We start from the raw sequence: 60,948 nt of genomic DNA, 5'->3' as shown, positions 1-60,948 counted from the left end.
AAGGGGGAAGGGGAGGAGTGGGAGGGACTGGGAGCTTGGGGTAAATAGATGCAGACTGTAGCCTTTGGGATGGATTAGCAATGAGATCCTGCTGTGTAGCACTGGGAACTCTGTCTAGTCACTTATGATGGAACACGTAATGTGAGAAAAAAGAATGTATACATGTAAATGTAACTGGGTCACCATGCTGTACAGTAGAAAAAAATATATATATAAATAAAAGATAAAAAAAAAAAGAAGAAAGAAGTTCCCATCGTGGCGCAGTAGAAATGAATCTGATTAGGAACCATGAGGTTGCAGGTTCAATCCTTGGCCTCACTCAGTGGGTTAAGGATCCAGTGTTGCAGTGAGCTGTGGTGTAGGTTGAAGACACGGCTCGGATATGGCATTGCTGTGGCTGTGGTGTAGATCAGCAGCTATTGCTCCAATTCAGACCCTAGCCTGGGAACCTCTATATGCTTCGGGAGCGGCCCTACAAAAGGCAAAAAAAGATAGGAAAAAAAAAAAAGAAAGAAAACGAAACTTATCAGTAGAGGGCGTGCTGTGTTGTGATATGTTTGTCACTTTGAGTTTCACTTTCCTTTCTTTGAAACAGGCAGCCCTGATCTCAGCAGAACCATCACCAAACCGTGGCTGCTCCATAAATCAGAGCAGAGAATACTCCATTTACGCCCCATCCAACTCTGAAAACAGGTAAGTGACTTCCCCACCAGGCAATGTCTCCTAGTTGTGCAGTGAAGAAAGTTGCTTGTTCTTTCTTGGAAAACAGAGTGAAATCACTAGTGATAATCACACTTTCCTCTTTGTTTTGTTTTTTAGTGAATGTTTCCAACACAGGAAACTGTAGAGAAAAAATGAACTCTACTGTAATCTTATACAGTTCTATCAGAGTTTTTAAAATGATTTGCTTTATTTAATTAGAATAGTTATTTCCCCCTTAAAAACAAAAGTGTTGTGAACTGGTGTGACATTATCTATGAGTCTCTCCTGATGTTCTCTTGTTTTTGCCTCCTTCCTAGAGGGAAAAACGCTATCCAGGCTTTTGTATAAATTATTGTCTTGCATGTTTTTATGCTTTTACCATCTGTATGTATCTAAATATGACCTCTGCTTTGTATGTTAACAGTTTATATATGGTATCATACTAATAATATCATTCTCAACTTGTTTTTCTCCAGTCAAGATCAACTCTGAGCTTTATCCATGTTGATACAAATAGGTCTAGTTCAGTCACTTGAATGCTCTTTAGTATCTCATTGTATAAATATGCCAAAATTTGTACCTCGACTCTTTTTTTTTTTTTTTTTCTTTCTTTTTTTTCTTTTTCTTTTTTTTTTTTAAGGACTGCACCGGCAGCATATGGAGGCTCCCAGGCTAAGGGTCCAATCAGAGCTGTTGCCACCGGCCTACGCCAGAGCCATAGCAATGCCAGATCCGAGCCGCCTCTGACCTACACCACAGCTCACAGCAATGCCAGATCCTTAACCCACTGAGCGAGGCCAGGGATCAAACCCGAAAGCTCACGGCTCCTAGTCGGATTCATCTCCCCTGCACCATGACGGGAACTCCTGTACATCAACTCTTCTAATGTCACCATATACAATGCTGCTATGAATATGCTTACTTTCCAAAATGATACCTGCCCATTAGGACAATGTAAATACTCTTGAATCTCTATATCCTGGTCAAGTATTAGTATCACTGGATGTTTGATGTGAAATGATATCCTACTATTATTTAATTTACAGTTCCTTGTCACTAGAATGCTTGAATATTTTTTCATAGGTTTATAGCCCATTTGAGTTGCTTCATTTGTGAATTTTCTCATCACATACTTGGACTAATTTTTTCAGGTTGTGTGAGGTTTTCTTATTTTTTAAAAGAAATTCTTTATATATGTTGAATAATATTTATAGGATATGTATGTTTTAAAGTCTACTTTTATATCTTTTATTGTAAGTACTTTTTAAGTTTTAATGTAGTCAATTTTATCTTTCCTTTACAGTTTGTAGTTTTAGTATCTTACTTTAGAAATCCTTCCTAATGCAAAGGTCACAATGATACTTTCCAGGATTTCCTTGTAAAACTTTTCCAATGAGCAAGAATTTTTTTTTTTTTTTTGGCCTTGTCTGTGGCATGCGGAAGTTCTCAGGTCAGGGACTGCTCTCTAGCCATAGCAATGACAATGCCGAATCCTTAATTGCTAAGCCACCAGGGAACTCCTCTCCTTCTAAAACTTTTCACTTTTTTTAGGGCTTCACACCAACTGGAATTTACTTTTGAGGATGTTATGGGATTATGAGGATGATATGATTTAATTAAAATTTTTTCTCTGTGGAGCTATCCACTTGTCCTCAAAGCTGAAGACTCAGCTGTGACAACTTGGAATTTGGTTTAAGACTTTCTCAGTTTAACTTTCTGCTTTACCTCATGTTTTATTTCTCTGGAATTGCACCTCACAATAAAACTTCTGCGTGTAAACTTGGCTCTAAGCTTTGTTTCACTGGACACAGGCTATGAAAGCTGGTCATTCTCAGGGCTCTTGGCTACCTTAGTGCCACTGTCACAATCTTCTAGTTGTTATAATTTTATATAATTCTCAACTTGTTTTTCTTCAGAACTATCTTGGCTATTTTTACTCCTCGTAAGATCATGTGAACTTCTGGCTCATCTTCTTACCTTCAGTGGAAAGAATGTTCTTGATCGAGCTTGCACTGAATTTAAAGATAAGTTTTAGAGGAATTGACACATTTTGAAGAAGGTTTTTCTCACCCAAGAAAATTGGATAGCTCTTCATTTATTTGGGTCATTTTTTGTTTTCTTTATAAAATTCTTCATGTAATTATCTCTTCAGAAGTTGTTTGCATCTTTAAAAAATATTACTCCTGGGGGAGTTCCCATTGTGGCTCAGTGGGTTAAGGACCTGACATTGTGTCTGTGAGGGTACGGGTTTGACCCCTGGCCTTACTCAGTGGTTTAAGGCTCTGGTGTTGCTACAATGTGCAGCGTAAGTCACAGATGCAGGTGTGGCTGTGCCTGTGGTGTAGGCCTAGAGCTGCAGCTCTGATTGGACTCCTGGCCAGGGAACTTCCATATGCTACAGGTGCAGTTGTTAAAACAACAACAACAACAAAACCACTCCTAGGTACATTATTTTATCTGCTGCTTTTGCCAATGAGGTTTGTTTTGTTTGTTTGTTTGTTTGTTTGGCTTTTGCCATTTCTTGGGCCGCTCAGCGGCATATGGCATATGGAGATTCCCAGGCTAGGGGTCAAATCGGAGCCGCAGCCACTGGCCCACGCCAGAGCCACAGCAACGCGGTATCCTTTAACCCACTGAGCAAGGCCAGGGACCGAAGCCGCAACCTCATGGTTCTTAGTCGGATTTGTTAACCACTGCGCCATAATGGGAACTCCTGTTTGTTTGTTTTTTAAGAAAAATCCACTATCTATAATTTCTAATTGGGTAATTTTTGGGTATAAGAATACTTGATTCACTGTTTTTGTAACTAAAGATAATTTTAGAGGAGGTCTATATATGGGCAAATGATCTTAGTCATGTGCTTGAGAATGTCATTCCATAATTCTGGTCTCTTCTTTCAATAACATTATTTCTGTAATAAATTCTGGGTTGAAACTATTTTTCCCTCAACAGTTTGAATGTATTCATCTGTTGTGCTATAGGATCTATTGTTGCTGTCAATAGTTCTGTTTACATTCTGATTATTATTCTTTTGGAGGTCATTTTTAAGAATTCTTTTTATTGATCCTGGTGTAATTATCCAGATGATGCAGATAATGATATATCTAGGTGTGGACTTATTTTTAATAATCTTGCTTAGTACCTGGAGTACCCTTTTGCTCTATGCTCAGATCTGAAAAATAATTCAGCCATTGTTTTTTATGCATAACTAATTTTCTTCCTCCAACGTCTTGGAGGAAGACATTTCTTCCTCCAAAATATCTGCTCCATGCATGTTGAAGTGCCACATTCTTTTCTTTGTTTCTCTTAACAAAAACACAATATTTTTATTATGGACTATTTTTATTACACATATGGAAAAGCTCATGTATCTTCTGTGTACAGCTCAATGAATCATCACAAAGCAAACCAGGTGAATATATAGAACACGATCAGCCACCCTACCCACTTCTAACCCCTACCCTATCTTTCCCCTCAAAGGTAACAACTCTTCTGACTTCTAGTGTCACAGATGATTTTTGCCTGTTTTAAACTTTATATAAATAGTACTGCACATTATGTATCCTTTGGGTTCTGGCTTCTTTTTCTTAATGATGTAATTGAGAGATTCATTTCCATTGCATGTTGCTATTTATTTTTATTATTATGTAGTGTTCTACTCTATGACTGTTGATGGATACTTAGGCTTTTTCCAATGTTGGGATGTTATAGCAGTGCAGTACTAAAAATTCTTGAATGTGTCTTTGTATGTACATGTGCTCATTATGGTTGGAGTAGAATTTCTAAGAGTGGAATTGGTGTATTGTAGAGTATATACATATTGAACAGTTGTAAGCACCTCACTAGTGCATGAAAATTCCCAATTCTTCAAGTCTTCACTCACAATTGATATTGCTAGCCTTTTAAAATTATATAAATTCTTGATATTTTAGTGTTTTAATTTAAATTTCTCTGATTGCTAATAAGGTTTACTTTATTCTCATATTTTTTGGCAATGTGTGAAGTATCTTAAAATTACTTACTCATTTTTCTATTACATTGTCTTTTAAAAATTGATTTATATCTGTAGTGTACACATACACAGAGATGTATTCTTAATGTGAGTATTTGACGGTTAGTCATATGTGTTATAAAAATGTTTTCTTTCGCATAAATGTGCCTCTCTGGCTTTTTCGGTCTGTGTCTTTTGATGGACAGAAGTTTTAAATTTTAGTGTAATACAATTTTTAATCAAATTTTTCTTTCATATTTAGTGCTTTTTGTATTCTTGGTAATCATCCCTAATCCTACAGTTTCCAAGGTGTAAGTATATCAAACTCACAGGAGGACCAAGGGATATTTTAACATTTTTGAGAGATTTACAAAGACGTCTGTTGGATACTTCTTGAGCTACTACGCAGAGGTAGTTCACATTTTCAATATGAATTACTTACATTTTTTTCAAAGATGTCTTATTTTTGTAAAGCTGGGCTTTTGAGGTTGGTGTAATAGAAAACAAGTACCTTGCAAAAATCAATATGGAATAGGAAATAAGGTTTGTGATGGCTAATCTCATTACAAGTTTACAGAAATTATGCAATGCCCAGTAAACCCACACATTTCATTAGTGAGTGATCATTTTTATTTAGGAAGGGAAAAAGTATACTATCTTTTCTTGCTGTTTAGGTTGTATTTTTTAAAAGCTACTAGGTTGTTAAGACAAATATTTATTAATTTGTTTGGTTCTAACTGCTCAATAAATTGAATGATTAGGTATTTCTTTTGGCTTAATGGTGTTATATGAAAATTACTGAGATATTAAATGTGTCATGAACAGAGAACATTTGGAAAAACCTCTTCCCTAACCCAAGGTCATTATTTAACTCTATCACATTATATTATACTAGTTTTCAATGTCGCAGAGCAAATCATTCCCAAGGTAGGACCTTCGCACAACACACCTTTATTATTGTAGAGTCTCTGTGGATCAGGAGTTGGGCATGGCTTAATTGGGTCCTCTGCAAGTCTTCAATCAAGGTGTAATTTCCATATAAATTTTAGAAAAACCTTAATCCTGTTATGGATTATAGTATTGAATTCTTTAATATATAAATATGTCATGGTCTTGTCATGAGTGAAATACTCAATGATTTTTTTTTATAGTTTTCTGTGTAGAGGTCTTGTACACATTGAATATGGATCTTTAGACGTATTGCTAGAATTTTTTATACTGTTGTAAATGGTACTTTAAAAAGTTATTATGTAAAACTGTTTATTGTTGGTATAAGAAACATTGCTAATTTTAACATGTTGACCTTGTATTTAGCAATCTTAATGTGGTGAATAGGCTCTAAGTTCTTTTTTTTTTTTCTTTTAATATTATTATTATTTAAGTTCTTAATCATTACATCGAATCTGTAGATCACTTTGGGTAGTATGGACATTTTAACAGTTTTAAATGTTCCAATCCATAAACATGGGATGTCTTTCTTTTGTATCTTTGCTAATTTCTTTCAACAGTATTTTATAGTTTTCAGTGTACAGGTCTTTTTGCCTTCTTGTTAAGTTTTTTTCTAAGTATTTTATGTTTTTTGATACTACCATAAATGGGAATTATTTCCCTAATTACTTTTCAAATAGTATATTTTTAGTGTGTAGAAGTGCAACTGTTTTTTGTATGTTGATTTTGCATTTGCAACTTTACTGACTTTTATTACTTTTAACAACCGTGTGTGTGTGTGTGTGTGTGTGTGTGTGTGTGTGTGTGTAATCTTTAGGGTTTTCCACATTTAAGATCATGTCATCTGCGAATAGAAATAATTTTATTTCTTCCTCTCTGATTTGGATGCTTATTATTATTATTTTTCCTGCCTAATTTCTCTGGTTAGGACTTCTGGTACCATGTCGAATAGAAGTGGTAACACTGAACAATATTTCTTTGTTCTTGATCTTAGAGAAAGAGCTATATGCTTTAATATACGAACTTATAAGTTAATGTCTTTCTATTTCTAGTTCTGTGAGCATTTTTATGGTCAGATGGTGTTGAATTTCGTCGAACATTTTTTCTGCATCTACCTAGATGATTATGAGATTTTTATTCTTCATCCTATTATTGCATTGTTGTATTACATTTATTGATTTTTTTGTATGTTGCGCCATTATTGTATCCCAGGGATAAATCCCATTTGGTCACGGTGTAGGATCCAAGGTACTGGAGGATCTATTTTATTTTTTTTTCTATTTCTAGCTTATATTTTTCAAAATTGTAGTGCTTTGAAATGTCTTGAGATTTACTTGCTTTTTGAGTTTTTTAGGACTACTTTAACATCTGCTGTATTCTTTATTTCTCTCTCTCTTCGATTCCCATTTTACATATGTTAGTTAATTTTATGTACCCGCTAGTATCTTTTATCCTTTGTTCTTCTTCCTCTTCTTTTTGTCCCATTGCTTCAGTTTGATATTGTTTCTTCCAGCTAATTCTTCCTTTTAAGTGTGTTTAATCATCAGTTAAATGTATCTTTCAATTTTTAATTTCGGATATATGTTTTTAAGTCCAGAATTTTCTTTTTTTGAAGTCCGTTTTACTGTCAACCATCCAACCTTTTAATGATTTGAGCAAGGCTTAGTTATGTTTAAACCACAGTGCTAAATTACTCTCTCAAACTATTAATTTTTTTTCCACTAGATACGGAACAATGGAAGTGACACCCAGATTGACATGGAATGAAGAAAAAAGTCTGCAAAAGCTGCTTGGAAATGTTTCCTTGAGACTTCTTTATAAATCTAGTGTCCATGGAAATAGCTTTGGAACTATGCTTAATAAGTGCAGTTGTCAGGGATCCACTATATTAATGGTTTATCTTCCCAATAATGTTTTTGGGATCTTTGTGCTTGAGAGTTATCCTGAAATGTCTGAACATTTGAAAAAGCCAACCACTTCTTTCCTTTTATCATTTCAAAAGAACAAAATAATGGAAATGACAGCTGCATTTTTTAATTCAACAGTGGACTTAATTGATAACAAACTTAGATTTAATTTTTCTCAGGTTCAGTATGTTTTACTACGTTCAAATACTCAAAACATCTTTATACCTCGTTTGTTAGGAGAAAAATTAGGACTAACATATGACTTTAAGTCCCAATATACAGAATATGAAGTTTTTCGAGTTGAAGGTATGTTAAAGTAGATAATCCTTCATTCTGTTTCTAGTCTTTGTGTTTGGTAGGTAATAATTAATCTATATAAACAAGGAAAAAATGAGACAAACAATCAAATTTCATGCCATAAATTTCCCTTTCATAAACTCTAAAATGAAACCTGGGGGGCATAAAGAGTATGAGCTTATTACCCAGGAAGAATAGGCAGCTTAGATCATAGTAAGTTGAGAAGTATGAGTGGAGATATGGGGATGGAAATGGAGATGAAGATGGAGAGGTACAAGGAGGGGGGAGAGAGAGAGAGAGGCCTCACTATCAGAGCAGGTCTACTTTGACAAGTGACACTTTTGGGGTCAGTCCTAAGATCTCTAGGCATAGTTATGTGAGAATTTCTGAGTGAGTTAATATGCAAAGAAGATAATTTTCATTCCACTTCATCTCATTATGCTGCCAACCCTAATTTCCAAGTGAGCAGCTCAGCTGGGTTATGCAAGAAGACCCAATGTCCTATTTAGAAGGTAGAATTGGCCACACTTAATCAGACAATTTAAAAGTTATTAAGTTCTGTTTATTTCCTTTAGGAATGAAGGATGAACCAGGCTACATAAATAGGATAGCAGGAGCCACACCGTAAGTTATTTCCTTGGATTATCTCTTACTCATTTCATTTAGATCAACTATATAAATGGCATTGACAAATAGTAAAATTAAAAATCACGTCCCTCAGAGTGATAAAAATCAGTTATAGTGTTCCTGACATGATGTGTTCAAGACAATTTAGAACAACAAACTGGAACCACTATGAACCCGAAACTTTTAAGATCTACCTGATGACGATTTGACTTCATGTTTCATTTTGGCCCTGTTAGCTTTGATGTTTTCCAGACATAGTCAAGATGACCATTTTAGATACTTCTTCTGAATCCTTTCCTTGAGAATAAAGTTTGGGGGGAACTTCAGAAAATTAAAAAAAAACCCAAGTTCCCTCTCCCCAGTTTATAAAAATACCTGCATTGCATATATTTTATTTTTATTTCTCCTTAAAGTAATACTGCTACTGAAAATTCATCTTTAGTTTTATTATTATTTCTTAATAGATTTATATAGTCTAAGACTAATAATTTAACAATAATTTGGTTGCTGGTTAATGTTGAACTTATATATAGATAAGTGCATTTTCTTCAAGCACAAAATATATAACCTTAGATGCTTTCAAGTTATATGATAGAAAATATTAATATTAAAATAATAAGTAATTAAAACATACTCCTTTAGAGAGAAAAAAAGAAGCTCCAGGAGAATTTATTGTTCCTTATGGAAGTCTGGCTGCTATATTTAACTATAGCATTTTTACAGGCACAGAGATAGTCTCCTAGCAGAACTCAGAGCCTACAGGCCCTATGCAGACTTGGTTTCAGAAATCCGTATTCTCTTGTTGGGTCCAGTTGGGTCTGGAAAGTCCAGTTTTTTCAATTCAGTGAAGTCCATTTTCCGAGGCCATTTGACTCGCCAGGCCATAGTGGGCTCTGATATCAGCAGCATTACTGAAAAGGTAAGTTATTTCAGGATTTCCCAAGGATTTTGTTTTATAGATTACAATTATTAGGCTTGTTCATTTCTTTGGTATTTTTTTCAATACATGAACCTCTCCTAATCTATAAAAAATTAAATGCTAAATCAGATGTAGCACACGAAGAAAAATTGAATCAGAATTGCCCGCACTGAGTCATATTATACAAAGAAGCTTTCCATTTTTATGAAAGCAAAAGCAGTTATAGGAGGAATGCTTTTTGGTATTTATAAAAACATTACATTATAAACAAGCTTTGTGGAAATCTCTGTCTGTTTTATTTGATATATATTTTTACTCATGTCCCACATGGTTTTGCCTGGATTAACACTCTTTTCTCTTTTTTGTAATAAAAAAAAAAGTATGTATTGCAATATTTTTATATTATATAAGATCATTTTATGAGAAATGACCATGAAAAGCAAAATAGCAATTCAGTTGGCTGCATCAGTTTTCAAAGGGAAATCAACTTATTGCTGCTCCTATAAAGATATTTTATTCGTAAATAAATATATTTAAGGAAATAAGTACTAATATCAATTTTTAAACTGTTACCCTAAAGATCTACCAATTATAGTGCAATACTTACCTAGAAACTTTCTTCCATCCTATACTTATCAATATTACCATACAATTGAAGAAAAAAATAAAGGGAATGAACGGAAAATTTCATAATCAAGATATGTTTTACTGTGATTGCCACAGTTAAATATGTTATCTTTTGATTGGGAGTATGCTGTACATTGTCAATGCAAAATTTAGCATATGATGTTATGGCTCATTTTAGTTTTGTGTCACATTCAATAACTGAAAGCATTTTCTGGGACTTTCAAGAATCACATCTTATTTCTTGATGTTGGCTAGATTCTATCCACTTGAGTGGCTCTGTTATGATATATCAGCCTAGCCTAAGGAGCCAAGGCAAGATAATGCAACAGCAATTCAGTATATTAAGCATTGATGTAACTGTATATGTTTGCTAAATATTGTGTTGCCATAGAGACCTAAATGCAGATGATTCTTGGTCCCTTTACTCAGGGATATCAGAGACCAATAGGTAATAAATAAGTACAATTCAAATGTGATAGATGCTGAAAACTACTAAGGCATCACGTTAAGAGACTATGTAGATCCTGAACTCTGAATAGAATGCAAATACTACATCCACTGAAGGAAAACAGGATAGAGTATTTGTGAGAGAAATGGAATATTTTGTTGCTCAGAGACCCTTCGCTCTGAAGAACTGAAGTTGTAAAGGAAACAGGTTAATGGTTAATGAAATTACAAATGGGAATTCCCACTGTGGCTCAGCGGTAATGAATCCGACTAGGAACCATGAGGTTGCAGGTTTGATCCCTGGCCTTGCTCAGTGGGTTAAGGATCTGGCATTGCCATGAGCTGTGGTGTAGGTCACAGATGTAACTTGGATCTAGCATTGCTGTGGCTGTGGCTAGTTCAGCAACTATAGCCCTGACTCAACTCCTAGCCCAGGAACTTCCATATGCCGTGGTTGCAGCCTTAAAAAAAAATTAGAATAGTCCCATTGCTCTTGACATTTTACAGTGTATTTTAAGTATATAACACTGATGCTTCATGTAATTCCTTTCATTATGGGTACCAGTAAACTCCATTCCCTTAAATCAAAATCTCCAGTAGGATTGTTCCCAGGCATCTGTTGGAGCAATGGGAGCTTTTGACTCTCTTACAAATTACAGTAGGTTATAGATGGATTCTTCACTTCCGGATTTGCAGTGGGAAAACTGTAATTAAATTCTTGTCTAGTGTCTCCAAGAAATCCTTTTCTTTGTAATTCTTCCCAAATCTTCCATAACTGTATCCATGTTGAAAGTGAATTTGATCCAATACATAACAATTTTCAGAGTCCTCCTGAAAAACAGTCCTGGGATCAGATTGAGTGTGTCTAGACACACCCAAAGAAGTTTTGTTTAAGTAGTTGCTTAACGAGTTGCTTAAGTAGTTGTTAAAGTAGTTGCTTAATGAGGTTTGTGGACCCTTGACAATCCCTAAGACTATTTTAGGGGATCTGTGAACTTAACACTATTTTTATTTAGTTAGTTAGCACTATTTTTATATAATAACTTAACTTTTAATTTTATATAGTAACTTTTAATTTTATATAGTAACAACACTATTTTTATTTATTTATTTAGTTAGTTAGTTATTGCTTTAGGGCTGCATTCGTGGCATATGGAAGTTCCCAGGCTAGGGATGAATCAGAGCTGCAGCTGCTGGCCTACACCACAGCCACAGCAACTAGGGATCTGAGCCACGTCTGCGACCTACACCAGAGCTCATGGTAACGCCGGATCCTTAACCCTCTGAGTGAAGCCAGGGATTGAAACTGCATTTTCATGGATACTAGTTGGATTCATTTCCACTGAGCCATGATGGGAACTCCCTAAATCAAACAATATATTACAACAGATTGAAAGCAGAGGCAAATATGAGTATCCAGCTGACTTCTATTAATTCAAACATGAAAGAGAATTGCAAAAAAGTAAAGCAATCCCATTCCTTCCTAATTTTTTGAAAATATTTTTTCACAAAATTGTTAGTTTGATTAACATTAATGGATTCATAATTGTATTTTTAAAGGATTGAAGAAATGGTCAACTTTTTTGATTTTAATTTCTAGTATGCTACACATCAACAGATATAAACCCATAAATAAAATATCTTTGGGATCCTCAAGAATTTTTAAGGGGTCTAAATTGATCCTGAAATCAAAACATCTGAGGACCAAAGTTGTAAAATATCAAACAGCCTCTGTTCTGTCATGTCTTGAAGGATAGTTGAAGAATAAGCTTTTATTGTTGATGTGTTTTGCTTTACAGTATAGGATATATTCTATTAAAGATGAAAAAGATGGCAAATCTCTGCCATTTATGTTATGTGACTCCATGGGGCTGAATGAGAAAGACGGTGTAGGATTATGCGTGGATGACATACCCCACATCTTAAAAGGCTGCATGCCTGACAGATATCAGGTAAGAATTCTCCAATGTCTAAAACATTTCAAATCATTTTCATCAGTGCTTTTGGTTGATCTTTCACTTCATAAGGCAGTTTCAACTGTCATTAAAGTGGTTTCAACCCCAACTAACAATACTGTGTTTAAATTAGTAAATATTCATGTAAGGAAAGTAGATAATGGCTCTTCTTTTCAATAGCATTAAGAAATATAGCCAAAAGGCAGGATTCTACTTGTGTAGGTTACAGGTAAGGATCAGGAGGAGACTGTTTTTATATCACTCTTTACAAAGATGTAAAATGGGGAAGTGGTAGCTTGCATTTTTTTTTGATCACTTAGGGCAAAATATTGAGACAACCACTTTTTTGTTGAAGGGTGACATTATATTGAAAGTGCTCAGACTTCACTAAAATACTTAGATTCCGTGGTTTGCTCTGCCACTAATTAGATGTGTACACATAAGCAGGTTACATAATGTCTCTGTAAATCAGTTTTTTTCATGTGTGAAATGCAGATAATAATAATTCTCATCTCTTAGGTGGCCAAGAAGATTAAATGAGATTATGCCTTCTAAATTCTCAAAAAGTTAACCATTATTATCACCTTTCTTTTAGGTGTTGGGAACAGTAAAATCAGTCTCAATTTCTAAATGGTGACTTCCTTTGCTTCTCAATTGTTCTTCATTGGAAACCTTAATGAGGCACTTATTTTTTAAAAACTTTATTGAAAACCTAATTTGTGCTGATTCCATGCTAGTTACTGAAAACACACAGTTGAATAAGAACATAATCCTTATCCTCAAAGAGCTCACAATCTAAAAAGACAAAAATACAAGGAGGAGGAGCAGGGCAGAGAAATGTGAAAAATCATGAACATACAGGCACCTTCATTTCTCACAGGAGAGAGTCAATCGCTTCAGTCCAACATTTAAATACTTAGTTAAAAAAATAGTGATCTTAGCCTTGCATTAGGTTTTGCAGTTATTTTCTTAATCTTGGGATGATTATTGTCTTATGGTAAGGAGACGTTAATTTGAAGATTTGTATTTCTTCTGTTTCACTTTTGTTTCTTTTTCTCGTGTAAAATTAAAAGAAAGTATAATATTTTAGTTTACATGGCATTTTTAATATATTTTTTCCTCTTGCCTTTTCTTTCTATTCATTTGTCCATTTAAGTATGCAAAATGCTTAATAGGAGTCTTAAATGGTAACAAATAATATTAGTATCTTTTTCTGGAGACTGGGGATTTGAAATTAGCTTTTTTAAAAAACACTGGTACTCGCCCATAAAAAAAAAACAACAACAAAAAAAAACTAATGATATTTGCAGCAACATGGATGCAATTAGAAATTCTCATACTGGAGTTCCCGTCGTGGCGCAGTGGTTAACGAATCCGACTAGGAACCATGAGGTTGCGGGTTCGATCCCTGCCCTTGCTCAGTGGGTTAACGATCCGGTGTTGCCGTGAGCTGTGGTGTAGGTCGCAGATGCGGCTCGGATCCCGCGTTGCTGTGGCTCTGGCATAGGCTGGTGTCACAGCTCCGATTAGACCCCTAGCCTGGGAACCTCCATATGCCGCAGGAGCGGCCCAACAAATGGCAAAAGACAAAAAAAAAAAAAAAAAAAAAAAAAAAAAAAGAAATTCTCATACTAAGTGAAGTGAGTCAGAAAGAGAAACACAAATACTATATGATATCACTTATACGTGGAGTCTAAAATATGGCACAAATGAATCTATCTACAAAACAGAAATGGACTCACAGACATACAGAGCAGACTTATGGTTGCCAAGGGGGAGGGAGGAGGAAGTGGGAGGGACTGGGAGTTTGGGGTTAGTACATGCAAACTGTATCATTTAGAATGGATAGACCATAAGGTCCTAGTATATAGCGCAGGGAACTATAGCCAGTCTCTTAGGATAGAACATGATGGAAAGTAGTATGAGGAAAAGAATGTATATATTGTTATGAATGGGTCACTATGCTCTATAGCAGAAATTGGCACAGCATTGTACATCAACTACACTTTAATTAAAAAATTTAAAAAAATTTAAAATATTGTACTTTTCGGAAATATTTTCAGTATGGATAATTAAGTTATGGATAATTGTCATTTTTGCCAAAGCAATGGGGTGGATTGTTTTATAAAAAAGATATAATGGCACTATGGTGGATGTGGAGAGGATGTATGAAGGTGCTACTAGTGAATCTGGGGATGGAATATCTGGGGGAAGGGGAAGTTTTGGGGTGGAGGTGTGTGTTGGTCATGTTTGAAACATGAATTTTATCAGAAAGAATTCCAAAGAGACTCTCTAAATGTTCTTGCATATTTCTATAACAGTTTAATCCCCAAAAACCAATTACACCCAAGCATCCTACTTTCATCACCTCTCCATCGCTGAATCACAGGATTCACTGTGTGGCTTATGTCTTTGATATCAACTCTATTGACAACCTCTCCTTTCAAATGTTGGCAAAAGTCAAACAAGTTCAAAAAGAAGTATTAAAATGCGGTAAGTCTCATTGTACTTATCAAAAAAGCTTTATGTTGAAATCAAAATATATTCACAGGAAATTGCAAAAAAGAGCACATGTCTGCTTCATACAATTTCCCAAGCTTTGGGTTAGTTGGTGGTAATAACAGAGACCATCAATAGGCTTTACTGAAAGAAAGGTCCTGAGCCCTAGACTTTAGTGCACAAAGACAAGAAAGGCATAGAATTAAAAAAAAAAATTATTTTTTAAGGGCCACACCAGTGGCATATGGATGTTCCCAGGCTAGGGGTCTAACCGGACCTGTAGCCTCCAGCCTATGCCAGAGCCTCAGCAACACCAGATCTGAGTGGTGTCTGCAACCTACACCCCAGCTCATGACAACACCAGATCCTTAACCCACCTAGGGAGGCCAGGGATCAAACCTGCAACCTCATGGTTCCTAGTTGGATTCGTTTCCACTGCACCACGATGGGAACTCCAGATTTTTTTTTTTTATGTGTGATTTTCCTGTGGTGTGATAAGGGAGTCACCTCCCCACATTTTGTGACCAGACCAGATTAAAACTAGATTTACACTCTTAGAATGTGGGTATTGCTCTGCCATTTTGCCACATGTGTAGATTCATGTCACCACTGCTGCAATCCAAGGTCCAGAACTTCTTCATCACCACGGAGGTCTTTGTCATGGTGACCCCCTCATCCTCCACCCTTCTTAATTTTTGGCAGTGACTAATCTTTTATCCATCTCCATAATGCTGTCATTTTGATAATGTTGTACAAATGGAATCGAAGGATAGGTCTGGCTTGAGACTGGCTTTTTTCACTCAGCTTAATATCCTTTTTGTTCTGTCAAAATTGTTATGTGTATCAGTTGTTCATTCCTTTTTGTTGTTGAGTAGTAATCCATGGTATAGATATTCTACAGTTTTTAAACTATTCTTTATCAAAGAGCTTTTTGATTACCTCTGGTTTTTGGCCATTGTCAATAAAACTCCTTTGAATATTAATGTATAGGTTTTTGTGAACATAAGTTTTCATTCCTCTGGGATAATTCCCCAGGAGTGTGATTGCTGCTCTTATGCTGGGTGTGTAATTAATGTTAAAGGAATCACCAAACCAATCTTCAGAATTACTGCACATTTCATGTTTTTACCAGCAATAGATGAGAGATGCAGTTTCTCTGAGTTCTTGCTAGCATTTGGCATTATTGCTATTTTTTTTTAAAAATGTAACTTCTAATTGGTGTACAGTGATAGCTCCTCATGATCTTAATTTGTGTTGTCCTAATGACTAATTACATTGAATATCTTTTATTGTACTTATTTGTTTGTGTATGTCTTCTTTAGTGAAATATCTCTTTATGCCTTTGGGCTATTTTCTCTTTGGACTCTCTAGTTCTTACTGTTGAGTTTTAAGAGATCCATAAATTATAGATATGAATCAATTGTCAGATATATGGTTTGCAAATGGTTTCTCCCAGTGCTCAGTTGTCTTTACCTTAATAGAGCCTTTCACAAAACAAAATTCAAAAATGTTGGTGAGCTCCAATTTATCAATTTTTTCTTTTGAGGATCATGTTTTTCATTTTGTGTAGAAAACTCTTCACCAAGCTTTAAATTCCCCAATATTTTCAGGTTTCTTTGAAACATTTTATAGTCTTATGTTTTACATTTAAATATATCATTCATTTTGAATCACTTTCTATAAAAGATGTGATGTGTCAAAGTTATTTTATTATTTTATTTCATTTCCTTTTATTTTATTTTATTTTTGCTAATGGATGTCCAATTGCTTCAGCATCATCTGTGGTAAAGATGCTCATTTCTCCACTGAATTGCTTTTGCACTATTATAAAAAATCAGCTGTGTACATCTATTTCTGTACTCTCTATTCTGTCCCATTGATCTATGTGTTCATTCTTCCACCAGCACCACACAGTCTTTATTACTGTTGCTCTATAATAAAAAAAATATAGATCTTAAATTAGGTAAAATGATTCCTCCCACTTTCTTCTTATTTTTCAAAACTGTTTTAGCTATTCTAGTTCCTTTACATTTCCAGGGAAGTTTTAGAACTACCTTGTCTATTTCTACAAAAAATAACCTTGATGGGATATTGATAGTAATCACATTAAACCTGTATATCAATTTTGGAGGAATTGACATCTTTACTGTTTCTAATTCATAAACATAGTGTGTATCTCCATTTTTTCAGATCTTTGATTTTTTTTTTTTTGGTCAGGCTCTACAGTTTTCAGCATCCAAATCTTATATGTGTTTTATTAGATTTATACTTAAGTACTTAATTTTTGACGGCTTCTAAATGGTATCATATGTGTAATTTTGGTTGCCGCATGCTTATTGCTAGCGTATAAATTCACCATAGAATTATACATTCAGATCTTGTTTCCTGCGACATTGTTCGAATTCGCTTATTCATTTTAGGAAGATTTTTTGCTGAATTCTCAGGATTTCATGCCATCTCAAGTGAGCACAATTTTATTTCTTTCTTTTCAATTTGTGTGCCTTTCATTTCCTTTGCTTATCTTATTTTCCTGGCTAGGACTTTCAGTACTTTGTTGAATAATAGTGATGAGAGCAGATACTTTGTCTTGTATTTGGTCTTCAGTGTTTCATCATGATGTGAGCTATAGATTTTTAGTAGTTGCTCTTTATTAAGTAGTGGAGGAAAGTCTTTATTTCCACTTCTCTGAGAGCTTTTTAAAAAATCATGAATGGGTATTGAATTTTGCCAAATATTTTTTCTCCATAGATTGATATGATCATGGGATTTTTTTTTTCCTCTTTAGTTTGTGTCATGGATTATATTGAGTGGATTTCAAGCTGGGGCCAGCTTTGTCTCCTTAGAAAAGGACCATGTGTTCATGGTGCAGAAATTTTTTATATAATGCTGAATCCTATTTGATAATATTTTATTAAGAATTTTTGCATCTGTATTTATGATGATTTTGGTCTTTTTTAAATTTCTGTGATCTGTCAGGTTTTGGTCTCAGGGTAATACTGGTAAAATGAGTCTAGAAGTATCCTTTCCTCCTTCTTTTTCTGGAAGAGAGTGTATAGAATCAACATTAATTTCTCTTGAAGTGGCTGGTAGAATTCTCCAATAAAACCATCTGGGCCTGGAGATTTCTTTTTCAGAAGATTTTAAAACCACAAATTCAGTTTTAGTATAGTTACAGAGCTATGAAAATGATCTGTTTCATATTTTATGAGTTGTGATAGTTTGTAGTGTATAATTTTAGTCTATTTCATGGAAGTTGTCAAATTTATGCGCCTAGATTTTGTTAATAGTATTTTCTTATTATTCTTTTTATGTTCTTAGGGTCTGTAGGGGTATCTCCTCTGCCCTTCCTGGGAAGCAGTTGTTAGTAAAGTGAGAAGCTGAGTGTGATTTGTTCATCTGACCTCTGTGGTTTGAGAGAGTAGAAAAGAGGTCCTTAGTAGAACTCTGGAATCAGTGTACATTTTTATAAATGTTGACACACAACTCTCTTTGCTTTCTCTCTTTCGTGGGGCTCCTTTTTAAGTCTTCAAGATCCAGCAACCACTTTTTCCCCACTGGCCACTTTAAAACACATGATTTGACTGGGATAGTAGCTCGTTGCAACTTACTCTGAGTTTAATTGCACTTAGAAATGATCTCTCATGTTGGAAGGGAAAGATCAATTCTCCTGTTAGAAAAACTTCAGGTCCTGTATTGAGGTTTCTTGGGGATATTTCATTCTCCTAATCTTAAAATCACCCTAGAGAGCTGTTTTCACACATTTAATTACCTTGTTAACACATTGCTGTTTATGATATAAAATAACTGTTTTGTCTACTTGATATAGGTGTCTCACAGGTAGCCTTGCTTACTAAAGTGAATAATTGCAATGGAGTTCTTCAAGACAACTTCTTACAGATGAGTGAATCTATGATTTATAAAAGCCAGGTAAAGAATACTTTTTGCAACTAGAGAGTATTATAATAGAGTTATGTGTGTGTGTGTGTGTGTATACTATTTATTCACAGGTCAATGGATAAATGGATCAATTGTCTCATTGATTCAAGTTTATATCCCACTTTAAAATAATAATTTTTCTGAATTATAATTATATTCAGAAAATATTAAGGTATTGCCATTTCTGTTTCTTTCTTGAATTATATTTAAATTTAGTCAATTTTCAGATAAAGACAACGCTCATTAAATTCATTTTTCCACAGGTAAGGGATGTTAACATGATGCTAGGCATTCCTAAGTCTAATATCTTGGTGGTAGAAAATTATGCTTCAGAGCGGGAGATGGACCCTTTACAGGACATTCTGATACTCTCTGCACTGAAGCAGATGACTCGGGCTGCAGATGACTTCTTAGAGGATTTGCCTCTTGAGTGAACAGGTGATCCGGCGCCTTTATGTTCCTCTCATAAAACACCAGTGCCTTTTGAAAAACTCGACACTATACCTCAGTTGGATGGATGGTGTCCATCTGACTGTTCTAGTCCTGTCAGCCACAGTACAACATGTGCTTTGTTTTGTTTTTAGATGCAATTGCAGGAATGTTCCAGCTCTGCATGAGATGTCAGTTGCCTGGATCCAGACACTTGGCCCAAACCGGGATAGCTGACAGCCTCTTTGAAACTCTGCTTCCATTCATGTTTTGCCTTCTGTCCCTGAGAGCATCTAACTGAAGGTTCCTTCTGGGATCATCATAACTCAAATGCAAAGACCAACCCTGAGCAGTAGTGAGCCAAGATACGCCCTACTGAAAACCACCCTCTGTATTTCTGCACTATTTACAATTTCATTTCTGCGACACCTCTCTAAATCTCATCAAAATCAGCTATTCCCTTATTTGTCTGTAACATTTAATTTAAAACTCTATGTGAGTACAAATCACATTGACTATAAAATGGCTACATTTACTTTTTAAAATAAATTTTGAGTTATTTAAGAAGCAGGGTGTGGATTTCACTTATCTTTGTATTCACACGAACAAACATAGTGCCTGGCAGGAAGCAAGCATAACTGCTATTAAGCATCCTTCTCAAACTCCCCAGAGTGATAATGTGTATTTGAAAAAATTTCTCCTTATAGAAAGGAAAACCAGGAGAGAATGAAATGCTGGAGAGAAATAAAGGAGGGAGAATGTTTCATTTATCTCTGGATGAAAACATGAATTTAGGTTAATTAAAAAGAACAAGGATTTCTTTTCTTTTCTTTTTCTTTTTCTTTTCTTTTGTCTTTTTGCCTTTTCTGGGGCCGCTCCCGTGGCATATGGAGGTTCCCAGGCTAGGGGTCGAATCGGAGCTGCAGCCACCTGCCCACACCACAGCAACATCAATGCAGGATCCAAGCCACGTCTGCAACCTACACCACAGCTCATGGCAATGCCGGATCTTTAACCCACTGAGCAAGGCTAGGGATTGAACCCGCAACCTCATGGTTCCTGATTGGATTCGTTAACCACTGTACCACGACGGGAACTCCAAGAACAAGTATTTCTTAAAGACTTAATTTTGTTTCCGTGGATATAAAGTTTTTCTTCTAATGAACCCATGTCTGATTTTCATTAATTGAATTCCATACCATCCTAGCCATGTTTCAAAAGTAGAGTGTTCAAAAAAAGTTAATAGTGTGAGTCAATAACAAAGTTGTCTTATACCAGTACTCCCAAATGATTCTAAAGTTCTCAGGGTAGCTGAAGAAGTTAAGACTATTAATAAAGAGAAAAAAAAAAAAAAAGAATCCCAGAAAATAGGTTTTTATTCTTTCTTTTCTTTTTCTCTCTTTCTTTTTCTTTTTCTTTTTGGCCATCCCTACGGCACACAGAAGTTCCCGGGCTAGGGATTGAATCCATGAGGTAGCAGTGACCCGAGCTACAGCAGTGACAATGCTGGATCCTTAACCCACTGCACCACCAGGGAACTCCAGATTTCACTTTTCTCTTACTTTTTTTTTTTTTATTTCTCTTAACTCTTCCTCAAATTTAAAAATTTTTTTAAAAGAATATGTTTGGCTTAATATTTACCTGTATTGAAGCAGACTAATTTACTTATAATCAGAATTATTATCTTTGGGGGGAAGTCCTGGGTATAATGAAGACAGGAATTCCTTAGGGATCATTATGGGAAAAGGAATATTTCCGAAAGCAAAACTTCAGGTGAAGCTGTGCTCAAATGAATGTCCAGGAGCCATGATTCATTGGAAGATATGTATGGAATCTTTAAAAAAGTTCAAGGAATAGAATGGTCATTAATATGGAGTATAGGGCAAAGTTGATATTGGGAACCAAATTAGAGTGGCAGCCAGGATGGTTATGATATAGATGGTGGGAGCAACAGGTCCAATATGTAAGGTATGTTTGTCTCCATATAATCCAGGGAGAAAAGCAAGCCATTTTTGCTTGGGAGAGACTGAAGGTGATTGAAGATCCACCATCTATAGGGGCATAACTCATCCTTTTCCATGGTTGGGTCAGTAACAATCTGGGCAGAGGAAGGATTTGCCAGATGCAAAATGAGATTCAAGATGAAATGTCTTACTCTCTTTTAAGGGGTAGCATGGAATACCCTTAGGAAGGAAATAGAAACACTGAAAAGAAGAGAAGTACTGGAATGCAAGAAAAATAAACACCGAAGGACTGTCAAGGTGAACCAACATTGAGAATATAAATATTGAGTCTAAGTTTTCCTTTTTTTTTTTTTAGGGCTGTGCCCAAGGCATATGGACATGCCCAGGCTAGGGTCAAATCAGAGCTGCAGCTGCAGGCTACACCACAACCACAGCAACACCAGATACGAGCAGTGTCTTTAACCTACACTACAGCCCATGGCAACACCAGATCCTTAACCCACTGAGCAAGGCCAGGGATTGAACCCAAGTCCTCGTGGATTCTAGTTGGGTTCTTTACTGATGACCACAATGGGAACTCCCGAAGTTTTCCTTTTTGTTCTAAGAAGCACAGTGCTAAATAAATGATGTTACAATTCTAAATCCTCTGGCTCTATATTTGGGAACACTTCAACATCCAGTGGAGCTAAATGTATATTTGGAGTTGAAGTTGGAAAAGATTGGTGAGGGGACTTAAAAAAGGATAAACTCTTTTATCTGGGAGAGGCCCTTCCCTGACTTAGTGAACTTTGCTGATCTTTCTCTACCACCCTGAGAGATGAAGCACCTCACCACTTTGACACATTTTAGAGGCCATTCAGGATTTTTGAAACTTCACATAATTTGCAATTGATCTATATGTAAAGGTCAGGCAAAATCACTAAAATATTTCTTAGCAAAATAGTGCTAAGGGACACAGCTGATGAAATATAAGTGTAGATTCAGGTAGAATACTTTCTTAAAGTGATTGGAATGTTGTAGAGGCAGATTAAGTAACAATGCCAGAACCTTTGCCTGGTGGATGGGTGGGTTGGGTTGTGACATTAAAAAGCCACTCTTTCATTCTCTGGGAGTTCTGATTGTGGCTTATCCTGGTTAAGAATCTGACATAGTGTCCGTGAGGATGCTGGTTCGATTCCTGGCCTTGCTCAGTGGGTTAGGGATTTGGCATTGCCGTGAGCTGTGGTGTAGATCGCAGGTATGGCTCAGATCTGATGTTGCTATGGCTGTGGCATAGGCCACAGATGCAGCTCCAATTCGACCCCTAGTCTGGGAACTTCCATGTGCCACAGATGTGGCCTTTAAAAGCAAAAAAAAAAAAAGACTCTTTTTCAACCCATGTGTCCATCAACAGATGAATGAATAAAGAAAAATGGAATACTATTCAACCATAAAAGTAGAAAGTCCTGTCATTTTAGATAAAATGGATTGACTAGGGCAATATGCCAAGTGAAATAAGACAGGAAAGACAAATACTGAATGATATCACTTATAAGTGGAATCTGAAAAAAATGGGACTCTTAGATAATGGAATAGTGCTTGATAGGGGCTGAGTGTGGGGGAAATGGGAAGATGTTGGTTAAAGGGTACAAATTTCCAGTTATAAGGTGAAAAGGTTCTGGGGATCTACTGTACAGTGCAGTGACTATAGTGAACAATACTGTATTATTTGAAAGTTGCTTAGAGAGTAGATCTTAAATGTTTTTTACCACACATACGAAAAAGGTAATAGTTTGTGGTGATGAATGTGTTAACTAACTTTATCGTGGGAATCATTTCATAATAGAGAAGTGTACTAAATCATCAAGCCGATCACAAACTTACATAAGGTTATATGTCAATTATAGCTTAGTAAAGCTTAAAAAAAGCAAAAACCAAAAGTGACTCTGACAAATTTGTGGCCTTGTACCAAATTCAGCCAGCATTCCCCCTTTAAAAAAATGCCAAAGAGGGTAGTTATAGTGGGTGATGTGTAAGCTTGTGTCTTTAGAAATTATTTTGAAGATTATCATGTTACTTCTTCACAAAAAGGTAAGTTCATAACTAATTTGACAAAATTGATTGAGTGACTCAAGTAAGTGCCAGATGCTTCAGAGACCAGCTGACGGGTTATCATCTTCTAGGGACAAAACTCCATCCGATTCTAAAGTAGCCACTTAATAGCAAAACTGATCAATGTCTGCAGGTATTCCTAAAAACTGTGGGAATATGGATGTCCCCAAATCCCATCCCTAATGTGATGGGACAATTTATAAAGGATAGTAAATGAAGAAATCTGATTTGCGCTATCAATCTAAGCAAGATGGAATCTTATCTACCCATTGCAAACCCTTGCAAAAATTTTCTCTGGTGTTGGAGAAAGTGCAGGGCACTGGGTTCAGCCAGACAAGAGTTGGGATTATAACCAATATCTAGCTGCATGCCCCTCACCTAGATGGATTCAAGCTGTTCAAGGCTCCAGGACAAAAATGTCAATGTAAGCAAACCTGCAAGTTCAGATTTCCGGAACTGGGGTGGAGATGGGGGAAAGACAAACAAGCTGTGTTCAACATTATAAATGGTAGGTTAATCAGTATAATTTTTTAGAGTTTTTTAAAGCAATCAATTTCTCTGGAATATTTCGTGATAATGCCTGTCTGACATTAATAAAAAAAATGCAAAAAAAAAAAAAAACCCAAAAATCCACCCAACGATACATTTGAGTCTTTGAGCTCATTTATCTTCCATTTTAGTGTTGTGGAAATAATTCAAATGTGAATGGACTACTACAATTTAAATAAGCATACTAAGAGGAATAAATTTCTGGTATTCTGAATGTTTCAGATACTGTGCTGCCTGGTAGGCAATCAGTGGTTCTGTTCTCAGCATAGATTTATAGAGGGGGTGGGAGGTTATCAAATTCCCATGACTGAAGAGTCCAGAGAGGAAAAAAAGTAATTCATCTGCAGGGTAGGACTTCAGATACTTCAAATGGGTAACGCATGTAGCTAGATCATCTCTTAAAACAGACATTTTTATATTTTATTTTTATACTGTACTTCCCTATATATAGTTCTTCCCTCGTTTTCCAGAGTCACTCACATTGCCCTCCTGAGACTTAAGATTGATTAATCCAGGGAATGAAGAAAACCCTGAAACAATGCTCAGGTTTTTTTTTAACTTCCATACTAGACCTTTGGGAGTCCAGGCCAAGGAAAGAATCTGAACACAGAATTTGTGGAATTGCTATAGATTAAAAAGGTAATAGAAGGAACCCAGTTCTGTAGTCACCTATCCTGGGAAGAAAGAAGGAAAAGAAATTGGCCAGAGTTCTGCTGGAAGTATAAAGGGGAACAGAATGGGAAGGGCCAAGAAGAAGGATTTGGTCAGCAAAGAAGGAATTCTCAATATCATGTGAGGGGCTAGGACACTGACTGGAAGCCAGGTAATAAGCCCTAAATCTTCATCCCCATTTGGGGAAGTCCCACACTTTACATAGTAAAGAAGAAATGTTATCTGTCAGTACCATCAATGTGGCCTTGTAGATGCTTCATTAATAGTTGCCTGACTCTCATCTACAGATTATCCAATGGAAGGACACACCCCTGTTGTGAAGTTTAGCTGAGGCTGTCTGAACAGCTGGAGCATAGCTGATTTATAAATTCCTAAGACGGAGTTCTTGCTGTGGCACAGTGGGTTTAGAATTATGGTTACTAAAGAGACAGGCTGTGGGGGAGGAATGGGCTGGGGGTTTAGGATGGAAATGCTATAAAATTGGGTTGTGATGATCATTGCACAACTATAACTATAATAAAATTTATTGAGTTGAAATAATAAAAATAAAAGAATCCAACTGCAGTCACTTGGGTTGTTGCAGAGGCGCAAGTCTGATCCCCAGCCCAGAGCAGTGGGTTAAAGGATCCAGCACGTAGGTTGTAGTTGCAGCTTGGATTCAATCCCTGGCCTGGGAATTTCCATATGCCATGGGAGCAGCCATTAAAACAAAACAAACCAAAAAAAACTGAGACATTCGGAATGCTCAGAATAGATCCATATAGGGTGGATCCTCAGTACTAAAAGGACCAGTAAAAGTATGCAAGGGAGAACCCAAACACAGCTTTTTAAAATGGGACCCATTACACCTCTGAGCTCATACAGACCATCTATGTCTTCCAAAGTCTCAAGGAAAGGGAAGATGGGAATATCACTTTCTTGAAGGTGCTGGTTCATTCACATGACATTATTTATGAGAGGGGCTACTTAAGTTATTGGGTTGTGGGTATGTGTGTGTAGGGGAGGTTGGGGAGCAGGTTTGAAACTGTGTCTTGATAAATGCCAATTCTACAGTATCTCTTGAAAGAATCTGAGTTAAGTGCATACTACCAAATGATCTCTCCTCCCATCTCCATGACTTGTTTCTTTATTGTTAAGGAGCTAAGCCTTATTTATTTCAGTTCAATTGATGATACAGGGAATGTGTCAAACATTTTACTCTAAGATTCCTAAATTTCTAATTGAACTGTTTGCCAAGTGATGTTAGATCCTCTGGCTTTGGTCTAAATTCTTGAGGCAGGCTTCTAAATGGAAAAAGAGAGGATCTCTATTTATAACAGCCAAGGCATGGAACAACCTAAATGTCACGGATAAATGAATAAAGAAGATGTGGTACATATATACAATGGAACATTAATCAGCCATAAAAATGAATGAAACATTTGTAGCAACATGGATGGGCCTGGAAATTATCATACTAAGTGAAGTAAGTCAGAGAAAGACAATTATTACATGATATCATTTGTACATGGAACCTAAAAAAGTCATACAAATGAACTTATTTACAAAATAGAAACACACTCACAGACTTACAGACTTAGAAAACAAGTTTATAGTTACCAAGGGGGAATGGGGGGATAAATTAAGAGGTTTGGATTAACATTTACATACTGCTATATATAAAATAGATTACCAACCAGGACCTACTCCATAGCACAAGGAACTATACTCAATATAGCTCTTGTAAATATAGTACTGTAGTAACCTAAAAGGGAAAAGAATCTGAAAAAATATATATATATAAATTCATAAGAATATATATACACACACACATATATATACATATGAATCACTTTGCTGTACACCTGATACTAAGACAACATTGTAAACCTTCAATTAAAAAAAAAAGAATTCCAGGATTATTATGGGGGGAAAAATGAGAGGATCTCCTGCTCTTTTTAACCTTTCAGGGAGCCATGGAACCTGACCACAGAAGGTGTTCAGAAGGTGGTGATGCTGCTCATAATCCACACTGATCTCTGGAAGTCTTCAATATAAGTCATTGTTATTTGCTCCTGGCTGTTCCTCCCATCACAGCTTTTCATAAATCTTCCCTTGTTTCTTTGCTGGAGTTAGCTTTAAAGCCTTTCTTATCACCAGCAGCATATGAGGCTGTGGAGCTTGATGCATGAAGACCCTGACTGGACTGGCCAACTGGGGAAGAGGCCCTCTCTACTGGGCATGAAAACAGGGAAATAGGTCTGCTCACCCTGGAAGAGTCACTGAAGCCAGGGTGGGAAACCTCTCTCTCTGTTGCTAGCATGGACCACAGCATCACTCAGCTCTGTGGAGAGAGCTTCTCTGCAGGTTCAACCTCTACCCCCACCCACCCCCGCCACCGGCAGCAGAGCTTACAACCTCTGGCACTTCCCAACATTTCCCTACAGAGGATAGTCACCACTACTCAAATGCCTTCTCCCAACCGTGAGACAAGACCATCCCTCAAATTCCCAGCTCCCCAGAAAGAAAGAGTGTCTTTCTAGACATATAAATGGAGGAGGCTTGGAAGGAACAAGTTCCACTATGTGATGCAGCTCATCACTTCCTCCTTCTTCACGTGGCTCCTGAGATAATATGCTTTTCCTGCTTTTCTCTACTTTTCTGGCCATACATTCTTAGTCTTCTTGGATAGACCCTTTTAATAATTCCGACCTCTGGATGTTGGGGACAAGGGTAGGTTCTTGGTCACAGGACAACTCCCATTAACTTAAACTCATTCTTAGCTTTAAGTATGTCTATACACTGATGATTCTCAAATTCAGTGTCTAATCCTTACCCCTTTCCTGGTCCCTGATCTCATATACCCAACTACTTGTATTGTGTATGCATAAAGATTCCAGCACAAGACAGAATATTCGACTTTCCCTCAAGAAACTTTCCTCCAATAGACTCATCTAAATAAATGGTTTCAACATTTATACAGGGCTGAAGCCAAAAATCCTTGGGGTCATACTAAATTCTCCTTTGTCCTTCATCTCCACCCCCTGCCTTCCATATCCAGCCCAACAATTTCCTTGGCTTTTTTTTTTTTAATCCTTAAAGACACCCTGATTCTGACCACTTTTCATTGTTTCCCCCCATCACTCTAGTCTACATGAACTTCACCTCTCAGTTGATAACTCAATAACCTTCTGGCTGCTCTATCTTCTTTCTTTTCCTAGAGTGATCCTTGATGTCATTCTCTTCCATACTTACTTTACTCCAGCCTTACTGGCCACCTTACTGCCCTTCAAGGTTGTTTGTATTTGCCCTTCTCTGCCTACAATACCCTTCTTTTGATGTGTCCCTGGAATTCCCCCCACTCCATTCAGCTGTCTTCTCCAAAGTGGTGTCCTCAGACCTTCCCTGATCACGTGACCTAAAGTAGCAGACACCTTCCCCTCACCGTTCCTGTTCCTCTTTTCTCATTTATTCTCTTCATAGCAATTTTCTCTAGGTGATATTTGTATTGACTGCCTGCCTTCCAAAGAAGAATATAGCTTTATGAGGGCAGGAACTTTGTCTGTCTTAATTACTATATCCCTAACCTCTAGAACAGCAGAGGCACATAGTAAGTATCTGGTAAATATTCACTGAAAGAATGAATGAAAGAATCTTCATTCACAACACAAATAGGAAGCTTACCTTGCATAGGTAGAGGTATTAGAGTTAACAGGTAATGAATGAAAATCATCTATTCAAGCGGAAGATCATTGATCTCTTAGATGTTATTGTTCTTACTTTTATTTTCATATTAATGAATTATTTAAGTAAATTTATATATGCCATTGCCCTCAAGATTGTGGCCAGGCCGTTTAACAGTATTGTAAACTTCCTTACAATTCAGGGGAAAAAAACCAGCATAATATATTGTTTGGAAATTGTGGACTGTTTAACAGTTATAGTAAGGTATAATTGAAATGCATTAGATTGCATGTGTTGAAGTACATCATTTGATCAGTTTTGACAAATGTATATACCTGTGAAACCACTATCATTCTGTTTCCACTTAGATTGTAGTTCAAATCTTGGCTCTACAGCTCAGTAGCAGAGTGAAATTTGGCAAATTATTTAACTCCATTACTCTGTTTATTTATCTGAATACTGGAGGCCATATTGGAATCTTTCTCATAAAGACATTGAAAAGAATAAATGAGATTCATGGAAAGTGCCTAGCAAGTAATAAGCATGTAATAACTTCTGGCACATTTTTAGCTTAGTAAATAATACTTAAAGGCTGTTTAGAATATTTTTATTCAGAGTTCCCGTTATGGTGTAGTGGTTAACGAATCCGACTAGGAACCATGAGATTGCGGGTTCCATCCCTGCCCTTGCTCAGTGCGTCAAGGATCCGGCTGTTGCCATTAGCTGTGGTGGAGGTCGCAGACGTGGCTTGGATCCTGCGCTGCTGTGGCGCTGGTGTAGGCTGGTAGCTGCAGCTCCGATTAGACCCCTAGCCTGGGAACCTCCATATGCCACAGGAGCGGCCCAAGAAATGGCAAAAAGACAAAAAAAAAAAAAAAAGAACATTTTTATTCAATATTTCTTTTGTTTTTTAATAGAGTCAAAAACTTTAATTCCTTTTTGGGTCAGGCAGGTAATTCAAATTTGTCAGAACCAGGAATAGGGGATTTGTGGCGACAGTTGGAATTGAAATGATGAAAAGCATTCAAACTTAAAATGCCCCCTGCCCCACCAACGAAGGAAAGAAGGAAGGGAAAAGAAAGGAAGAAGAGGAATTGTGTTAACCCTACAAAACAAATCTGCAGGTTGTATTTGGCTTATAGGACCCAAGTTTGTGACCCCAGCAAAGTGAAGTCAGAGAAGGAATTTTAGTGTAAAATAATATGATTTAGTATACATTTAACAAATGAAGTTGATTCTGGCTGCACTGAGGACAAATAATTGGAGAGGGAGCAAGTAGAAAAGCAGAGGGACCAATTAGGAGGTTATTTTAGCCATCTACATAATGATACATGTGGATTTGGAATGTATGGAAAGCGGGACTCGAGGTAAGTGAGTGAATTTGAGAGGGCCTCTGGAGTTAGAATAGGCAGCACTTTTTTATGTGCACATATAGAAACTGATCGCATTTTCCTTAAAAATGTTTTTTGAAAAGTCACTTAAAATAGCAGTGCGCTATTAGGATTTTTTTCCCCCTTGTGACTTCAATTCCTTGACTCTCCCAATGTTATTCTGATATGATTTTACCATCTAAAATTGACTGGATCAGTTCCCTCAGCTCACTGGAGGGAAGCTCGCTCACTGCCACCTGGGCGGGGCCACACTGAGTTTCAGTTTCCTTTTCCCGGAGTCTCCAGAAGCCTCAAGATTGCTGAGAAATTTTCTGCTCCTTCGTGCCTGCCTAACTGTCCCAACAGAGCAGCTACCCTCAGCTTCAGCCCCTATATAGATTCTACAAACAGGTAACTGACTTGAAGCTTTTTATTTTTTCCTAGCCACTTGCCAACAATAGACTTTTTTAAAAATTAAAAAAAATCACATGATAAAAAAGTAGATTAGATTTTTCTTGCTGTTTATTCACCCCGGTTACCATTTTCACATGTAATGGAGAGTAGATAAGAGACATAAGTGTAAATTTTGTGATAGTATATTTTAACAGACATATTATCTGTTTTGCAATATTTAATGAAAAATGTATTTGATGTTTCACCAGGTTGAGAAGTATGGCAGTGACAACTTGCTTGACCTGGATGCAGGAAAAGCATCTGAAAACTTATTTTGGAAAAGAGCAGTTTAGCCTTCTCTATAAGGCCAGTGTCCATGGATTCTCTAAAGAGAAGTTGCTTGACAGATGCTCTCATCAAGGATCTATTCTAACAGTGGTTTATAATGAATATCACATTCTTGGTGCCTATATGCCAGGGGGCTACCTGGGAGAATTGGACATTTCCATCACCCTTTTTGCCTTTCAAGAGACTGAAATTTCGAAGTGCGAAATAGGACCGCTTAATCCATGTTTGTTGTTTAGTGGAAATAATATCAATTCTGAATTCATTATAAATCTAGAGAAAAAAGCGGTGGTTACTAGCGTGACTACAATGGAAAAGCTTGGACTACCTCAGTGTTGTATGTCCTTTAAGGAATGTGAAGTTTTTCGATGTGAAGGTAGGTTTAACTGCATAAACTTGTGTAGAGTTCGCTTCTTCACATTTGGAGGATTCTAACCGCTTCGTTCCTATAAGATACAATGACTTTTATATTTGTCCTTATCTCCAGGTGATCCAGACTGAAATCGGGCCACAAATTGTTTTCCACCACACGAGATAGTCAAAAGTAAATGTGGAGTTTTCTGGAGTGTGTTTGTGTTGTGGAAGGGGTGGCGGAGGAGGCAGAAAAGTTGAAGGGAGGGAGAGGGAGAGAAAGAGAGAGAGAAGAGCAGAATGCAAACTTGAAGATTGTGAGACTCTCTAAAAACTAGAGCTTGAACTTGTTTGATCCTTTGGGCCAGTTTCCTGTTAATATCCATTCTAGCAAACAACTAAAGTTAATTTACCTATTTTTTTTCTATAAGGACATTTAAATTGTTTCTTATGTTTGCTGTTATAAACAATGCTCCTATAATATCTTTAGGCATGTAACTGTGCACAAATATATGTTTTTATGATAACCTCCTGGCCGTGGAATTGTTTAAGAATTATGTGGTTTGCATTTTGATACTTTTCAAAAGCTTCAGTTGTCTGTGCTATCCCTGGGAGTGTGATAGTAGTGCCTCCTTCCCTGAATCCTTTTAATCTTTGCTTTTAATGAGTATTTAAAATATTTACTAACATGATGGTCAAAAGGTGGTTTCTCATTTTATTTTTTGTTTATCCCTGATGGCTAACAAGTCTATGTGTATTGGCTATTTACATTTCTTCTATGAAATACTTGTTTATATCTATCCATTTAAAAGAAGGGCTCCTTGATGTCTGGCACAGACAGGATTGGTGGCGGAGGTGAGGTGTCTCTGCAGCACCAGGATGCAGGTTTTTTTTGCTTTTTAGGGCCTCACCTGTGGCATATGGAGATTCCCAGGCTAGGGGTGATTCAGAGCTACAGCTGCTATGGCCTACAAACCACAGCCACAGCAATGCTGATTCCCGGCCGCATCTGCAGCCTACATCACAGCTCATGGCAACGCCAGATCCTTAACTCACTGAGCAAGGCCAGGGATCGAACCTGTATCCTCATGAAAACTAGTTGGGTTCGTCACTGCTGTGCCACAATGGGAACTCTAGGATACAGGTTCAATCTCCCACCTGGCACAGTGGGTTAAAGGATCTGAGGTAGGTCACAACTGTGGCTTGGATCTGATCCCTGGCTGGGTAACTCCGTATGCCACAGGGTGATCAAAAAAGAACAAAAAAAAAAAAAAAAAAAAAAGATGGAAGGACTCCTAGGAATAGTATTTCCTGAGCATTTGCGTGTTCCAAACTAATTGAGATTTTTATACAAAAATGATGATCAAAGTACATAATTCATGGATCACTTTATTTAAAGGAATATTGTAGTGTTTCCACAGCATTGATGTTGTTGTGGAAAACCTTAGGTCACTTTTATTTATTTGCAGTATTTTTTATTGTTTCTCTTTGAGTGATTTGATCTTTCTTCCTAGCTACCCCAAACACCTTAAAACTTTTTTCTCTTATTGAAATCTGGTAAATTTACTTGGCTATGTCATGATGTTGGCCATCTTAGATGAGTTAAGTAAATTTTTTTATTGAAGTATAACAAAAACAGAAATGCACAATTGATCAGTGTTCCAACTGACAAACTTTTATAAATTGGACACCCTCGTGTAACCCCCACTTGTATGAAGAAATAGATTATTACCATCATTTCAGAAGACCCCTTTATGACTCTTCTCATTTATTACCAACCAAAGGTAACCATTATCCTAGCTCATATTAACATTATTAGTACTTATTATTTTTAAATTTTACATAAATGGAACCATACCAAAACATATGCTCTTTTGTGTCTAGTTTCTTTCATTCAATGTTATGTGTGAGAGATGGGCCTAATAGAAGCAATCCCATTATGAAATCAAACCTCTAGGAGTTCCTGTTGTGGCTCAGCAGATTAAAGAACCCAATAAGGTGTCTGTGAGGATGCGGGTTCAATCCGTGGCCTCGCTCAATGGGTTAATGATCCAGAGTTGCCACAAGCTGTGGTGTAGGTTGCAGATGTGGTTTGGATCCCTAGTTGCTGTGGCTGTGTCGGTGGCGTAGGCTCAGCTGCAGCTCCAATTGAAACCCTAGCCCGGGAATTTCCTATGCTGCATGTTCAGCCATAAAAAGAAAAAAAAGAAAGAAAGAAATCAGATCGCTACAAATCAGGATCACGTTTTACTAATAATTTCAAGGGTAAAGGCTATCAAAAAAATCTCAGAGAAGGCAGGAGGAGTACAAGGATATTCTGTGTAGCTCCCAGATTCTTCCTTCCCATATTAGATATAGGCTTTCTGGCTAAGAACAGCAACCAGCATTTTTAAATGAAGTTTGTGGGCCACTTTATGTATTGAAGAGTGGTCAGAATATACCAGTACGATGGGCTGAATTTTGCCCCCTCCAATTCCTATGTTGAAGCCCTATCTCCCAAAGTAACTATACATGGAGATGGGGTCTCTAAGGAAGTAGTTAAGGTTAAGTGAGGTCATAAGAGGGAGCCTTAATTTTGTAGGGATAGGATAAGTTTCCACATAAGAAGGGACGCCGGGGAGCTTTTGCCATCTTGCCAAGAATCCACATGAAGAGGTCTTGTGAGTATATAGCAAGATGGTAGCTACTGACAAGCCAAGAGAAAAGGGCTCAGAATGAAGCCCACCTTGCCCACACCTTGATCTTAGACTTGGCCTCTAGAACTGCAAGAAATAAAATTCTGTTGTTTCAGCCACCCTGTCCACGGTAATGTGTTTGGTAGTCTGAGCAGACTGCGACAATCAGCTTCCACGACATTTATGGGAAGACATGCCTCTTAAATCCATAGAATCTGGATTTATTTAGTGTAAGTAAATCTTAACCAGGTACATCCTGGCAAGGACATTCAAGAGATAAGTACTATCCTTGTAGCAAGTGTCATTAGTCTCTTTACTAGGAGACACGATTTTCAGTATATTTATAGTAAAATTAGGCCTGGTTACTTTTTTTTCTTTTCCTGGTAAGGTGAGTAAATATATCCATGATATATTTACTTTTACCTCCCTAGTGATTCATCCATACCATTATATGTATTAGTAATTTTTTCCCTTTTTGTTTTCGTATAATAATGCCTTATAATGATTCTATCATACTTTTTAAAAAAATAAAAATTACTTTTGGTGGATATTTGGCTTAACCTGTTTGGGCCCATGACAAGTAATTCTGCTATAAATATTCTTGTCATGTGTTCTGGTTCACAATACATTTTTTTTTTTTTTGAAGAATGTAAGTATGAAATTTCTGGGTCATCAGGTATGTGCATGTTCAGTTTCAGTGGGTACCAACAAAATCTTCCAGCACTGTAATACCCATCAGCACTACCACAAAGAGTGTATAAGATATTCTGTGACTAAATCTTTTCTCAATTTTTTTATTACCAGTTTCACACTCTGTAGCCATTCTGGTATGTGAGCTGGGGTGTGCCATTTTGTGAATTTGGCTTTCCTTGATTAGACTAGTCATTTATTTATTCCATGTTTTAAATTAATTACTATATTAACTTATCCTTTTTCGATTTATGTATTTGTCTTTGTATTTTTGTTATATTCTTATGTTTCTAAGATCTGTTCCCCTTTATTCTTTTCCGTTTCTATTTTCTATTCTTTCTTTCCCTCTTTCCTTTCTTTCTTTCCAGTCTTTTTCTGGCCTGTCCATGCCTCTAGGCCTCGCTTCTGTGATTCAGAGTGGACCCCGGCTCTCATCTCTCATATTGGGGTGAGCCACACACGACTGCTGAGCAATTTGGTGAGAAAAGATCTGCTGATAGCCATGCAGTGCCCACCTAGCTCTGGGCTCTTTAAATAATGAGAAGATAAGGAGATCTCCCCCAATTTTCTCCACTTGCTTTTCACCATACTGCCCTGTTCCTACAAAAAGGCTATTTTTGTATTTTTTTTCCTAGTGAATTCATTGACTTTCATTCAGTGCCAATCATTCAACAGCTTCTAATGTCATTATTGTTTGATTATTTCTCTAGATTTATTGGACAAAAGGAGTATGGATGGGATTATTGAGTAAGTCAATGTCTTTAATGTTCAATTATTCTGTTCACTATCTTAGACATTCTATTGTAGGTTCAGTTAATAAAATTGGTAGTACAAGTTATAATAGATAGCTTGTGGATCATCAAGAATTAACTATAACCATATCCATAGTCATAAAATATTTAGCAGTAGCCATGTTAAAACAAAAAGAACATTAAGTAGATGGATGGCATTTCTAACTCTTTTACATACTTGAAGGGAAATAATTATTTAGCTGAATGTCTACATTTTGACTTAGAATTCTTGCAGCTACAGTTTCAGCTACTTCAGGAAAGGGGTGGTTGGCAAGTGGGGAACGCCTCTCATGAACTTCAGGAACGTGTTAGAAATCATCTACTTCCGTAAACTTCAGAAGTCATGTGTTACCTTGTGGTTTTTGAAGTATATTATTGATAATTTATCTTCGTGTTTATCATAGTTGCTATTTTTTCCTGAGGTTTATATGATCTTGATGCTTATGTCAGAAAGGTTTTATGTCTGATTTGCCTTAGTTAAAAGTGTTATTTTTTGCTTTTACTTCTTTTACAACAGGATTTGAGATAGGATAGTTATAGTTTTTTTTTTTTCCCAGACGTTGCTAATCAAAAATAAATGATAACATATAAGAAAAGAAACTGAATTCTAGGAAGATTTATGGTAAGATCTTATGACCTCATCTTAATCAGCTTCCAAATTTGTCTAAACAGGCTCAAGGAGAGCTTAATGTCTGCCATAAGAACTTACAAACCATATGGAGGCCTGGTTCACCAAATACAAATTCTGCTTCTGGGTCCAATTGGAGCTGGGAAGTCCAGCTTTTTCAACGCAGTGAAGTCTGTCTTCCGAGGCCATGTCACGAACCAGGCTTTGGTGGGTTCTGATATAACTGGCGTATCTGAAAAAGTGAGTCCATTTTAGGTCACTCTGCCTTTGCTTCTTTGTGCAAGTTAATTTGATTTGAAAAGTCTCTGGCTGATCAATTTCATTCAGTAGACTTCATTTCAATTTACAATTTACAAAATGAACCCAAAGTTGCTTTTTTTCCTTCTGCAGTACAGAAGATATGTCGTTAAGGATGGGAAGGATGGCGACCCCCTGCCATTTATTCTGTGTGATTTACCAGGGCTGAGTGAGAAAGAAGGCAGACTGTGCCTGGATGACATACTCTCCGTCTTAAAAGGCCATGTTGCTGACAGATACCAGGTATGATTTGGCTAATTATTGAGAATGTGTAATTGATATGTAAAGTTTTGATTTTTGCTCATGATGAACAATATCTGACTCTAGTGCATGGGCATCTATTGTCTTAAACTGCACTTGTTGAATATCCTGGTTTTTTTTTTTTTTTTTTTTTTTTTTTTTTGCTTTTTGATATTTTGTTTTACAAAGAATGAAAACATCTAAAGGGTTCTTCTGTCACAGCTGTGTAACAACTCTGAATGTTGTCGCATTTGATTGCTTTCGGGCATGTGAAACAGAAGTCCTCTACATCAGTTTACTCACATGGTAACTTTGATTGTGCAACAGCAAGTCTGGAGGTAGGCAGCTTTGTGCCAATGTGGCAGGTTATTAATTTCAAGGGTCCTTCTGACTTTCCTTTCTGAGATCCTCAGCATGAGGTGCTGTGGATTAAATGTTCCCCTCCCCACTCCCCTCACCAAATTCATGTGTTGATGCCTTAATGCATAATGTGATGATATTTGGAAGTGGAACCTTTGGGAGGTGATCAGGTCGTGATGTGAAGCTCTCATGAATGGAATTAGTGCCCTTGTAAGAAAAGACACAAGAGAGATGACCTTTCTCACAGCCATATGAGGACACAGCAGGAAGCTGGCTGTTGACAAATGGGGAATAGGGCTCTCATCACACACCAAATATACAAGCACCTTGATCTTGGACTTCCTAGCTTCCAAAACTACGAGAAATAGGTGTTTGTTGTTTAAGTCCCCCAATGTGGGCTCATTATAGCAGCCCAAGCTGACTAAGACATGTGGTTTTCATCTTTATGTTCTCAAGATGCTCGTGCCAAGCATTGTCAGTGTTCCAAGCAAGAGGCAGGAAGAGATTAAAGAGAAGAGCTACTTTAGTCTGCCTTAAAAAAAAAAAAACAACCAAGGTATCACCATACTGATCTCCATAGTGGTCGTACCAGTTGACATTCCCACCAACAGAGATACTTTAGAAATCTATGCATACAACTACCATATGACCTAGCAATCCCACTCTTGGGCATATATCCAGACAAAACTTTCCTTAAAAAAGACACATGCACCTGCGTGTTCATTGCAGCTCGATTCACAGTAGCCAAGACATGGAAACAACCCAAATGTCCATCGACAGATGATTGGATTATGAAGATGTGGTATATATACACAATGGAATACTACTTAGCCATAAAAAATAATGAAATAATGCCATTTGCAGCAACATGGATGGAACTAGAGACTCTCTTACTGAGTGAAGTACGTCAGAAAGAGAATGATGAATACCATATGATATCACTTATATCTGGAATCTAATATATGGCACAAATGAACCTTTCCACAGAAAAGAAAGTCACGGACTTGGAGAATAGACTTGTGGCTGCCAAGGGAGAGGGGGAGGGAGTAGGGTGTTTGGGGAGCTTGGGGTTAATTGGTGCAAACTATTGCCTTTGGGATGGATTAGCAATGAGATCCTGCTGTGTAGCACTGGGAACTATGTCTAGTCACTTATCATGGAACATGATAATGTGTGAAAATAATATGTGTGCATGTATGTGTAACTGGGTCACCATGCTGTACAGTAGGAAAAAAAATTGTATTGGGGAAATAACTATTAAAAAAAAAGCTTTCCAATTCTTTCTATAAACATTTAGATCTTAAGTTAATTATTAATTTACCTTGTTCCAAACGAATATAGTCAAATGTGCCAACATCTTTCATTCAAGTCTTTTGCATCTTATTCCTTCTAAATATGGGTATTATTTTTTTTTTTGTATTCTACAATCTGTACTATAATGTATTTATCAGGTCCTACTGTATAGCACAGGGAACTCAACTCCATGTCTTTGTAATGACTTATGATGGAAAGGAATCTGAAAAAGAATATGCAGAGGGAGTTATATCCAATCTCCTGAGATAGACCATAATGGAAAATAATACTTTTTAAAAAGAATGTATGTATATACACACACCCATATATATATACATATATGTATATACACACATATATGCATTATATATGACTGAGTCACTTTGCAGAAATTGGCACATTGTAAATCAATTTTACTTTAGTATAACAAGAAAAAAATAAAATATTATTTAAAAATTATTATAGAGAATGTTAAACCTATGCTAAGGTAGACAGAACAATTTGATGAATTTGCATTTACATAGCTGCAACAGTTTTCAATTTATAGCCAATCTTGTTTCATCTATGTCTACCCACTTCCTCCTCTGCTGTATTATTTGGAAGAAAATCTAATAAGTCATAACATGTCATCCATAAATGAATGTACATTTAAATAAATATATATATACATAAACACACACATAAGGTCATATAGGAATTTTATTAAACATAGCCATAGGAAGCTCCTGTTGTGGCTTAGTGGTAATGACCTGTTGTGGCTTAGTGATAAAGAACCCAACTAGTATCCATGAGGATGTGGGTTTAATTCCTGGCCTCCTGCAGTGGGTTAAGGGTCTGGTATTGCTGTGAGCTGTAGGTGTAGGTGGCAGATGTGGCTTAGGTCCCATGTTGCTGTGGCTGTGGTGTAGTCTGGCAGCTGGAGCGCCGATTCGACCCCTAGCCTGAGATCTTCTATATGCCGCAGGTGTGCTCCATCCCCCCAAAAAAGGAAAAAAACATAACCATAATATGCTTATCACATCTAAAATAATGGCTCCTCTTCATTTATCAAATATCACCCATTTCTACTTCTCTTTAAGTATCATGCATCTTTTTAAACAGTTTGATAAAAAATCATTCTAATGAATCTGTTTAGCTTCTTTTAATTCTTATTTTCTATCTCTTCATCTTCTGATATTTTTTCTTAATTTTTTTAAAATCTGATTGATCTGTAGCCTTCTCCATAGTCTAAACTTTGCTGTTTGCATCCTTTGATGTAGTTTTCCATAGTCCTATTTTCCATGTATCCTAAAAATTGGTAGCTGAACTTGGCATCATGTTCAGATTCATCTTCTACTTCATTGATGGTGCTGTGTTCTTTCATGGAGAAGCACACAACTTAGGGTTTTCTTATTTTTCTAATATAGGTTTCATCATTGTTCAACACCTAGATCTATTTATTAGAGTGTGAAAGTAGGGATTTTCTATTTCTATCATTCCGTCTTCATTGCACATCTGAAAGAGAAACTTCCCCTCATCTACAACTTGATTACTTAGTGATACAGTTTATATAGGAAAGGCAGGATGTGTACTTCATTTTTGTCTCTTTGTTACATGCTTTTGAAATAATAAGTTAATTTCTTTGAATCTGCCAATAATGAAAAGTATTATTTTATTATAAATATAAACTCGTGAGGTGAACATATTTGATATGTTTATATCCATTTTAGCTTTTGTCCATACTGATGCCAAATGTACCGTCTTTGACAAGTGCGAATCTTTACAATTTGGATGCAATTTGGATGCTGAGTCCTTCTGACAGAAACCTAAAAATCTTCTATATTCTTTATTTATTATATGCTAGATATCCAAGCCACGTCTTATATATTTCCAGCTCTAGACTTTGAATCAGTTTTTTCTCTAAGAAATCTTTGAATCATTAGAACTATTGATTGCTTCTTGGTTGGTCATTGGTTCTTGCCCTTTTCTGTAGATAGGGCTAAGATATATAGATATAGATATATGTATGTATTTGATAAATTTCATTCAGAAACTTTTCATTCAAATACAAGGCTAGGGAATTTTTACATAATCTCTTCTGTCTTACATCTGTATCTGCTTTCTCCCAAATGGAAAAAATCCCTATTCTCAAGGACACCTGAGATTTCAGAATATCATGTCATGACTCTTGCTTTATTTCACCTAATGTTCATTGCTATTTCAGAGCAAAAACTCTATCACTACTATAAATAGTCTAATCACAACCATATTTAATATCAACATAATATAATCACAATCAAAGCTGGAAACAATTTAGACTCTTAAGCAGGTTTTGATTTTGATTTTTTTTTTTTTGTCTTTTTAAAAAAAATTTTTTAGGGCTGCCCCTATGGCATATGGAAGTTCCCAGGCTAGCGGTGGAATCAGAGCTACAGTTGCCAGCCTACACCAGAGCCACAGCAAAGCTTGATACGAGCTGTGTCTGTAACGTACATTACAACTCAGGACATGCCAGATCCTTAACCCACTGAGCAATGCCAGAGATCAAACCTGCAACCTCATGGGTACTAGTCAGATTTGTTTCTGCTGAGCCATGATGGGAACTCCAGCAGATTTTTATATTTAGGAAGTATCATGTAGTAGGAATATACAAATTACTTTGTTTTATTTATTTTTATTTTATTTTCTTGTCTTTTTTGTCTTTTTAGGGCTGCACCCGTGGCATATGGAGGTTCCCAGGCTACGGGTCAAATCAGAGCTGTAGCTGCTAGCCTACGCCAGAGCCACAGCAACGCAGGATCCAAGCCGTGTCTGTGACCTACACCACAGCTCACGGCAACGCTGGATTCTTAACCCACTGAGCAAGGCCAGGGATCGAACCCACAACCTCATGGTTCCTAGACAGATTTGTTTCCACTGCACCACAATGGGAACTCCCAAATTACTTTGTTTTAAAATCAAATAGTTTCTCTCTGTGTAGTTATGATCCCAATAAAAAGTTTATTTGATTCATTTAAGTTAGGGATAGCTTTTAAAATTTAAAATTTAATTTTGTTTTGTATTTATGTTTATCACTCATATGAATTCAAATCTACAAAATAAGTTGTATTCAAAGAATCCATCTTTTCTCTGCCCCTTCAAATACATCCCTCCTTTTCCTATAAGTAACTGTTTAAAAATTTATGGTTTACTTCCCTTTGTAACCTGTAAGAAAATACTTATAGATTTGTGGTTCCCCTTTCTTAGAGAAATGATAAAATACAATATGTTATTGATGAATCAGACTTTTGCCACACAAATAGTCCTGAGGTTAATAGCCTTGTGCGTACACCACTTTGTATTTCTGCCAGTATATCTATAGGGCATATTCCCAGCAGAGGGACTGCTAGTTCAAGAGTAAATGGATCCCATTTTGAACAACTTTTCCCCTTTGCATCTGCCTGATGATACCAGATTTCTTACTGTACGCTTTCAAATCCACTTTTGCCCACATTGCTTCTTCTATCTAGAACACTTTCTGCCATATCCTTATTCCCTTTATCAGACTGATATCAGCTTTCAGACCTTACAGGAGCTTTACGTGACTACATGAAAGGACAGCTAGCTACTTGCATGATGACTGTCTTCCCTACCAGATTCTCAGCCCCTTCCTATCAGAGACCCCTTCCTATCAGAGATCAAGGTGTTTTGCTCACTCTTTCAGTCACTTGCACAGTGTCTGGTACAGAGAATGTGTTCATAAATATGCATTGAATTAATATCTTGCTTTATGTATACTTTACAGTTTAATTCCATGAATCCAGTCAAACCAGGTCATGGTGACTATATATGCTACCCATTGCTGAAGGACAGAATCCATTGTGTGGCCTTTGTGTTCAGTGCCTACTCTGTTCACTGCCTCTCTGATGAGATGGTGGAAAAGATCAAAAGAATTCGAAAGGAGTTGATTAAGTGTGGTGAGTCTCATTCCATTTTACTATACTTTTGAGGGTAATTAATTAGACTACATGGTAGGATGGTTTGGAGGGTAATTAATTAGACTACATGGTAGGATGGTTTGGAGACAAGATAAAGAACTTAAGAAATGTCCCATATGCATTTTCCCTGGCTCGTCAGTGTGATTTCTTCAAATCAAGTACTCACCAGCTCTGTGACTTTGTGCAGGTGGTTCAAACTCTCTGTATCTCTATTTCCTAATCTATAAAATTAGTATAATAATAGCATAGACGTCAAAGATTAAACACATTAATATAGATTAAGAGTTCAGTGCAGTCCTCACAACTTCCTACCAGGACATCCTAACATGCATTTATTTATCAAGAGTCCTAAATTTCCTCTAGGGTTTTAAAGGATTAGAACGTGGAAAAGAAGGTTTCAGTAAGCAAAAGAGGCAGGAAAGTAAGATGTGGGGTAGGGAGAGGTAGCATAAAGGCTTTGGAGAAGGTAAATAGGATTAGGGAGTTAGGGTGCCTTAAGCCTGCCTTTCTTGGCTTTGTTATCCACTCTGTGTGAAAATGAGCCAGCTTGTTACGCTTTGATTACGGTAGAAGCAGGGAGTAATTGATTTACTTGTTCACTGAAATTTAAAATCTTGCAAGGGTAGTGTGTGGGAGGTGCTTGCCAACATTTTGATCCAGGGGCAATGTATTTGTGATGCTTTGACAAATTCCATTTCCTTCTTGAGGCCTCTTTTCCCCCATCTTGTTTGTTAGAGTCCATTTGGTCTTTTCTCTCGTCCCCATAAAACACAACTGTTTAGACAGGATATGAAATCAATCAGCAAAATTGTAGCATAAATTTTAGTTACTGTTTGCAAGAGGTGGTTCCACTTGGAGCCTTTTCTTTTACTGTGGGAAGCAATGAAGGGAACTTCCTAGGTCAGAGGGATTCCAGGTATGAATGAGTAGTTAAGGAAGACATTTTTGTGGGGGGTACCGAACCTCCCCAAGTCTCTGAAATTGCTCCATAGATAGCTCATTGCATAATGGATAGCTGACTAAATGAAAAATAAGTAATGCTGTGTGTAATAAAAAAAAAAACCCAATATGGATCTTTTTGTAATAGGCATGGTACAGGTGGTATTGCTCACTCACGTGGACACCTTGGATCTGATTACAAAAGGTGACCTAATAGACATATACAAATGTGTGCCTGTGAAACTCAAGGTAATGGATGATGCTATTTTCAAACATATTTTCTGGGGTATGTCACTATTATTATATATCACTGTGTACAAAAATAAAAAATAAATACCTACTGAGTTTACGAAGAATTAAAACAATTGTTTGGGATAATTCAGACTCCGTTCCCAAGTTTTAAAAATTAAATATATATTTATCTTGACATTAACATGGATAATTCCATTCATTGCATTTTAATTCAGTTGGATTCAGTTCAGCAAATATTTATAGATTACCTTTAATGATCAAGCCGGTGTGATAGTCGCTAATCAGATCCACAGATAATTAAAACAATTTCTCTACACGAAAAAGCTTATAATTTTATAGGTAGAGGTGAGGGGATGGGGGGTTGGATAAGAAAAAGTTGAAAAAAAATATGACATGATTATGATAAAGATCATGAAATGATTCACATAGGGAATGACAGTGTTAAAGGGGATGGGGGGAAGAGTTCATCACTGGAGTGACCCTGGGAAGTGGCTTTTGAGGAGGAAGAGAAGTTCAAGAAGTGCAGGGATCAAAAGGGGAAGAAACTGAGGCCCTGGGGACAGCATAAGTTAATGAAGGAAAAGGCAACATCAATGGGAGGCATGGAATCATTTGATTGATTGACTGATTGATTTATATTTATTTTTGTCTTTTTTGGAGCCTTACTCCCTGTGGCATATCGAATTTCCTAGGCTAGGGGTCGAATCAGAGCTTCAGCTGCTGGCCTACACCACAGCCACAGCCACAGCCACACAGGATCCTTAAGCCACTGAGCAAGGCCAGGGATCAAAACTGCATCCTCATGGATACTGGTTGGGTTTGTTTCCACTGAGCCACAATGGGAACTCTGGAATCATTTAGATTAGTGAAAAGTGGGATCCCTGGAGGGGATGAGAAAGTGAGAAAGTTATCTTTGCATGATGTGACTTTTATTAATTGGAGGCATTATGGAGAATCACTGCAATTTTTTGAAAGAGTAGTGATAGGACCAGAGTTAAGCTTCACAAAAATTAATTTTGCGACTATATTGGAGTCGAAAGGAACCTGGAGGTGGGAACACCAGTTGGGAAGATATAATGAGAGCTCGTATTTGTTGAGCATAAGTGTGTGATAGATTTTCCTTTTTTTGCTAAAAACTGAATATTTTGCTTTGACATTTCTATGCACTCTTACTAAGAAATGTGTATCTTAATAAAACAAAAACAAACAATTTCACCATTAAAACAAGAAAGGGATATGTATCAACTTTGCCTATTTTCTCTATTTATCAAAGCTCCTACTTGAACTCTTAAGATTTTAATTTTTTTATTACAATTGATTTACAATGTTCTGTCAATTTCTGCTGTACAGCAAAGTGACCCAATTATACATATATATGTATATATTCTTTTTTCTCACATTATCCTCCATCATATTCTATCACAATTGATTAGATATAGTTCCTGTGCTATACAGCAGGATCCCATTGCTTATCCACTCCAAAAGCACTAGTTTGCATCTACTAACCCCAGACTCCCAGTCCATTCTATTCCAGCCACAAGTCTGTTCTCCAAGTCCATGAGTTTGTTTCTTATCTGTAGATAGATTCATTTGTGCCGCATATTAGATTCCAGATATAAGTGATATCATATATCATATGGTGTACTTACAACAACCCTATGAGAAGGGTACTGTCATTACCACATTTGATAGATAAGGGAACAAAACCTCATAGAGTAAAGTACTTGCCAGTTTGCTGACAGTGCTGAGAAGTGACAGACCCTTATTTTGAATCCAGGCAATGTGATTCTATGTATAAACTAGTCTAAGCATGGATTAATCATCTGCACTAAACTAGTCCAGTAAAATGAGCTTCTCTTGAGACTAAACTTTATTTTGGTCTTTTTATCTTTTCTAGGGCCACACCCAAGGCATATGGAGGTTCCCAGGCGAGGGGTCTAATCAGAGCTGTAGCCACTGGCCTACGCCAGAGCCACAGAAACATGGGATCTGAGCCACATCTGCAACCTACACCACAGCTCAGGGCAACCCACTGAGTGAGGCCAGGGATCAGACCCGCAACTTCATGGTTCCCAGTCGGGTTTGTTAATCACTGAGCCTACAACGGGAACTCCGAGAATAAACTTTAAAAGGAAACTGAAGGAAATTATAGAGTCTAGTATAAGGGAATTGAAATACTTCAATTTCAAAGAAGTCTATATAGAACTATTAGTTACTGTTCCTTTCTAATTCATATTGAATCTATCATGTGTGTTCTAAATGAAAATGAGCAGTGATATTAGAACTTGACTTGTGACGATCTTGAAGAAAACACTTTATGGGGCCAGATCTCTGGCTCCAGCACGAAAACTATGGTCAAGCTCCTACTTTTTGTTATTGCTTTCATAATTTATACTGGCATAAAAATTGTATTTTTCACTGTTTCAAGATTTCTGGGCTTTGATTTCTGTGTTGCAGCTAGAGGAACTTCACAGAGAATTTGGATTTCCTCTTTCTGACATCTTTGTGGTTAGTAATTATTCCTCAGAGTGGGAGCTGGAGCCTGTCAAGGACGTTCTGATCCTCTCTGCACTGAGACAGATGCTGTGGGCTGCAGATGACTTCTTAGAGGACTTGCCTCTTGAGGAGACAAATAGAGGTGTTTGATAGTACAGAAGCTCCAAAGAGATCAGCTGAGTGGCTACTTCCGGTTTGGGTACATCCTAGAGGGTCTGCACTACGGCCCCCTCCCCCTCGTCTTGTTTTAAAACAAAAATTGTGAATTGAGCCAGTTGTCATTCCCACTCTCTGAACACGCCAAGCTGTCTCCTTGCCCTCTTCTGTCAAAATGGGCTTTGCTGCTCGGGACCCAGCATGGGATGGGCTCAGCAGTGTGTTTCTAACTGGATGCGATTTTTGGCTACTGGTCCTTCCCTGGAACCTTATATGTCTACCTCTTTTGACTAGACTTTTCAATGCCTGTCCCTTCTCAGAGTCCCTCTTAATGCAGTGTGGTTTAGTTCTAGGTAGAGGAGGGTGCCTTTTCTATTCTGGTCTCTGATTTTGGTGTTACGTGTATTCTCTGCTATCGATCTGTGCATAGTCTACACTGTACTTCCAAGCAAAGATCAGAGAGAAGTTTCATTCTAAACTCAAATCCTGTTTCACTTTGTGGGAAATCAAATTAGTGTATCCGATCATCTCTAGTACTCTCTCACTGGCAAACTACTGGGAAATTCTCACATTGCCTTTTCTGTCCTGCCTCTGCCATCTTGGTTTTTCCATTCCTTCTCTTCCTCATGGTGCATGCGCTCCTCTCCCAAAGGCAGGGTTGGCTTCGACCTCCAGTAGCCCAGTTTTCTTCTTCCTGCTGGCTGCTTTCGCCTAAATAATCCATTAAGAATATTCTGTTTCCTTTTACTCAGAGATCAGAGGAAAAAAATTATCAGGTGTAAGTAAAGAAACAAATAAGCGAACACTTTGCATATTCATATTTTTATCTCATCATAGAAGAGTGAAAATTAAGAAAGGAGAAAATACAGGAAAAAGAGAAGTAGCTGAACCTGAAGGAGGGTATTTTATTTATGTCTGGAATAAAGTTCACATACAAAATCATAATACCTAAAAATAGGAACCCCATGATTTAAAGTCACAACTTGTAAAAACAATCATAATTTCTTTTGAATTTATGTTCTGTGTCTGTGAAAAATTAAAGTTTCTTTTTATAAAATATAACTTGAGTGTATTCATATGTTTGTGTGGTGTGTGTGATTTTGATAAATTTTATTTATTTATTTATTTATTTATTTATTTATTTATTTAGTCTTTTTAGGGCTGCACCCACGGCATATGGAAGTTCCCAGGCTGGGCGTTGAATCAGAGCTGTAGCTGCCGGCCTACACCATAGCTACAACAACGCTGGATCCTTAATCCAATGAGCGAGGCCAGGTCCTCATGGATGCTAGTCAGATTCGTTTCCACTGAGCCATGATGGGAACTCTCTGGTAAAGCTTATTTTAATATGACTTGTCAGCCTGTCTTTTGATCTTCAGCAAGTCGTCTTAATTTTGCCTTCTTATTTTATTTCTAAAGTGCTTAACTTTATTCTCTTTGGGTCCCAGTTAGTATCATATTCTTTAACCTAAAGCCATTTTAATTATAATATCCAAACATTTCTTTCAGGATGTGGCAATTAATATTAATGAGTTCCAGGGGTCTAAAACTGAGAGGACCGTGGTTTTCTTACTCTGTCAGTTATGACTGCTTCGCTTACAGGTGAAAAAACTCAAACCTGAACTACATGAATGAAGAAGAGGACTATAGTAATGGATCAAGTAATCCAGCAATAGGAAAGTCTGGGATTGAATTGAATTGGCCTCAGAAGTGGTTGAATCTAGGGATTCGAAAGCTATTCAAAATCTGTTCTCCCCCACACCACTCTCTCTCTCTCTCTCTCTCTCTCTCTCTCACACACACACACACACACACACACACACACACACACACACACACACAGAGCTTCTTGACTCCTTTCCGCATGTTGTTGTAATTCTCTCAGGCTAGCAATCTTGATAAATCCTACATCTTCTGAGTCCAAGCTTCAGGCTGACATTCATTCAGTCTTGTGACCTGCAAAGAAAGAGGACTTTTCTTTCCTAGTTTTGTTATGACATTCTCTACAAAAGAACTGAAATTGATCTAGCTCAAGATATACACACACCTACCTTCCAAGAATTATTACCTTAACCAGAAGAGCAAGGAAATATGATCAGCCCATCTTAGGTCACAACTGCCCAGGAAGAATGATATTATTATTATTAGAAGAAAATCATGGACATGGCTACTACTGTTGGATTAACTGAGCTGGAGAGGCACCATAATATGTATCTCATAGGTTTGAAAAGTTTTGTATCTAGTTCCTCATTTAGATGAAAAAGTTTGCTAAAAAAATCAATAAATCTAAAATGGTTAACTTTTTAAAAACTCTTTAAACTTTAATAACAAACTTTTTATTAAAGTACCATATAGCATAAAAAGTGCATGGTTTGAAAGTGCAATACATAGTTAGAAACATTTTGACCAACTTTACAAACCCATGAAACTAGAACTCAGATAAGAAACAGAACACGAGGGCATCCTAGATGTCCCCTTTATGCTCCAGTCTTTCTATCTAGGATATCAACTCTTCTAATTTATTTTATTTTATCATTTTTTTTTTGTCTTTTTAGGGCAGCACCTTTGGCATAGGGACGTTCCCAGACTAAGGGTCCAGTCAGAGCTGTAGCTGCTGGTCTACACCATAGCCACAACACCAGATCCGAGCCGCCTCTGTGACCTATACCACAGGTCATGGCAACTCTGGATCCTTAACCCAGTGAGCGAGGCCAGGGATTGAACCTTTGTCCTCATGGATACTAGTCAAGATTTGTTTCTACTGAGCCATGATGTGAACTCCCAATCTTCTGATTTCTAATTGTGTAGATTGGTTTTTTTTTTTTTTTTGACCTCTGATATAAATAGTATTATGAAACTGGGCTTTGGTGGAGATAGCTCCCATCACTGAGAGACATAACATAAGTCTGAGACCCAAAATGTCTATTGTCAGTAATGTCAGAGAACTATTCCAGTAATGATGGTCCAGATCCACTGATGGATAACATGGAGATGGAATACATGTCTGAGAAAGTGCACTGTATCCATGAGCAGGTTGCAACTCTGCCTTTAGGACAGATAACAGAACCACTAGAAGAATTGTTTCTGTAGCTGAGAAGTGTGAACCTATGATTTTTATCCTAACACTCTATGATTAGACAATTAAAAGGGAGTTCCTGTTGTGGCTCAGTGGTTAATAAACCTGACTGGCATCCATGAGGATGCGGGTTCCATCCCTGCCTTCACTCAGCGGGTTAAGGATCAGGTGATTCTGATTCACCCCTAGCCTGGGAACCTCCATGTGCTACAGATGTGGCCCTAAAAAAAAGAAAAAAGAATACTACTCTAAGGAGAGTTAAATTATGGAAATATGTGGAAATTTTGTGGAAGAATTACAATGGCCCAAATCAACGACCACCATATAAAATCTGGCTGCTGGAATACAAAGGCTACTGATCTATTCTTTGGATGTATCTCTGTGGGTACATAAAATAAACAGGGGTGTTTTCACTCAGGTTATAAATATAGGGTGGAACCATGACACACTCATTAATGGAAATTGCTGATGTGATAATATACTATCAGGATTGGGAATGGGAAAATCATTTCCAAAAGATGACATTGGGGAAGTGTCCTCAAGGGCAAAGAATGGCAAGTAGACCATGCAGACCCTGTACTTGTAGCCCCAGGTGGCTTCAGTTGGGTCCTGACTAGAGGGAGCACATATTAGGCTTTGCTTATCCCTTGGGTGTAGCCATGGCTGAGGGTATTACTCAAGATTTGGAGCAACAGAATGTGAAGAAACTCAATCTCCTATGTTACATTTTATCAAATCACAGTATACATTTCATTGTTGCCTATGTACAAAAAGGAACAGAAGATTGCCATTTTCAGCAACTTGGAGGGACCTGGAAATCATCCTACTAGGTGCAGTCAGTCAAAGACGAATATCATATGAGATCTCTAATATCAATAAAACATGATACAAAGAACTTATTCATAAAACAGGAACAGACTCAAAGATTTCACAACCAAACTTATGGATATCAAAGGGGAAGCATGGTGGAGGGAGGTTCAATTAGGAGGTTGGGGTTAACATATACAGACCACTGTATCTAAATAGATAAGTAACAGGGACTTACTATATAGCACAGGGTAATTACTCAGTACTCTAATAAACTATATGGGAAAGGAATCTTAGAAAGAATGGATATATGCATATATATAACTGACTCACTTTACAAGTATACCTGAAACTAAAACTAACACAACATTGTATGTCAACTAAACTCTAATAAAATTTTTAAAAACATGAGCGCTCCTGCTGTGGCACAAATGGGATTGGTAGCATCGCTGTAGTGCTGGGATACAGGTTTGAACACTGACCTGGCATAGGAGATTAAGGATCTGATCCAGTGTTGCCACAGTTGTGGTCCAGGAACTCCATATGCTGTGGGGCGGCCAAAAAAGAAAAAAAAATTAAAAATATGCTAAGGAGTTCCCTTTGTGGCTCAGAGGAAATGAAGCTGACTAGCATCCATGGGCATGTGGGTTCGATCCCTGGCCTTGCTCAGTAGGTTGGGGATCTGGCATTGCTGTGAGCTGTGGTGTAGGTTGCAGATGTGGCTTGGATCCCACGTTGCTGTGGCTGTGGTGTAGGCTGGCAGCTACAGCTCCAATTTGACTCCTAGCCTGGGAAACTCGACATACCATGGGTGTGGCCTAAAAAGACCCCCCCCCCTCAGAAAAAGTGCTAAAAGATATCATATAAACTTACCAAATTCTATATCACTCACACAGCAGCAGTTTGATAAAGCCCTGGAATTGTTAAATAAAATATTTGTAAATAAAAACTGGTGATGCTAAGGGCATGACGGATTGACTGGCTTGATTAAGTCAATATAAAATAGAAAAAACATGAGAAGGGGTGGTTCGTATGAGGATGTAGGTGTAAAGATGAGAGTGATGATGAAATCACACAATTCTCCAATAGAAAATTTCTTTTCTTGGAGTTCCCAGGTTGGCTCAGTGGAAATGAATCTGACTAGTATCCATGAGGACGTGGGTTCAATCCTTGGTCTCACTCAGTGGGTTAAGGATCTGGCGTTGCCATGAGCTGTGGTGTAGGTGGCAGACGTGGCTTGGATTCCTCATTGCTATGGCTGTAGTGTAGGCTGGCTACAGCTCTGATTCTACCCCTAGCCTGAGAACCTCCATATGCCAAGTGTGTGACCCTAAACAAACAAACAAACAAAAAATTTTATTTTTCTTTTCTGATATAGAATGCTTTATGAATTTGCCTGTCATCCTTGTGCAGAGGCTATGTTAATCTCTGTATCATTCCAATTTTAGTATGTGAGCTGTGGAAGTGAGCATGTAGCAGAAGATTAATTTCATCTTGCCAAATTCAACTGTATGGTGCTCAAGACTACAATGGCATGTCCCAGCAGAGGGAGGCATCGATACTCCGGGAGCTACTTCCCTTTCTCTGAATTTGACCAGCATCCTGGTAAGAAAACAGTGGACTTGATAGTGACTCCCCTCATGTGTCCTTCACTGGGACTGTGACGGCAGCTACCCAGCAGCCCTGGCCCGCAGCATATCAGCTCTGGCGACAGCCCTGTGGCTGTAGCCTACCAGCTCCAGCAGCTCTGTGGCTGCAGGGGATCATCTCTTTTACCCAGCGAGACACCAAGCAAGCACTCGGAGAGGTGGAGAACTCAGGTTTATTACGCCGGCAGGCTCAGAGGAGATTGATCTCCAGAGTCTGAGCCTGAAAGAAAGGTTTCACAAGGCTTTTATGGGCTACATCTTCCGGGTCCATGCTTGGCTATTTGGACCAGGTGACATCAGGCAAGGTAGTCGATGCGGAACCAAATTTACAGAAGCAGGTGTGTGGGGGAGGGGTGGTTGGGGCTGTTGGCTGGACTTTGCTTAGTCCTCATGGCCCGGGTCTCTCCTTTCTACATTTTTATTGGGACATTTTCTCCTACAGGACTGACCATTAAGTACTTCCATGTTGACTACAGGTCAGCACTAGAAAGGCTACTTGCCTTTCCTTCTTCCTCGGACTAGACAGAAGGGGAAGCCCTGGTAGAGTTATGCCAGCTGTCTGCTGGTGAGGTAAACAGTATTAGACACACACACACCCACGGGATCAAATGTAATAAGTAACAAACGGACCACAAAGGGGAATTGTGGCAGATGGAAAGAAAGCACGTGAACATGTGCAAGGATGCATCACACTTTTTCTGAAAGAGTGTCTCAGAGCTGGAGGAAAACACTCTTAACTCTTTCTCTCAGATATAATGCCAAGAAATTGCTAACTTAGGGAGGAGAGCCTGGATTTTTTTTTCCTCTGGGAAGAGAATGACACTAAAGCCAAACGATTGTACTGACCTAAAAACTCTGATTTAATTATTTATTAAAAAGACATTAACTACCCTTGATGGTTAGCATTTCCATTGGAGTCACATTTTGTTGATGACACTGATCCTATTGTTTCTATTGTATCCTGGAGAGAGAGCCTACCTTCAAACTGAGCAGGATATGAAGGATAAAGCTTTGAAATAATGAACTGGAAGATAATTTCCTCCTGGAGCTGAGTATGTGATAGTGTTACGGCAGATAACCAGCAGCCCTGTGCGGCAGCGTATCAGCTCTGGCGACAGCCCCGTGGCTGTAGCGTACCAGCTCCAGCAGCTCTGTGGCCATTTCTTGAGCTGCTCCCATGGCATATGGAGGTTCCCAGGCTAGGGGTTTAATTGGAGCTGTATCCACCTGCCTACACCAAAGCCACGGCAATGCAGGATCTGAGCTGAGCTCTTTTACCCGGTGAGAAACCAGGCGAGCACTTGGAGAGTTGGAGAACTCAGGTTTATTACGCTGGCGGGCTCGGAGGAGATCGCTCTCCAGAGTCTGAGCCTGGAAGAAGGGTTTCACAAGGCTTTTATGGGCTACGTCTTCCGGGTCCAAGCTTGGCTAGTTGGACTGGAGTGACGTCAGGCAAGGTAGTTGATGCGGAACCAAATTTACAGAAGCAGATGCATGGGGGAGGACTGGTTGGGGCAGTTGGCTAGACTTTGCTTAGTCATCATGGCTGGGGTCTCTCCTTTCTACATTTTATTGGGACATTTTCTCCTACAATAGTATTTGGAAATGTGATTCTTAGCTGGCTGTGGGTATGAAGGGAGAAATGCCACCACTGCATTTCCAGTAGATCTGAGCCCCCTTTCCTCTTTTGACTAAACAGATATAAAAGTGGAAGGAACATTTAATAACTAATTTATTAGCGTAGGCACTTAGGAACCCAAACTCGGCTTCTGCAGGACACTGTCAATCTTATATAACAACAAACTAATAATTAACTATCAGTCTTTCTCTTGTAAATTTAATTTTATTGTAGCTGGAAACAAAGGTAAGACTTGGAGTTAGTAACTTGTAAGAAAATGAAAGAGACTTAAAATTGAATTATCAGGTTTCTTCCTTCCTTCACTTTCTTTCTTCCTCCTCCCTCATTTCCCCCCTTTCTTTCTTTCTTTTCTTGTTTAATATACAGTTTTAAAGAAAATACAGCTTTGAATGAGGACATAATGCGTTGGTCTAGGCACGCTGGACCTGTGCAGATTAGCACGCCATTTGCACAAGCATGATATGTCCTCTAAAGAATAAGAGAAAGAAGAACCTCATGGCCAAGTGGTTTATGAGCGGTGGTTAGCAGAATATGCATTAGCAAAGAGAACCAAGGTGCAAACCTAGGCATGCCAGGTTGCTGCAAATAGGCATGCCATTTGCTGAAGCACAGAGGGAATTTTCTGAAATGCTTTGCATAGATAGGTTCCTCAAATGCTAAAGATTGTTAAATGCCTAAAGGTCAGAGTAAAAGCTTAACCATCTACCAGCTATGTGACTTTTAAAATAATAAAAGAACTTATAAAATAATAAAAAACCCCACTATATCCTCCACCTATAGCCCCCTCATCACTTGCATAATCCTAAAGAGCACAATAAAAGCAGTGTGGTTTAAATAAAGAAAATACAGCTTTGGATTCAGGACCATACAGCATCTTAGACTGAAAATCTGAAACAATAGAAACAGACTAAATGGCCTGGTCAGGTCTGCCCCCTAGTGGTCAATGCTCTACTATGTAGAGAGGATGCCAAAGGTTGAATTAGGAAGCTTGAATAAAAACTATTGCTATTTCTTAAAAAAAGATCACAACGAAAAGACTTTAAGCAGCGTACTTTTTGTTAAAGGTTTGAAATAATGAACTGGAAGATAATTTTCTGAGCATGTGAGTATTCGGAAATGCTGTTACATTTTGTTATTCCTGGCATTACATCAGATTTATTATTCATGTATATTTGCATTTTAAGCTACCATTAAAGTATCTGATTTTAGCATGTTTGTCAATCTCTAGAATTGAAATTTGAATGTATAATGCTTAACACTTACGGTGATCAATGAACGTGTAAAATAGGTACTTTTTTGCCTTTTGCTTTTCATTAATGTTATTCCAATTACATTACTTTTGGATAATGAAGTTTGAACTCAACTATACATGAGATAATTTGTGCAGGCAAATTACACTTGTAGAACAAAAGAAACATTATGCTTCAAGTGCCATGTTCCTTCAATTTTAATTTATATTTGATTTAGTATTAGTCTCTATGAACCAAGAGTTTGCAAATTAGTACATTGCTACAAAAACATGACAATGTGCCCTGTTTTCCTGCCAATTCTTCCTTCACAGAGATTTACAAGGAACTCCTTTCAGCTACATGGTGTTACATCCAAACTCTCTTCCCTCATTCTCCTAGGATGGTTTTCCTAACCCAGAGGGATTTGATCACAAACTATTAAACAAGAGCCCCACGGAGTGACTTTCTTTTCCTATTTTATGCATTGCCCTATCTCCATACCTTTGTTTATACTTTAGGACAGTTACTTAATTTCTATTTACCTTGTCGTCTTATTTGGCAAATGGGGATATTTACAGTACCTACCTCAGAGAGCTGTTTTGAGGAATCAGTGAGGGTGCATGGAAAGCCTTTTTTGAAAAGTGTCAGAGACACAGTAAGCAGGAAATAAATGTCTATTATTATTCATCTTTTTTTTCCTTTCCTTGTGTAATATTCCTTCCACTACACCTCTCTACTACCTGCCAGTCAGGAATTGATTTCTCTGTCATCTGTGTTCTGCTGACTCCTCGTAGAGGCTGTTCAAGCATTATCACACCATATGTTAATTAGTTAACTATACAGCTGGAAACCTGGCACACTGCTTTTTGTGGGCAGTTCACTTGATACAGTTTCTGCACTAAATAGATGTTCAATAATGTTTTGGGAGATTAAATGAAGTGATTAGAAAATATATGAAGACTGATGGGATTCATGAAAAGCCAGTTGACAACAATAGAAAAACAACTACAGCTGATCCTTGAACAACACAGGGTCCACAGATACACATACCTTTTCCAATAAATGTATCAAAACATTTTTGGAGATTGGCACCAATATGAAAAAAAAAACTTGCAGACAAACCACATAGTCTAGAAATATAAACAAAAATGCCAAAAAAGTACATCATAAATGCATAAATATATATAGATACTGGTCTATTTTATCATTTACAACCACAAAATATGCACAAATCTATTATTACAAAGTTACAGTTTATCAAAATATATACATACACACACAGGCCTTATGGGGAGGCATTCACAGCTGAGAGAAATGTAAACAAATGTAAAGATGCAGTGCTAAATCATAACCGCGCAAAATTCACTGCAGAACGTACTGTGCTAACTTCATAGCCACCTCCTGTTGCTATTGCAGTGAGCTTAAGCGTTGTGAGACTCTCTTTAAAACCCCAAGTGATGCTAATCAACTCTGCATGCGCAGCTCCTCTCTCCAGTCAATTGCGTATCACAGTAAAAAGTGATCTGTCCCAGATTTTCATCAAGTGTAGCAGAATACCATAAACCTTGAGTAACACCATGGGACCCATGCCAAATGTCACTAGCGAGGCTGGAAGTGCTCCCAAGAAGCAGAGAAAAGTCACGACATTACAAGAAAAAGTGGAATTGCTTGATAGGTACCTTAGATTGAGGTTTGCAGCTGCTGTTGCTTGCCATTTCAAGATAAATGAATCTAGTGTGAGGACCATTGAAATAAAAAGAAAAGGAAATTCATGAAGCCATGGCTGTAGCCATATCGGCAGGCAGGAAAAGCTTGCCCTTTTTGCAAAATACCATTTTTATCTTGTATTGAAAATGCAGCTTTTATGTGGGTGCAGGCATATCTACAGACGCCAATATGATCTGGAAAAAAGCAAAGTCATTATATGACAAACGAAAGCAAAAGGAAGGTGAAGGATCTAATGTTGGAGAACTTAATGCCAGAAAAGGATGGTTTGATAATTTTATTTTTATTTATTATTGTTAGTGTTATTTAATTTAATTTATTTATTTATTTTTCTTTTTAGGGCCTCACCCGCAGCATATGGAAATTCCCAGGCTAGGGGTCAAATTGGAGCTACAGCTGCTGGCTTACACCACAGCCACAGCCACAGCAACGTCAGATCTGAGCCAAATCTGCAACCTACACCACAGCTCATGGCAAGGCCAGATCCTTAACCCACTGAGCGAGGCCAGGGATTGAACCTGCATCCTCAGGGATCCTTGTCGAGTTCATCAGGGATCCTAGTCAGGTTCATCAGCACCGAGCCATGTCGGGAACTCCTGATGGTTTGATAACTTTCTAAAGAGGTTTGACTTTTAAAAATGTCAAGATAACAGGAGAGGCAGCTTCTGCTGACCAAGAGGTGGCAGACGAGTTCCCAGATGCCATTAAGATGATCATTGGTGAAAAAGGATATCTTTTTCCACATCTAAGATTTTTTTTAATGCAGATGAAAGTGCCCTCTTCTGGAAAGAAATTCATTAGTAAGGAAGGGACATTCATTAGTAAGGAAGGGAAGCGAGGACCAGGATTTAAGGCATCATGCAGTGAACTTATTAATACATGCACCTGGTGTATATGTTGAGTGTCTTCATGTGAAAACCTAGTAACTGTAGTGCAAGAACCATAGGAGACATTTTTGTTTCATCACCATCAAAGTATTTATTCATCATATAGAATGTCATTCAGAAGATTTGAATTGAGGTGGATATCTTTTTTTTTTTTTTTTTTTTTTTGTCTTTTTGCTATTTTCTTGGGCCGCTTTCGCGGCATATGGAGGTTCCCAGGCTAGGGGTCGAATCGGAGCTGTAGCCACTGGCCTACGCCAGAGCCACAGCAACGCGGGATCCGAGCCGCGTCTGCGACCTACACCACAGCTCACGGCAACGCCGGATCATTAACCCACTGAGCAAGGGCAGGGACCAAACCCGCAACCTCATGGTTCCTAGTCGGATTCGTTAACCACTGCACCACAACGGGAACTCCTGGATATCTTATTTTACATAAGATATGGAAGGTATAAGGTGAGTGATATTTAACAGCAAATTATTAATGTGTTAGTTTTCTTACTGTTTAATAACTTTGCGTTTAAAGAATTACATTACTCTACCGTATGTCTCTCATAATAGGAGGAACTGTGTGTCAGCCTATCATCACCGGTAGGTGATTTCTAAAAATATGTAACAATGTTTCTAATACGAATAATTATGAATATGACTGTGGTATTGTAAGCCATACAATTTTATAATGATTCATTCATTAGGGTACAGGCTAGGCTACCACAAAGCAATTGTATTAATCACACTAGGCCACCAGAAAGCAATCATATTGCTGCTTCTTCATTATCAATGCATGAATCATTATACTTGTAAATAAATATGAATTTTTGCACATTCTCTTTTCATTTGGAAGTCTGGTGTTAGTAATATGTAGAACACCTATAGTATTTTGTATCCTATAAGGCAATGTTGATGTCCATACCACAGATGATTCATCTTATAAGCAGTGTAAACTGACTGTGTTGATAAATAAACTTATGATTCTCCTAATAAACTTTTCGTTTTTTTTTTTTTTGTCTTTTTGCCATTTCTTGGGCTGTTCCCGCGGCATATGGAGGTTCCCAGGCTAGGGGTCTAATGAGAGCTGCAGCCACCGGCCTACGCCAGAGCCACAGCAACGTGGGATCCGAGCCGTGTCTGCAACCTACACCACAGCTCACGGCAACACTGGATTGTCAACCCACTGAGCAAGGACAGGGACCGAACCCGCAACCTCATGGTTCCTAGTCGGATTCGTTAACCACTACGCCACGACGGGAACTCCTAATAAACTTTTCTTTGATCTAGCTTTCTTTATTGTATGAATACAGCATATAAAACATATACAAAATATGTGTTAATTGGCTCTTTATGTTATTGATAAGATTTTTGGCAAACCGTAGGCTATTAGTAGTTAAGATTTGGGGGAGTGAAAAGTTGTACTGGAATTCTTGACTGTGGAGGGGTCAGCACCCCAACCCCTTGCATTGTTGAAGGGTCAATTGTAGTTTTAAATGTAGAGGACTAAGGCAGGAAAAGGCCCAAAAGGTGGAGCTGAAGTCATAACTCTTTTTATTAGTCTTAATGGCCACGTGTACCCATCAGGCTCATGGCAGAAAATAGAAGCAACTCTGGGTCTTTTAAACAAAGTGAGAGAAAAGCTAAGAAGTCAAATGAAGGATGGAGAAAGAAGCCATAGCTTAGCCATGTAGAGGAGCCAAATCTTTATCTCTACCAATCTTAGGCTTTCAGTGGGCGTTCTTTAATAAAAAGGCAGAGAAACAATTGTTTATTTATATACATAGAGCACATCACAGAGGAGAAACCTCAAGAAAAAGTCTTCAAAGCCTTGGCTTAGAACTCCAGTTTGTATAGCATCATCAACAAAGAACAATACATTTGTAGAGAAATGGCAGGATAGAGGCAAACAGTTTTAGGCTTCCAAGGTTGAGAGACTGTGGGAAGGTAAATAGTTGGGATGGTCTAATAAAGTGAGTTTTGTCTGCAGGTTGCTCTGGTGCTGTCCCTGGACTGATAAGAGTCTGTCTACAATAAAGGGATAATTGATATCTTGCCTCGAGGTAGAAAAGGTTAGGGTGAGAGAACTTCTCCTGCTTTTCCTGCTTCTTAGTTGTCTTCAGCTCAAAATATTTTTTTTTTTTTGTCAAGGAAGCACGTTTTGGGGGTGATATATTCTGATTTCTGCCAACTAAAAGAGGAAGCTGCTACCACCCTTCCGTCAGAGAGGACAGCATGCTGAGATGGTGTTACCAGAGCTAAGAAGCTAAAACTCTTTGGAGGAAACTCCATAGGGGGCCTTCCTGGTGAGAAGTGACACTGAATAAGGTGGGACTGTCCCATGCAAGCCAGAGCCACGAAGATATAGAAGATATAATTGATGGCAGAGGTCATGACCAAAAGTGAGAGAGGAGCAGACAGACCCCAATCTCCCCCACTGCCCTCTACTCTGTAACGGTAGAGCCAAACCCAGCCATAAATTAGCTGAGGTGGGTGGAACCTGGAAAAAGAAGTCTGCAGGGCAGGCTTTTTTCTATGACGTGGAATGGAATTGGATATGAGTCTGAGGAAGAGGTCTGGAGGCTGCAGTGCAGCTGATCATCCTATAACTTTTCTTCCCACAACTTAGATTCCAACCTCTGGTCTTCTGCCCCTTCCTGAACACAGGATAAATCCTCATGCCCTTACTACTGCTGCAACACAGATCACAATCTCTATGCTTTTTTCCTATTAGAAGTTAACCAATTGCTCAAAACCCAATTGGAATGCCACACCATTTAAAAACTTTTCTCACACTATCAGTTAAGTAAAGTACTCCAGTGGTACTTGACAGTATTTGATTATGCTTCTCTTGTAGCAGTAGTGTTTGCTTTACAGTATATGATTTATGTATAGGTCCCTTTTTTTCTTAATATTAAAAGCATATTTGGCTATTGCTTGACTAAACCCCCCCACAGGTTCAACACATTCCATGATGCCAAAATTAGCATGGACTGTGAGGTGTGATGGGATTACCTGAGTTGGGCTGCCTCCACTCACAGCCAGGGACCATGGCACATAGTATCTCTCTCTGGGTACCTGGAAGGGCTTCTGTGAACTCAGAGATGGTAGGAAAAGAAATTTCTCCCTGAGGCATGGGGAGGTTGAGGATACAATGGATGTCAAGATTTTGCCCTCACTCTTTCTGAAGGATTCACCATCACCAGCATGCATCTAATTTATTTAGAAACAAAGTGCATTGAATTTCTTTTTAAAAGATAGCTTGCTTCTTTTAAATACAGACCTTTTTATCTCTTTCTGCCAGGCAAGGCTGCAGAGAGTGAGGATATTATGGCCAATATGCTTTTTTTTTTCACCAGTGGGTATGATTTATTAACAGAGAAGTTAATACCCACACTTTCTGTAGCTTCAAACCACGCATGTCCCAGAACATCAAAATACCAAATTCCCAGCATTCTGGAGGAAAAGCTACACCAATTTAACAACCTTCTTTATTGAGCATCCATGTGCGATGAACTGTGCAAATGTCTTAGGAAGGTCATTCTGCACTAAGTTTGGTCACGATGACAGCTGGGGTGATGGGGAAGTTCCTTTCAGGGATGTGGACTGATGGTATCAAGGGCCCAGCTTGGTTTAAAATGACACAAGCTAACTGCATCACAGCAGTGCCAAGGGTGTGCCTTTCTACATATAGTCCTCAGTCTCATTCACCTAACATCTCAATATTGAGAAACTTGCAACTGTTCTGTGGTCTCCACAAACTTGAGATGATCCTCAAGAGTCTCAGACTATGGGTTTTTGAAACTCCTTTGATGTTCTAATTTTTTTCCTTTTCCAGGCCTACTGTGGTTTTAAAACACTTAGCATTCATCTGGGCTACATTTTCTATGCATTCCATATGTGTAGAAAATATGCTTATCCTGAAAATCATGTAAATCATAAGTTATAAGAATGGGCTCCTATTTGTATTCAAGAAAACTGATTCCTTCCAATCTTCATGATTATTATTCATGAGAATCTCCACTATGTTGGGTATTTGTTTCGGATTCTAGAGTTTGAGGGGTGCAGTAATGAAATGGGACTCTGGAAGCATGGAGTCAATCTTCTGCTCTATTGTTAAGTAGCTCTGCGATTTGAGGTTAATTTGTTTACTTCTGTATGATTTAAGATTTTTATTTATGAAGGTAGGAGCTAGGACTTCACAAGATTCACTCTAAGCTCTTTTCCAGGTCTGAATTCTATGATCTTATAAGTATAAAAACCCTGATGTGCATATTTTCATATAGGGGACAGGCAGTTAAAATTCTATAAAGTATATCCGTCTAATCTGTGAGGTTCTACAAGATGTAACTTGCTTTTGAGGATATCGTCACTGGGGTGGGGGTGGGGGGCAGAAAGACTTAAAGTCACTGGTATCTGTAAGTTACAAATTATCTTTCTGTGACTTTCATCTCACCTTTTCATAGTTTTCTATTCAAAACAAGTTTTATCACCAT

The 60,948-nt window shown here is 37.7% G+C and overlaps 2 protein-coding genes and 1 non-coding gene across 6 annotated transcripts; 2 read left to right on the top strand and 1 right to left on the bottom strand.

Moving 5' to 3' along the window:
* The first annotated feature begins 567 nt into the window (after positions 1-567).
* IFI44L (interferon induced protein 44 like) lies at positions 568-19,851 on the top strand. 2 transcript variants are annotated; one of them, XR_014807943.1, is made up of 9 exons: positions 568-693; positions 7,367-7,854; positions 8,421-8,469; positions 9,196-9,391; positions 12,265-12,417; positions 14,742-14,913; positions 18,746-19,027; positions 19,119-19,293; positions 19,440-19,851. XR_014807943.1 is itself a non-coding variant. In XM_003127919.5 (9 exons), the coding sequence occupies exons 2-8, from the start codon at positions 7,377-7,379 to the stop codon at positions 19,287-19,289; spliced, it is 1,320 nt and encodes a 439-aa protein (XP_003127967.4). In that variant the 5' UTR covers positions 568-693; positions 7,367-7,376; the 3' UTR covers positions 19,290-19,293; positions 19,440-19,851. The 2 variants fall into 2 exon arrangements, 1 of the variants encoding a protein (XP_003127967.4); XM_003127919.5 differs by having other exon boundaries at positions 18,746-18,846.
* A 10,066-nt stretch (positions 19,852-29,917) lies between these two features.
* IFI44 (interferon induced protein 44) lies at positions 29,918-46,514 on the top strand. 3 transcript variants are annotated; one of them, XM_084958342.1, is made up of 8 exons: positions 29,918-30,004; positions 30,256-30,707; positions 34,758-34,794; positions 35,511-35,706; positions 35,857-36,006; positions 41,420-41,591; positions 42,700-42,800; positions 45,261-46,514. In XM_084958342.1, the coding sequence occupies exons 2-8, from the start codon at positions 30,266-30,268 to the stop codon at positions 45,447-45,449; spliced, it is 1,287 nt and encodes a 428-aa protein (XP_084814468.1). In that variant the 5' UTR covers positions 29,918-30,004; positions 30,256-30,265; the 3' UTR covers positions 45,450-46,514.
* A 4,192-nt stretch (positions 46,515-50,706) lies between these two features.
* LOC146402832 (U6 spliceosomal RNA) lies at positions 50,707-50,810 on the bottom strand. Its single transcript, XR_014808689.1, has one exon. It is a non-coding gene; the product is annotated as a U6 spliceosomal RNA (small nuclear RNA).
* Positions 50,811-60,948: the final 10,138 nt, after the last annotated feature.

The sequence above is a fragment of the Sus scrofa genome, chromosome 6, assembly GCF_054392235.1.
Source record: "Sus scrofa isolate SSC_HxYL_T2T_F1_AM1 chromosome 6, Sscrofa_HxYL_maternal_Yorkshire_Landrace_v2.0, whole genome shotgun sequence".
Classification (NCBI taxonomy): Eukaryota; Metazoa; Chordata; class Mammalia; order Artiodactyla; family Suidae; genus Sus; species Sus scrofa.
Note: the sequence above shows the minus strand (reverse complement) of the source record. Positions and strands in the feature narration are given on the sequence as shown.

What these genes read in the sequence shown, in the direction of transcription:
- IFI44L (XM_003127919.5), top strand. Translation starts at nt 7,377, where the DNA reads ATGGAAGTGACACCCAGATTGACATGGAATGAAGAAAAAAGTCTGCAA. An exon ending in TGAAGTTTTTCGAGTTGAAG is followed by an intron (nt 7,855 to 8,420) that starts GTATGTTAAAGT and finishes TATTTCCTTTAG; the next exon opens with GAATGAAGGATGAACCAGGC. An exon ending in AGGATAGCAGGAGCCACACC is followed by an intron (nt 8,470 to 9,195) that starts GTAAGTTATTTC and finishes GCATTTTTACAG; the next exon opens with GCACAGAGATAGTCTCCTAG.
- IFI44 (XM_084958342.1), top strand. Translation starts at nt 30,266, where the DNA reads ATGGCAGTGACAACTTGCTTGACCTGGATGCAGGAAAAGCATCTGAAA. An exon ending in ATGTTGCTGACAGATACCAG is followed by an intron (nt 36,007 to 41,419) that starts GTATGATTTGGC and finishes TATACTTTACAG; the next exon opens with TTTAATTCCATGAATCCAGT. An exon ending in GTGTGCCTGTGAAACTCAAG is followed by an intron (nt 42,801 to 45,260) that starts GTAATGGATGAT and finishes TCTGTGTTGCAG; the next exon opens with CTAGAGGAACTTCACAGAGA.